Genomic DNA, 70,294 nt, shown 5'->3' with positions numbered 1-70,294 from the left:
TTTTTCTTTACTTTGATGTTTAATTTTTTCGTTTTGATTTATCCAGGCATGGGAATTGTCCGCGAAAAAGAAATTACGTTTCAGCGAAAGTAAAAAATTGTCCGCGGCAAAATAAAGGTAAATTAAATTATATGTATACTATTGTCTCTCCATTCACTATTTGCTTACACGAGAACTATCAAAATATTGGTCTAAAATTCTAAAATTCGTTTTTCTTCCGGGGGGGCTTCGTCCTCTTGGTCCCCCCAACGGGGCAGAGAGCCCCTGGACCTCAGCCTATTTTCAGAGGGTTTTTTTATTTTGGAATTCCCATGCCTGTTTATCACTTGGTTTATATTTATTATTTATGAATGTTCTTGCTAAAACCGTTGCAGAGAAGTAGAAGCAAAGGCACACTCTGTGCAGAGTAAACAGTTCAGCTCAATCACCTTATCTCAGTCTCCATTTGGTCTGCGCAGTGGTATGTTTTTTTCATGAATTAATTCTGTACAAAAATTATTTTATAAAAACATTCTAACTCATCACAGCTATTGATTGTTTGTATGTGACCAACTGTAGGGATGGTCTTATCCCATGTAGAAGTCTGGCCAGATCTTCTTCTTTGTTCATGGGCTGAAACTCCCACGTTCACTCATGTTTTTACACGAGTGCGTTTTAACGTGTATGACCGTTTGTACCCTACCATTCAGGCAGCCACGCACCGCACCGCTTTATGAGGATGGTCAGATTTGAGACAGTGAGCTAAAGTGTTTTCACGACAAGGAGTATAACTGTCAGTTTGAAATGTCTTCAATCATACTAGTAGCAACAACATATCCCAGAATAATTGTAGTGTTTTTCTGTGCAGATTACAGTTCATTTGTCAGAATGTCTGCAGACGAGCACCTGATGTTTGTGTATGGGACGCTGAAGCGCGATCAACCCAACAATCACTTTATACTTAAAAAAGACATTGGTCACGCTGAGTTTGTAGCCAGCGGAAAGACAGTGAAGAAATATCCGCTGGTCATCGCTGGGTCCTACAACATTCCGTACCTTCTCTATGTTCCTGGTCAGGGCCATGTGAGTGATGTCATGTGTCTTGATGCTTTGGATACAGTGGAACCCCCCTTTTAGACCCCCACAAATCTGAGAAAATCATGTTTTAAAAAGGAGGTAAATTTACAAAGGTTAGGCCCCCCCAAAAATTAGTCTGTTTACGGTTTCCCGACCGACCCTATTTTTTTGCGCGACCCTAGACTTTTTTTTTGACATTTGGGGGAAAAAGAAATTTTTTTTTTTTTTTTTAAAGTCTTTGTTTTTTTTGCAAAATAACTTAAAAATATGTTTTTTTCAAACAAACAAAACAAAAAAACAAAAACAAAAAAATCCGACCTACCAACCCTATTTTTTTTTTGCCTATGTTACCGTAAACAGACTATTTTCTTTTTTGCCTTATAAAGTGCACATCTGAAAAAGCAAGGTCTTAAAAGGGGGGTTCCACTGTAATAATGATGTGGCTGCACGTACTTTTGTGTGAGTACAGTGGAATCCTGCCTTTCAGACTAAGGCCTAAAAAAAAAATAGGTGTGGTTACAGTAACCTGACCTACCCTATTTTTAGGGGCCGACCCTATAACTTTTTATTACATGTGTGCATTAGGCTGTGTGTTTGTCTTTACGCACACCATGCGTGTGTTTGTTACAAGGGTTACTTTGATCTTTTCTTGATTTATTACAATCTTCATGTAATTTATGCATAAGTGTAAATGAGTGTGAATGTGTATGAGTGCGCCTTGAGTCACCTTGTGGTGAGATATGTGCGCGTTATAAATTCTCGTATTATTATTATTCTGTATTAAGCTTCAATGTCCACAGACAAGATGTGTGTGTTTGTCTGTCTGTCTGTGTTTGTCCGACTGTCAGTGTTTGAATCTTTATCCCCATCTTTATGGTTACATGCAATTCTGACTGACTCGTTTCCCTTATAAACAAAAGAAGTCCATAAAACTCTATATATTTTATAACTTCTTGCTTTGTTTTCAGCAAGTGCAGGGAGATATATACCGGGTAGACCTAAAGAAACGGAACTTCATGGATGAGTTTGAATCCCACCCCACATACTACGAGCGAATGGAAGACGAAATTATAGTTGACGATGATTCAGGATCGAACCCTGAGCCAAAGACGCTAAGGTGCTGGGTTTACTTCATGAAGAATTACAAACCTGACATGCTGAAACTGGAAGCTTTCCCGTGCTACGATACCAACGGATCTCACGGACTGCAGTATGTCGAAAGGTATAATAGAACCTCATCCGCGTATGAAGAATTTGTAAATTCGTAGATTGATGGGGACATTTTGAAAGGTATAAGAGGAATAAAATCCATGCAATGAGATATTCATCATATTGTCATCTGTTGTTGTGTGGGTTTTTTCAACAGTTCAGCGTCTATCTATAAAACGGTTGCTTCTGAGCCCATTTGTGTAACTATGTACTTTCTTTGTGCATGCTACATGTATATTCATACAGATGCTAACAGTGTGTATGTGTGACAGACTGTCTGTGTCTGTCTGAGAGAGGGAGAGAGAGGGAGAGGGAGAGACGGGGGGGGGGGGGGGGGGGGGGGGATAAAAGATGGAGAGATGTTATGAATGTGTGACAAATTTGTCTCGCTATCTGGTCTAACAGTACAGATGTGTGATCAAGAAGAAGAAGATGAATGTGTGACAATGAAGAATCAAAAATGACATTTCCTATCATCATATTGAGATCAAAGACACAACTCCAAACTGTTTTAAGTTTATTTTCAGTTCATTTTCTCATTTTTCTTTGGTCCAAAATCAAGTGAAACTGAAAAGTTCATTTAACTCTCTGTGTGTGTGTGAGTGTGAGTGTGTGTGCGTGTGTGAGTGCGTGTGGGTGTGCGTGTGGGTGTGTGTTCATGTGTGTGTGTGGTATGTGTTTTGTTGCATTGTGTGTATGTCTGTATGTGTATGTACCGATGACATATGTACAGGGTTGGTTATAATGATGTGCACACAGATGTTCCATTGAAATTGATAATGATAACCGATTCCTGTCTGTTAGTTATGGTTTATTGCATGTGCCAGCTGCTTTGTTGCTTTAATAACAATTATTGTTAATGATGCCTGCTTTCAGGATTGCAGCAGTTACAAACAAATAAAAACCATTTTGCCTCCTGTCCTCCATCCGTTCTTTGCTTCAAAGAGCTTAAAGGCATATGTACGCGCTCCCGTGTTTACAAAGTGTAGTTTGCCCATAATCGATGTCAAACGCACCATAAGACCATATAATGACGATATGTCACCATGCGCGGACCATAATACTTGCATTACAGCTTGTTCTAGCCTCTGAAAAAGTGAGGATGTCAACAAAGCCGCGGTGTTAGCTCCCTTGCATCAACGTTACATGTGTTGCCAAATCTATAAATAGGACGATCCAGATCAAAATGAAAATTAACATATCTCAACATTGAAGGGGTCCTAGACCACAATATTTTGCAGGGAACTTAATTTAGCATGTCTCCAGCTGTTGGTAAAGCAATTAGCGTGTATAGTCATCGAGTACATATGCCTTTAAACTTTGCATGGCTTCTTAGCACTTTACTATGCAAAGTCTTTTGTGAGTTATATATGCTGTCTCTCAGTTAGTTAAGTAACAATCATGTTCAGTCATTGCAGATCAAGCCTAGCTTTTGTAACACAGTGGAACCTCCCTTTTAAGCCCCCCCCCCCCCCCAATTTTAACCCCTCTCCTTTTTACATTTAGTCAAGTTTTGACTAAATGTTTTAACATAGAGGGGGAATCGAAACGAGGGTCGTGGTGTATGTGTGTGTGTGTGTGTGTAGAGCGATTCAGAGTAAACTACTGGACCGATCTTTATGAAATTTTACGTCAGAGTTCCTGGGCATGATATCCCCAGATGTTTTCTTCAATTTTTCGATAAATGTCTTTGATGACGTCATATCCGGCTTTTTGTAAAAGTTGAGGCGGCACTGTCACACCCTCATTTTTTAATAAAATTGATTGAAATTTTGGCCAAGCAATCTTTGACGAAGGCCGGACTTTGGTATTGCATTTCAGCTTAGAGGCTTAAAAATTAATTGATAATTTTGGTCATTAAAAATCTGAACATTGTAATTAAAATTATTTTTTTATAAAACGATCCAAAAACAATTTCATCTTATTTGTCATTATTTGCTGATTCCAAAAACATATAAATATGTTATATTCGGATTAAAAACAAGCTTTGAAAATTAAAAATATAATAATTATGATTAAAATTACATTTCCAAAATCGATTTAAAAACAATTTCATCTTATTCCTTGTCGGTTCCTGATTCCAAAAACATATAGATATGATATGTTTGGATTAAAAACACGCTCAGAACAAGCGGTGGACAGATGATGCTACGAGTATACGGTCTTGCGGAAAAAATGCAGTGCGTTCAGTTTCATTCTGTGAGTTCGACTGAGCTTGACTAAATGTTGTATTTTCGCCTTACGCGACTTGTTAAGACATTGTGTTACTTTTCTGTTCATAACCTGTGTAAATTTACCCTGATTGTAAGACCTCCGTCCTCCTTTCACTGTACATGTTTGATATGAGGACTGTTCCACTTGATTACTTCTTCTTCTTCTTCTTCGTTCATGGGCTTAGACTCCCACGTTCACTCATGTTTTTGGCACGAGTGGATTTTTACGTGTATGACCGTTTTTTTACCCCGCCATTCAGGCAGCCATACGCCGATTTCGGGGGAGGCATGCTGGGTATTTTTGTGTTTCTATAACCCACCGAACTCTGACATGGATTACAGGATCTTTTCCGTGCGCACTTGGTCTTGTGCTTGCGTGTACACACGAAGGGGGTTAAGTCACAAGCAGGTCTGCACATAAGTTGACCTGGGAGATCGGAAAAATCTCCACTCTTAACCCACCAGGCGGCAGCGACCGGGATTCGAACTCACGACCTCCCGATTAGGAGGCCGACGTCTTACCACCACGCCACTGCGCCCGTCGCTTGATTACAATATAATTATGTTGAGTCGGCAGTATGGCTACTTACTACCCCCTGCGGGTTAGGGGGACGAATTTACCTGATGCTCCCCAGCATGTCGTAAGAGGCGACTAACGGATTCTGTTTCTCCTTTTACCCTTGTTAAGTGTTTCTTGTACGGAATATAGTCAATATTTGTAAAGATTTTAGTCAAGCAGTATGTAAGAAATGTTAAATCCTTTGTACTGGAAACTTACATTCTCCTAGTAAGGTCATATATTGTACTACGTTGCAAGCCCCTGGAGCAATTTTTTGAGTCACTTGAGAAAAAGTGACTATGTAATCGGTCAGTGTTAGTCTGTCCGGCCGGCCGGCCGGCCGGCCGGCCGGCCGTCCGTAGACACCACCTTAACGTTGGACTTTTCTCGGAAACTATCAAAGCGATCCGGCTCATATTTTGTTTAGTCGTGACCTCCAATGACCTCTACACTTTAACGATGGTTTCGTTGACCTTTGACCTTTTTCAAGGTCACAGGTCAGCGTCAAAGGAAAAATTAGACATTTTATATCTTTGACAAAGTTCATCGGATGTGATTGAAACTTTGTAGGATTATTCTTTACATCAAAGTATTTACATCTGTAGCCTTTTACGAACGTTATCAGAAAAACAAGGGAGATAACTAGCCTTTTCTGTTCGGCAACACACAACTTAACGTTGGGCTTTTCTCGGAAACTATAAAAGTGACCGGGCTCAAATTTTATGTGAACGTGACTCCCAGTGACCTCTACACTTTGACGTCTGCTTTGGTGACCTTTGACCTTTTTCAAGGTCACAGGTATGTCTTGAAGGAAAAAAATTGAAATATCATATCTCTGAAACTATTCATCGGATTTGATTCAAACTTTATAGGATTATTCTTTACATCAAATTATTTACATCTGTATTGTGTTGTGAATAGCAATTTCTTCCTGTCCATCTGATGCCTCATATAATATTCAGAACTGCGAAAGTGACTCGATCGAGCGTTTGCTCTTCTTGTTTATTTGTGCTTTTGTGAACAAGAAACAATTAACAAGTGACTTTATCCCACTTTTTACGTGTATGACCGTTTTTACCCCGCCATTTGGGCAGCCATACGCCATTTTCGGAGGAAGCATGCAGGGTATTTTCGTGTTTTTATAACCCACCGAACTCTGACATGGATTACAGGATCTTTTCCGTGCGCACTTGGTCTTGTGCTTGCGTGTACACACGAAGGGGGATAAGCCACTAGCAGGTCTGCACATAAGTTGACCTGGGAGATCGGAAAAATCTCCACACTTAAGGCGGCCGCGGCCGGGATTCGAACCCTCGACCTTCCGATTGAGAGGCCGACGTCTTACCACCACGCCACAGCGCCCGTCCCACTGATAATCAAAAGGTGATTTGCGAACAAAAAGTGCTAGAATGCGCTAGATAATTTATGCAGTTGAACCTGTCCTCTGGCCTCCACCTCTCAATAACGACCTCCTGCCCACAACGACCACCACGAACAGTCCCGACGAGTTCTTGCTCAATATAGTATACCTTTCCATAGCAACCACCTCGATCTCTATGATGAACGTTGGTCAGTCCCTTGAGTGGTCTTTATGGACAGGTGTGACTGTACAGTGGAACCCCCTTTTTAAGATCTCAAAAAAATCGACAAAAAAAGATTTTAAATTGGAGGGAGTCATAAAATGGGGGTAAATTTACAGAGGTAATGAATAGAAAGTCTGAAATAAACGGGTCTTGAAAGGGAGGAAGTCTTAAATTGGGGGGTCTTAAAAGGGGGTTCCACTGTATTGACAATTTTAAGATGGTATCTGCAGGAAGACTCCTCTATTAAATATAAGGATTTTTTCCTGAAGTACAGACTTTTTATGGGATCTGTTTTAATAATCCACCAACACACCTGTGTCTGTTAAACTAATTGAAGCAAATTACCAGCAGCTATTTAATTTTAAGACTTCTTTGAAATCATTGGGGACGAGGAAGAGGAAAGGCAGTCCACACAACTAATACCCCCCATTCCACACATCCGCTCTAGCTTCCGTTCCCAGCCGTCCTCAGGACAGCTGCCACTGAGATCAGACGCCGTTTTTTGCATCTTTGCGCAGTGTCTGACCGTAGTGGCAGCCGTCCTCAGGACAGCTGGGAACAGAAGCTAGAACGGATGTTGGGGTATGACAACACAGTGTGTGAGAGCGCTAGCGTTGTGTTACCATTACGTTAAGTTCCATTAACGATCCATGAGTTCCGCTACCGATGTGTTGAAAGTTCCATTACCATACATTTGGAACGGGCTGGAAATGACTGAAATGTTGAACATGCAGCCCGAACTCACCCGTCCCAACCGTTCAAAGGAGTTCCGTCAACGTCCATTGGCGTTCCATTAAGGTCCCCTCACGATCCCTCCAATTCCCATGCCGTTCCTTTGTCGCTACGGGAACTGGACCCAGAAGGGATGTGTGGAATGGGAGTATAACATACAAACCAAGAAGAACAGTCAATGTTGCTGCAGTAGGCACTGGAGTGACAAGTTTTTATTAAAACCTCATAGTTTAAAGTTTTATTAACACAACCGGTTAATTATTTTTTCAAAACACTGACCCTGGTTTACCCCAAAAATGATCAGGGGCCGGGGATTCTCATGGAATCCAACAAATTAATTTTCATGAAAAAATCCAAACAGCACATAACGCTTTTGGGGTGCCAAACTTTTAATAGGACGCTGTTTTTTCGTGAGATAATAGATATATTAGAATTTATACCCATTTTAAGACTTGATTTTCTCAGATAGTTTGTGATCTTAAAGGGGGAGTTTGCACTGTTTGCACAAATGTTCATGACACAAAAGTTTGATGTTTTTGTTTTGGGTTTGTTTCAGTGAGAATACGTCCGACCTTTCAGATGTATAACCTCCGCAGCTTCAGTCTGAAATCGCTAGTCAGTGCAATGATTTGTGCCAAAATCAAAATCTTCTTAAAGGAATACTCCTTCCTGTTAAAACAGTAAGGCTCACCATCTCAGATTTTTACATGGGATAAAGAGATAACTCAGCTTGGTCACATACGAAAAATGAATAGCCGGGGTTCTCCTTGTGCATATATATAGTGGACATTTTTTCTGATTAATTTTGTAAAAGCCACTTGCGGCACTTTAAGAAATTAATTCATCAAAAAATTCTAACTCACCACAGCAAGCAGTCAGGTTGTTGATTTATGGTATATGACCAAGTGGAGGGATGGTAAAAGCCTGGCAGATCTGAGACTGTGAGCCAAACATGAAAAGGATAGTACCTTTAACCCAAGAGCACCCAGTAATACCCGCAAGATAATACATAAGCAGATCTCACGAATAATAAACGGCCACATGAATTGCATGTATCTGCAAAATTGCATGATTCTTGCTTTGTTAGATTGCTCATTTAAATGTCATGGAAGCTTCAAATAAGACAGCGCTATCTTCTTCTTCTTCTTCTGCGTTCGTGGGCTGAAACTCCCACGTACACTCGTGTTTTTTGCACGAGTGGAATTTTACGTGTATGACCGTTTTTTACCCCGCCATTTAGGCAGCCATATGCCGTTTTCGGAGGAAGCATGCTGGGTATTTTCGTGTTTCTATAACCCACCGAACTCTGACATGGATTACAGGATCTTTTTCGTTGCGCACTTGGTCTTGTGCTTGCGCGTGTACACACGGGGGTGTTCGGACACCGAGGAGAGTCTGCACACAAAGTTGACTCTGAGAAATAAATCTCTCGCCGAACGTGGGGACGAACTCACGCTGACAGCGGCCAACTGGATACAAATCCAGCGCGCTACATCCCCGCCCAGACAGCGCTATTATGTGCGCAAGACAATCGGGGTTATTTAATGTAAGGATTTGTGCGAGAATTACAATTTCCTTATAAGTCCCAGTCGCACTGTTTTTACCAAAGAGTACCCATGCGCTGGATAAATCCAGTGCTTTAATTGTTCCCACCGATTATGATATGATATATTACAGTACCTGAGCTGTGTGCTATTCAAGAAACAAGTCTTTGCTTTCTTCTCAAAATTGCTCAATAATGATTACCTAACAATGGAATAAAATGGAGTAATAGGTTGAAGTTCTCGTAAATCTTTGGTTTTGTATGTCAAATGTTGTTTTTTTCAGGTACTATCTTTTGTGGTTTAAAAAAAAAATGTGTTAACTGACCTTTTTTGTTTTTTGGGTGTTAGGGATATTTACTTAAAACATTATTTACTTCAGACATTCCATGATGGTTAAACATGTTTTCCAATGGCAGGTAGATGATCTGCATGCACAAGGTATAATTTGGTCAAAACAGTGGAATCTGTCTATAACGACCATCTAAGGGACCAACCAAAAGTGGTCTTTATAAACAGGTGATCGGTATGGTATAATTACTGGTGAATTATAGAGAAAAAAAGCCCGTTGAGGAGCCTTTGGTGTGGTTGTTTTGGACAGTTGATTGTTCTCAAGATGAGGTGGTCCCTGGGGCAGAATCGACTATCATTTTTCTTTTCTCCATGTATTTGCTCAATTTGATTTCATTTTTAGTTGACTTATTCATCTACATACATCGTAAAAACAAAATGACTGTTGAGACAGACACTGTTAAACATTTTTTAGATTTTTACTTGCAAAGACAAAGCCTGCACCAACATGCTTTTAGGTTTAGATAATTTTCAAGTTTATAATTTTATGCGATTTTTAGCGATTGCCTTTACCGTAATGAACGATTTTTCTGTAATCTTTTGTAGCTGTTGACAGGTTTTATTGGGAATGCAATAATTCTTTTCATGCTTAATAAGTGCGTGTTGGTATGTGTATGCTTAATCCTGTACAAGTGATTTATTAAATGAATAAGACATCAAGATAAAATGAAGACCCATTTTGAAGATCATAATAAATTTTTCCCCGCTTTCACATGGGATACATACATGTACAAGCATCCTTGTACTTGGACACATACAAAAAATCAACGGTCTGGCTGCTTGTCCTGCAGAGGTTTTTTAGGTTTTTTATTGTGTATGTATTTTTTTTTGTTGGGGGGGGGGGGGGATGAATTAATTTTGCAGCTTGATACTGGTGTCAAAACATTAATTCAGCAAAACAAAACAAAAAACAGTCTGCAGGTCAAAATGAATTAATCGGGTTTTTTTATCTGTCCATTTTCCTTTTCTAATGGAATATGAAAATTGTAGTTGTGATGATGGAAGATGATGCGAGGGGGGACTGTAGATTAACCCTGCACAAGTTGTTGATTCCTGCATGTCCTTTATTTTGTAGAATACAATCATGTAGAACATGTTTGAATTCGTTTTGATGGAATGAAATGTTGGTTGTTCAGCATCATAACTTAGTTGCACAAAAATTCACATTGTTATGAAATGTTAGAATCCATGTGCCATTGATTTACCCTAGCAATAAACATATACATACAGCACTCCAAATACAGGATGTGTGTTTGTTTGTGTGCATGTCTGTGTTTGTGCGTGTGTCAAAGTGAGAGAGAGAGAACAGAATGGGAGACAAGAGATACTTTTCCACAAACATACACCATCCACACAAACATACACCATCCACACAAACATACATTATCCACACAAACACACACCATCCACACAATCACACACCATCCACACAAACATACACCATCCACACAAACATACACCATCCACACAAACATACACCATCCACACAAACATACACCATCCACACAAACTAACAATATTTACAACACAAACTCAGCGCCAAGTAATGAAATGAGTTTATTTTGGTGTTCCAGTAATTTATTAACGACCATAAACTGATTTTAAAAAGAAAAAAAGATGCATTTTGACTGTTCATACAGAATTTACATTCCATGACAACAGAAATGAAAAATCTTTCTTTATTTGGTGTTTAACGTCATTTTCAACCATGAAAGTTATATCGCGACGGGGAAAGAGGGAGATGTGATAGAGCCACTTGTCAATTGTTTCTTGTTCACAAAAGCACTAATCAAAAATTTGCTCCAGGGGCTTGCAACATAGTACAATATATTACCTTACTGGGAGAATGCAAGTTTCCAGTACAAAGGACTTAACATTTCTTACATACTGCTTGACTAAAATCTTTACAAACATTGACTATATTCTATACAAGAAACACTTAACAAGGGTAAAAGGAGAAACAGAATCCGTTAGTCGCCTCTTACGACATGCTGGGGAGCATCGGGTAAATTCTTCCCCCTAACCCGCGGGGGGAAAATGAAAAATGCACAAGAAGCTCACCAATTCAGTTTCAGTTTCAACCAGTAATGATTCTGGTCTGCTCTTGCTCAGTTATATCTCACAACAGTCGAAACACGATACATACACTCAAACCATTCACACTAGCTGTACAGAGCCATGAACCACGACCGAACAAAGCAGTCGTCACATAAAGTAGTCAGAACTACATAAAAGATTTATCCAAAACACCTTTGCTTTGAAAGCCATGCTTGCTACTTAGTTCTCTTCCCACATGCCTCCGCATAAGGCCGTCACAAAAGCAATACAGGGACATTTTTTCAAAAAAAACCCAGATGAAATTAGAATCTCAACTTGTCCGACTGATGGAAATCTACTCGAGAAAACATACAAGAGAAATGATATTACAGAATACAGCACATGTTCCCATAAAAGCTTTGTGGCGACAAAAATGCCACAAATACTCTGCACTGAGCTCACTGAGCCGTCACTTTTGGCACATTACAGCCCGTCATTTCGCAACAAATGCAGTGCGGTGGTACCTGTCTTCTTCTTCTGCGTTCGTGGGCTGAAACTCCCACGTACACTCGTGTTTTTTTGCACGAGTGGAATTTTACGTGTATGACCGTTTTTACCCCGCCATTAAGGCAGCCATACGCCGCTTTCGAAGGAACGGTGGTACCTGTGATGTAAATGCCCTCCGATGAGAGGACAACTTCCTTGAGAGGACATCTTTTGTCAGCCCTTTGTCCATGAACTTTCAAGTGCCATTTTTTGGGTAGTATTTGACTATATCTTCTTTATCTGTCCTTAGGGTATTCCCGCCTGGAAAATCAGGCTGCTTTCCCTGGAAATTGCGTGCAGCAATAGAATCGCGCTACCCAATGTTTTTTCTTGCATGATTGTTTTTATGTTTTCCAAGCCCTCAGACTTTTGCTGTGAGCTTGGGATCTTTATCGTGCGCATGCGTGCACACGGGGGTGTTTGGACACCAAGGAGAATCTGCGCATAGTTGGGAAATAAATCCCTGTGATTGGAAACCTAAGCTGATAGCAACAAACTGGTTTCAAGCTAGCTCCGCTACCTACTGAGCTATCTCCCCACCTGCTGTGAGAGGTCACCTGCAATGTGGGGACACTTTAGGCTGGTTCCAATGGTGTCCTTTCATCGCAGGTACCAAGGTACCTCTACGTTTTACTGTTCAGCATTTTACCCTGGGGAAAACAATGCAGCAGACAATCAGGTCAAAGCACAAATTCCAACAGATCCATATCTTTGCAGGTATTAGACCAGTTGGCTTTTTTGTAAGCAAAAATGTTCTGTGTGTATATATGATACAGTGTTCTAATTGCACATTCATTCTGTGTACACACTTACAATCTTGTAACACTTGAACTTCACTTAGAAACAGTCAGACAACTACTGAGGATGCACCTAAAACCATGCAAGGGTCAGTATAACATGAAGGCTGTTTATCTTAAAAACGGGAGTCATTTTCTTCAACGCAGCCGCCAAAGTTATAATTCAAAATGTTGATTTCAATTCCATTTCCTCAGACTCACACATCTATTATTTACAAATGAAAAATATAATCCATTTCTACAAACCGTGCAAGGACAATCCTTCCTACTTTCACAGCTGATCAATTCAATAACAGAAAGTACATTGTACTACCAAACGCAACAGTAACAAACAAACACAATGACAGTTACACTGACAACAGAGAAAGCTGCAGACCAAGACAGAAACTGTAAAACCAAAGATTCTCAAAGCAGAAAAATCTAGATTACAACATATTCATTTGACAATGATCCACAGTTTTCAGATACCAACCTTGCTAAAAAAAAAATAAAAAAAATTGTGCTACGAGTGAACTTACAAACAACAGAAACGATCAGTTTCAATTTATCAGCAGAATCTACAGTCCATACAAACAGCATGTGAAACATACATCCACATGTGTCATAAAATACAATACACAACAACAACATCCACATGTGTCATAAAATACAATACACAACAACAACAGCAACAACAAAGCAAAGTTTTACACATTCTTCAGCCTTTTCATTCATAACATCTCTAAATGTTCCTATCATTTTTAAGACTTCCTCCCATATACGACTTGAATTTCTCAAGATTTGTTCCAAGTTTAAAAAGGGGTGTTCCACTGTATGAAAACATGAGTTCAATACCTTGATGAGATGCTTCACATGCACTAGAGGCACTGAAAAAGTTAAATCTCCCCTGGCGACCACCTCGCCATAACCACCACCTGCCTATCACAACCCCCCAAAAGGTTCCCCCACAAGTTTTGTCCCTGTCACTATAATGCATCTCTCCATAACCACCACCTGCATATTACAACCACCCAAAAGATCCCACACAAGTTTTGTCCCTGTTACAATAATGCATCTCTCCATAACCACCACCTGCATATTACAACCACCCAAAAGGTTCCCCCACAAGTTTTGTCCCTGTCACTATAATGCATCTCTCCATAACCACCACCTGCATATTACAACCACCCAAAAGATTCCCCACAAGTTTTGTCCCTGTTACTATAATGCATCTCTCCATAACCACCACCTGCATATTACAACCACCCAAAAGGTTTCCCCACAAGTTTTGTCCCTGTTACTATAATGCATCTCTCCATAACCACCACCTGCATATTACAACCACCCAAAAGGTTTCCCCACAAGTTTTGTCCCTGTTACTATAATGCATCTCTCCATAACCACCACCTGCATATTACAACCACCCAAAAGGTTCCCCCACAAGTTTTGTCCCTGTTACTATAATGCATCTCTCCATAACCACCACCTGCATATTACAACCACCCAAAAGGTTCCCCCACAAGTTTTGTCCCTGTTACTATAATGCATCTCTCCATAACCACCACCTGCATATTACAACCACCCAAAAGGTTTCCCCACAAGTTTTGTCCCTGTTACTATAATGCATCTCTCCATAATCACCACCTGCCTATCACAACCACCCAAAAGATCCCACACAAGTTTTGTCCCTGTTACTATAATCAGGCATGGGAATTGAAAAAAGTTAAAAAAAGGCTGAAAATGTGTAAGTAATAGCAAAGTGGACGACGCAAAGCGCCTAGCCCTGCTGGGGGGGTTCGGGGGCACCCATCCATAAAGACCTTTTTTAAGTGGTCCTTTGGGTGGCCTTACGCACAGATTCTACTGTATCGGTGCTGCTCTCCAGATTCTTGCAAGATATCTACATGTTAGTGACACACACACATGCGCGCTAAAAACTAAATCAACGAACTAACAAATGAAATACAGGTACAAATCAGCTAGTACACTTTTCCACAAAAACTAGATAACACTAACAGTGATTCTGATTCCCTCTGGAGGTCTATGCTTTAATCACAAACAATTTTAACACAGCAAACACAAAAGATTGAATCAAAGAATGACCAGGGCGAGAATTAGGCACAGATGAGCTTTTCAACTGTTCAAACAAGTACCAGAAAATACTTTTCCAACAGAATCCAGAAAAAAACACGAGAAAAAAACTTAAGAAAACAAGAAAACAAAAATCGAAAATGAGTTTAGTCATTTGGATCTGACCTGCTCTGACCAAACGTGTTTTTGTATCATGGACAAATAATGAAGGATTACTCTCCTGAATTTGACCTACAATCACAAAGCGTAAAAGTCAAAAAGTAGCAAAGGATCTGCAAAACAGTGTCAGAATTGGACTGAAAATAGCTAGCATATGTGACTGAACACACTGCAAAGATGTGCTTGGCCCAAAAAAATCAAAAAAATCAAGTACCCGGTATTAAGGCTGTCTTAAATTGAGGCCTGAAGTTGACTGTGCAAAGATTTCGCTAATTCAGTTTACCGGAAATTCAGTGCCAAAGCTTTGTGCAGCGAGCTTCGTGAAGTAGACTTTGCCCAATGAATATATGGCTTTTAACAATGAGGTTCATCCAACCATCACAGGCGAGAGAAAACATCCCTGAACATATTGGTTTGACTGGTTGGCCAGAAAGGCAACAAATATTGCGTTAAAACAAAACAAGACTCTGGTTAAAGCAACAGTTCTTCCTGTCCTTTGCAATCTCAGATCTAGCCAGGTGTTTTGGAATGAGATAAGACTATCCCTACACTCAGACACATACAAAACAAATCAACAGGCTCAGTGCTTTCTGTGCAAAGTTCCACATTTTCAAGATGAACCGATTTCTTTCTTGTCACTCGGCACAGGAGGCATTGAGGATGTTGATTTTGTGTACGAGTCCAAGCGGAGGGATGGCCCTATCCCACATAAAAGCCGGGTCAGATCTGACATAGTCAGCCCAACTGTTTCCACGAGCAGAACCGTGCCTTAAATCATGTACAGAACGCCGACGATCAAGTTACACAAGTCTAATCAGTCGCAGTAACAAAAACTTCACGTGTCCGGCTAACACAAGAGAATGAGTAAACCTAGCGTAACAACACAAAACTACAAGTCCTCTCTCCTGTCATAAATATCAATACTATACACTTTACGCAGACAAAATCAGTACATGTATGCAGCATAGACATGGAAATGAAAGTCACTTCCACAATTCTCTCCAATCTTGGCATTAGGGATTTGTTTGAATTAATGCCTGTACCTGGCCCGAAATCCTTAACGCAAACACTAAACAACTAGTGTTATCTAACACAGTCTGTTTGCGCGTCAACCAACACCGCCCTACATCAAGCACCTATAATAGGATTACACAAAAGATAGGGGGAAAAAACCATGATCGCCCCGAACTTCTGATAATTCCCCAAAAAGCAATCTTATACCCCCCCCCCCCCCCCCCCCAAAAAAAAAGAAATCATCATCCCAATGAATCTCCCCACAATGCAATATCATTAGAGACATCCAGATTTGCCTTCGTCAAAAGTTCGTGAGTTCCGATGTTCGCGAGTTTGTTGAAGTGGTGACGTCACATCCCGTCACGGTCACCACTTTCTAATTTCGGTCCAGATCTACGCGAAGTTCTTCGTGCGTTCGTCTGTTTTTCGAAACAGTGATGACGAGTTGTGTTATATATGACGAGTCTTTTTTATCGGAATATTCCAGACATCTGAATATGCTGGGTACACAAGCAACACTGAATTTTTTTTCGATTTTTAGATACATTCCTGTAAAATCTCCCAACTCTAAAACAAATAGGTCTAGTGGAAACAAGTGTCTTGTGCAAGAGAGATCAAGGGAGATAATTGGCAGGATATGTCGCCCGTCGACTCAAGTTCTGAGTTTTGTGTGGGTATCCGTGTTCATGCACTACGCCTCCAAAATGAACAGTTTACAGATGCACAGTCCACAGAAGCGTCGTAAAGATATTAAACTTTAACACTGCGCACATAAAACATATTTTTAACATTATGAAAAGGACTAAAAGTACTCACGAAGATTGCTGATTGAGGTTCGTCAAACATGCCTTTTTCACCACGCAGATCCCGATCTTCGGCAAGCAGTGGTGAGCGCCAAAAACCAAGCGCATGCGCATTGAGGCACAAAGTTAAAAATAGAGAGGAAATCCCCACCACCGACGAATGTTCGTCTGACGAAGGTTGAATCTGGATGTCCCTACTATCCCCCCCCGCCCCCCCAACTAAAAAGAAGAAATCATCATCCCAATGAATCTCTTCACAATGCAATCTCATTATCACCCCCCCCCCCCAAAAAAAAAAAATCCCCATCACCCCAAATCCTACCACAATGCCCTAAGCCCCAGTTCATTATTAAAAAAAAAACCTGAAAAAAAAGGAAAACAGAAAAAAGAAGAGAGGGAAGTGGGAGAAGAGACGTTTCAAGAGTTCATGCCCATTGGGTCCACAGTCAGAGGGAAGAGCTCCTACTTCCATCAGTCTTGTAGCGCAGCAAACTTGTTTTCCAGAGACAGGTTGCCGCCTCTCCTCTGTCCAGGGTTTGATTCTATGTCACCTGCCCCACTGTCCTCGTACCGCTTGGCTCCCCTGAAAACACAGACCACAGAGCCACGCTTCAGTACAAGAATACAAGAATACAAGAAATTTTATTGTCCTCATCAATACAAGGAAATTTGGCATGTGTGTGGCAAGACATAATACACTGATACATAGACATTTACAAAGCAACAACTGAAGTTCAATATCAACACACCCTTACGCACACATACCCACTACTTCAGACACACAGGCTACATGTGCCCCTCGGACGTACGCAACCCACAATTCACCCAGCCATACAACTCCACATGCACTTATTCATGCAGCACTCTAGCGCCCGGCCATGCACAACTCACACACTGGAACCCTCGTACGGCTACATATGACACCCGCACAAACATTACAGCCTCAAACATCGTACTAAATCTACAACTAACAAGCATACATCCACTATCAAACACCGAATACATCATCACACATTACATCATAACATATTGCATTATAACACACGCACAAACATTACAACATCAAACATCGTACTATAATCTACAACTAACAAACAATCATACACTATCAAACACCAAATATATCATCGTACATTAAATTACATCATACCCCCCCACCCCACCATACATTCACAATCGACACAGAATACATCATCATACATATACATTACATCATAACCCCCATACATGCGCAATCAACACATAGTACATCATCATACATTACATTACAACATAACCCCCCCCCCCCCCCCCCCCCATCATACAAAGTAAACAGACGTCAACATTCCACTCTTACCCCCCCCCCCCCCCCCCCCGCCAATCACACGTCCTCTACTCTACCATCGCTCACACCTACTAAACATCACCCATAGTCCTCCAAGTCACAGTTCACAGCACTCATTGTCCTTCCGCAGTCACAGTTCACATCACCCATAGTCCTCACATCACAGTTCACATCACCCAAGCCAGCATACAGTGAAACCCCTCCAATATTAGACCCCCGTATTTAAGACTTCTTCCATTTCAAGACCCTGTTTTCTCAGAATATCTGTTCAAAACAGCTATATATATATATGACCTTATTTAAAGAATCCCCCTTTTATAAAAACCTAATTTTGTCAAAAAGTTGTGAAGGTCTAAGAAGGGTTCCACTGTATTTGAAAGAAGAAAGGTCCTGAATAAACTTCTGTGCAGGGATTCCATACAGTACTACGTTACCCAATTTTTGTCTCTTTTTCCTGCATGCACTTGTATTCATGTTTCCAGGCCCTGAGACTTTCACTGTGAACTTGGGATCTTTATCGTGTGCATGCCTGTATTCATGTTTCCAGGCCCTGAGACGTTCACTGTGAACTTGGGATCTTTATCGTGTGCATGCATGCACTTGTATTCATGTTTCCAGGCCCTGAGACGTTCACTGTGAACTTGGGATCTTTATCGTGTGCATGCCTGTATTCATGTTTCCAGGCCCTGAGACTTTCACTGTCAACTTGGGATCTTTATCGTGTGCATGCCTGTATTCATGTTTCCAGGCCCTGAGACGTTCACTGTGAACTTGGGATCTTTATCGTGTGCATGCATGCACTTGTATTCATGTTTCCAGGCCCTGAGACGTTCACTGTGAACTTGGGATCTTTATCGTGTGCATGCATGCCTGTATTCATGTTTCCAGGCCCTGAGACGTTCACTGTGAACTTGGGATCTTTATCGTGTGCATGCACTTGTATTCATGTTTCCAGGCCCTGAGACTTTCACTGTGAACTTGGGATCTTTATCGTGTGCATGCCTGTATTCATGTTTCCAGGCCCTGAGACGTTCACTGTGAACTTGGGATCTTTATCGTGTGCATGCATGCACTTGTATTCATGTTTCCAGGCCCTGAGACTTTCACTGTGAACTTGGGATCTTTATCGTGTGCATGCATGCACTTGTATTCATGTTTCCAGGCCCTGAGACTTTCACTGTGAACTTGGGATCTTTATCGTGTGCATGCATGCACTTGTATTCATGTTTCCAGGCCCTGAGACTTTCACTGTGAACTTGGGATCTTTATCGTGTGCATGCATGCACTTGTATTCATGTTTCCAGGCCCTGAGACTTTCACTGTGAACTTGGGATCTTTATCGTGTGCATGCATGCACTTGTATTCATGTTTCCAGGCCCTGAGACTTTCACTGTGAACTTGGGATCTTTATCGTGTGCATGCATGCACTTGTATTCATGTTTCCAGGCCCTGAGACTTTCACTGTGAACTTGGGATCTTTATCGTGTGCATGCATGCACTTGTATTCATGTTTCCAGGCCCTGAGACTTTCACTGTCAACTTGGGATCTTTATCGTGTGCATGCATGCCTGTATTCATGTTTCCAGGCCCTGAGACTTTCACTGTGAACTTGGGATCTTTATCGTGTGCATGCATGCCTGTATTCATGTTTCCAGGCCCTGAGACTTTCACTGTGAACTTGGGATCTTTATCGTGTGTATTCATGTTTCCAGGCCCTGAGACTTTCACTGTGAACTTGGGATCTTTATCGTGTGCATGCGTGCACACAGGGATGTTTGGACACCGAGGAGAGTCTGCACAAACTTGACTCTAGGAAATGAATCCCTCATCCAAACCGACGCTGATAGCAACAAACTGGTTTCCAGCCAACGCTGCTTCCGACTGAGCCCCGCCCCAAACAAAACCATGCCTGTCTACCCCGTCCCCACCTGTCATTTTCTTTTCTTTACCAAAACCATGAAATGAGGATGAATGTCGCTTGTTTATGTCAGTGCTTGTTATTTTCTCTGGCGCCATGAGACTAGTTCTGCACAACTCCCACTTACACTATTGCACACACGGTAGGCATTTATAGCAATTACTTCCCCTTGTTTATAAGATCCACATTTCTAAAAACAAGCCACCTAAAAAGCCTCACCATGCCGATCCTGAAGAAGGTTGGGGCCCTCCCCCAAGCGTTGGGAAGTCTTCTTCACTCTGAATGTTGGGAGCTTTCTTGTTGGCACGGCGAGCGATTGGATTGCCACCAGCGGATGCATTCGCGGCAGCGTTACGCTGTCCCGGGGGAACATACTTCTTGGGGGCCGTGTTTTCTTTCTTCTCCTCAGGCTCTGGCGGAGGGGCCTCAGGGACTGCACCAGGGGCAGCAGCAGGAGCAGCAGCTGTACAATAACGCCAACACAACATTTTCAATGTTTCCAATTACCCAACCAACTCTAATTCTTCCTCCAGACTCCAGAACGTTTTTTAACCCTCCAATTAAAAAACAAGAGGCGAAGCCATCAAGGCTCACGTAAGAAATCGACAAACAGTAACACAAACTCAATCACTCCGTCACACATACACACACACACACACACACACAGAAAGAGCATAGGTGAAACTGTGCAAGAAAGCGAGACACTAGATCTAGATCTGTCTGTCTGCATGTAGCCTACTTACAGGGACACGACTGCCAACTAGTCTCGGCCCGCTCAAAATAATAATGACCGAGACTTTCAGTACTTCCTTCGCGTGACGTCTAACCCTCTTACGTCATAATGTGACGTCAATGTAATGTGACGTCTTCAAATGTTAGAGTTTCTACCACAGACATACACACGCACGCACATACGCACGCACATACGCACGCACAGACAGACAAAGTTATGATCGCATAGGCTACACTTACGTGAGCCAAAGAAAACAAATTAGTTTAAAAAAAATCACTAAACTCGTTCATAAATCATGAATGCAAATCTATGCAACACAAGGCCATGGAAAGTGGGCTATTTAAGGGAGAAACTGGCATACATTTTCAAGCCCTCACTACAATCTGAATCTATCGCTGTTGACAGTGTGTAGCCGTCACTACAATCTGAATCTATCGCTGTTGACAGTGTGTATGAATCTGAGTCTCAAATCTCCTGTGTCAGTGTGAGTGCATCCATACTTCTGGTATTTTGATCTGTTCGGTGGTGTAATTATATCATAGTATCCGAACATGTGACATGACATTGCTGACCAGCTGACCAGAACTGCGGAATTTGTAACATGAATATGTAGTAACTCCAGCCAAAACGGAATGGTAAACAGGTCTGTGACAGGGTCAAATAGACAATGTTCATAAAATAATGCTGTCAACTTAGCGGTTGTAAATGAGTTGCTTTCCCTGGTTTTTCGATAGTTAGACTGAGGTAAGACACACGCCAATCACTAGAGAACGGCTTCTATCTGCACACGGCGGCGATTTGCGCCAATAAATCATGCAAACGACTGCCAAGAAAGTCAGGGTTAGCTGCGATCTGTACTTTCTGTTCAATATAATTCTCTTTTTGTTCGAAAGTACGCAAATGGAAGCAACCAATCAGCATTGCCGATGTGATTGCGTCCCTCAGAACGCAGATTGGGCGAACATGTGAAAAAGTGTGCCTCATACTTTCCAAAAGTATTCACACTTTCACAACACACACAAATCTAGCAAAGTTATTTTCAGAATTCTTCTTTTAACCAGTCTTTTTCTCCTGTACAATAGAGGGAAATCCCCTTTGTTTTTTTGTTGTTTTTGTTTGTTTGCCAAGCACATCCTTGTGGGGCTTTTCATCAAAAACATGCATCCATCTACAATGTATCATCATTCATCCTTCAACATTTACCACTCAAGGAAACCTACAATTTGATATACACATTACCAGTTCATTATTACGACACACTTTCGATGTAAATGGCAAGTATACAAGACATATACTCACATTAGGACAAAACAGACAGACATAATTATAACATGCCATTCGTCCACAAGTAATACAGGAACATAACATGCAGAAATCCCCTCGTTTATCTCATCGTGACTTGAAACAAAACAAAGACTGTATACCTGGAGCTGGGGTATGACCAGAACTGTTCCACGGTCCAGAGACCGATTCCCGCCCCTCCTCTCCCTCCTCCCCCTCTCCCTCTCCGTCAGACTCAGCTGTGTCTTTGTCCTCATCCTCCCTGCAATCAGACACACACACTCAATCAAATTCCCTCCCAAGTCGGTGTATGGCTGCCTAAATGGCAGGGGAAAACCAGGCATACAAATAAAAGTAAAAGCCCACTCAGGCTGAAAATAATACAAGTGTAGTAGTTTATGCCTATCTTTCTTTCTTTCTTTCTTTATTTGGTGTTTAACGTCGTTTTCAACCACGAAGGTTATATCGCGACGTGGAAAGGGGGGGGAGATGGGATAGAGCCACTTGTCAATTGTTTCTTGTTCACAAAAGCACTAATCAAAAATTTGCTCCAGGGGCTTGCAACGTAGTACAATGTATTACCTTACTGGGAGAATGCAAATTTCCAGTACAAAGGACTTAACATTTCTTACATACTGCTCGACTAAAATCTTTACAAAAATTGACTATATTCTATACAAGAAACACTTAACAAGGGTAAAAAGAGAAACAGAATCCGTTAGTCGCCTCTTACGACATGCTGGGGAGCATCGGGTAAATTCTTCCCCCTAACCCGTGGGGGGTAGTTTATGCCTATTACTGTTAGGGAAAAAGAAAAGAATCAAGGCTGGTCTTAACTCTTATCGTCTACAACTATAAGTTTGTCCATACTAAGTAAAACATGAAGCAAAGGAATTTTGGTACAACAATCAGCAGCAGAAAATGACACTGTATTAAATTACAATTTACACCGGCCCCCGTAGCGCATCGGGCTGCGGGCCGGGAGGTCGTGGGTTCGAATCCCATCAGGGTCATGTGGGTTTTTCGGGCTACGGTCGGCTCCTACCCAGAGTGGAAGTGCTATGGTTCCTATGGGAAGGCTGGGATCACACAGCCGAGTGTCATTCACTTAACGAATGCGACTTTGAGGGTGCTCAGATACTGTATACCTGACCAACACCGCAGGTGCGGCAGTTCTTGGGCCTGGTTGTTACCAGGATATATTATGACAGTAAGCGTAGAGTGCTGCCCTGTCACGTAGTCTCAAAAACCAAATTGGAAATCCAAAGCATCATCATTATCATCCTCATCTCATTAATCATCCAAAATATAAATTGTCCTTGCTCTTGTGGCCCTTCATGCCCGGAGCTCTCATGGTGACCTTGGTCTCAGTGTTCCTGTTCGATCCTTCCCTGAATAGTAGTTCTGCTGTCAGTCTTCAACGTGTGACGTTCTGGGGGGGTCGACGGAGGGACGTGATGGCGGTCTGCTCTCTGGAGGGGACGCTCACTCAGTCTGGCTCCGCGACTTAAAAGTCAATGTCGTTAGTAGGGGGCATAGTAGGTAGTGGGCTGTGTCCATTAGCTCGGGACAGACCCACTACTGAACACCGTCGAAGTGACTCAGCAGAAGTGCAGTGTCATCTTCCGAGGGTAGCCCGCCGCAGCGACCCGACATCCCCCCCTGGAGCGTCTGTAAAATCGACAAGTCTGGCAGCGGAACGAAATTCAGAGGTGGTTGGAGCAGTGAGTGCAGGGACGGGGCGGTGTGAGAGCACAACGGGACAAGGAACAGGTGTAAAGACGAGAAAAAAATAAAAATAAATAAAAATTACAATTTACAGAACACAGGAATGACCAATCATTCACTTGACAAAAGATCAGTGTTCTTACAAGTTACATGGTGTTTTTAAGGCAAGTATACGATGGTTAATACTCATACATAACAGTGATGCTGTTTCAAGATTCAAAGGACAATCCAGGTTTCCCAATTGCTTCGTTTCCGGCAGATTTATGTGGAGCACGTGATGCGCACAAAAAATATTGGCCGTCTAGAAGTGTCGTCTGCGCAATGATAGCGGCGGCGCCCGCGGCTTTTTTGACCGCCAAGGACGACCGCGCACGTTGTGATACGTCATTCGTTAGACCTCAATAGGTCAGGAACTGAAACCTGGATTGAAAGTATGTCGGTCAATCATTGAGCGGTGGTGTAAACATGGCGACACCCACAAACAAGTAAAACAGATAAACCGGAAACTGTTAATTAATGCTCAAAGATCAAGTTACAATCATAAACACAAGCAGCAAAGTAAATGAAATGCCAATCAGTTGCCTCCCTTGTAAAACTAAAAGTCAAACACCTGGGCCAGCACATTTGATCATTTCCAAAACAGACCCCTCAATTTTACGACTGATCTTTGTCTTTCTTGTCTTGTCTTTCCGTTATTGCCCACAATCAGCAAGACACTTACAATGTCGTAAGTGGGAGGTTTTACTGTAAAATTAAAAGTACACATACTTCATTTGTAATGTATGTATGCGAAGTCCTGTGTAATCCACTTCCTTCTTTTCTTCATAATCAGTCCAATCTTCGTCTTCCTAAAACAAGAAAACAAACACAGTCATCAAAACAAGAATGTGACAAGCATACACAAGTAGGCTATGTATCAAGTATACTGTATCAGTTTAGAATGCAAAGTCAGTCTTCCCTGACAATCACTTCTGAAACATCAAGGCATACTTTTGACAGTTTACTCGACATATGCCATGAATCGCCGACACTGAACTGCGTAGATGGAACGACGAAACCAAATGCCACTGAGCAATGACTATAACACTTTTAAATATCAAAGGTATAAAAGAAAAAAATGTCCTACCGCCTGTTTCTTTGCTGCTGTTTCTTCTGCTGTGCCTAAACCCATACCTCCCGGCATCTCCTTGTCCTTCTTTTTCTTCACTTTTTTTGGACCTTCCTCGGGATTCGCCAACGCATCAACTGGTGTCATTTTGGACTTCGATTTCTTCTTACTTTTGTCCTTTTTGGCGAAGAAATCGTCAAGACTTGAGTCTGCCATGATTGTTTAGTAAACTAGAATTACTTGTGAGCTATACTTCCGCAGAAAATACACACAAGACGGTTGAATATGATGCGAGAGAACAGCGTGTAATCTACCGACTCCATGCGCATGCCGCAACAACCAGCGGACGGAGCTGGTTCGCAGCCAACTTCCGGTTGAGTTGCAACTCAACAAAACCAGAGATCTGTATCTCTGACAGAACAGAAACAAAAATATGAAACTACATAGTGTTTTAGATGACATAAAGGCATTTATTTCTTCAATTATATCGATAGCTTTTATCTTTATCTATCTTTGTTTGCCTTTGCTTGCGCTCCACACATGACCCGGAAGTGGCCTGCAGCAAAGACGTTCGAAGCGGCAGCGGGGGAGGGGGTGGGTGCTGATCAAACAGCACGAATCTTTCCCTGCAGTATAATGGGTACAGTTAAAAAAAAAACCAGTGTCTGAAATTAACTCTGTTCGTCAACAGTCCACTACGTAGTTATGTCCCTTTAACTTGGAAAAAAAAGTTAGCTAATGGAGGGTTTTTTTTAAAGTAAAAATTAAAGACACTGGGTTTGTTTTTTTGTTAACTTAGGCTTATATCTCCTCGATTTTATGTCTTGATTCTCTCCGCCTAAACTATTGACGCGGCACACACACAAAAAAACACACAAAAAACCAATAATAATAATAAGAAGAAGAAGAAGATTGTAACTTATTTTTTGCCGGGATGCCCGGTGTAACACGAGAAAACTACTCCCACGAGATTTTTACTACTCCGGAGTTAAAATTTCGTACGAAAATGTTACTCCCTTTACAAAAAAAACTTACTCCCCCATAACACGAGAAAATTACTCCCCACGACAGGTGAGCCGGTTCCGAATAAACATTTCGTACAAAAATGTTACTCCCTTGACGAATAAATAACAAATAAATTACTCCACCCTAACACGAGCAATGGTAACTTCCCATGCCAGGTGTACGAAACTTGTAGGGGAGGGAGGGGTAGGGTGGTACATGGGGCAGGCCGGGTGGAACAGGCTAATTTTAGTGATGATGCGATGCTTTATCCCGGCGGGGACTTTTGTTTTCCCACCAAGCCGCTGTGGTTTCCCAGACCAGTGTCTGGCGCCAAAGTCCTGCAGACAGTCGTGTTTGGTTTTGATGAGGCAGAAAATATTATCCAGATTCCAACCGTAAGTAAATTTTTAGCTCTCTAATAGGCACAAGCTTTCTATCTTTTGTTTTGACTTGACAAGAATGAAACTTGACACCTGCAGAGAGAAATTATCGATTCAGGCATATTATGCTGCCGGATGCTACTTTCAATACTCTGTGTTTTCTTGACAATTTTAGATTTAATTGCACTGATCCACTGAGGGGCAGGGTGGGACGGGGCAGGGTGGAACAGTCCAAGCCTGCCCCTTCAGTGTTCCACCCTGCCCCTTGGGTGTCCCACCCTACCCGGCCCTGGGGTGTTTCACTGCCGCACTGCCCCTCTCCGTAAATTTCTCCCAGTCTATAAACAATGAATAATCTATTGTTTGTTTCACATGCATATCACTATTTTATCAATATTTTTTCCAGTTGAAACTTGTATGGTTATTGTTTTTCTTTTCAAGTTCTTTTTCGGTATTGTTCTTGTTCGTCTAAAATCACTATTTGCAAAGGATGTGAAATTGAAATACATAAATAAATCAATAGATAAATAAGTAAACAAATAAGTAAATGTTTCCTTTTATTTTCTTTCCACTTTCAGATGGTGAAAACATACAAAAGAAAAACCGACCGGACAGAAAGATCTACTGAGAATGTCCAGCAACTCCACAAAGCAGTGCATTCAACGTACCTTCTTTGAGAAATTGAGGCGGCTGTACCAAGAACACACCCGAACGCCTGAAAGAATCTACAATGTAGATAAAACTTGACGGCACTAACCACCTCCCAGAGGCCGCTGGCAGAAGGTGGTTGCCGAGGCTGGTGTCAAGCAGGTCGCACAACTGGTCTCGCATGAGCGTGGAGAGACACTGAGTTACGATGCTGGGCATCATCAACGGCCCATCAGTCGGGAACTGCCTGCCACCCTGCCTCGTGTTCCCGCCAAGAAAGAACTTCAAGAATCATATGCTCTTCGGTGCACCACCAGGCACCCAAGGCTTTTGTAACCCAAGCGGGTGGATGGCGCAGGAGATCTTCGTGAAGTGCCTCCACCATATTCAGAAACATCTTCGATGCACGGTGGAGAACAAAGTCCTTGTCATTCTAGACAATCATGTATCCCACATCTCAGTGGAAGCAGTTGACTACTACAGAGACAACGGCATTGTGCTGTTGAGTCTCCCTGCCCAGGGGCGGATCTGGGGGGGGGGGTGCAATGGGTGCAATTGCACCCCCCCCCCAGCGGGACAAAAAACAAAAACAAAACAAAAAAAGAAGAAAAATGTATCACCTGAAAATAGCACTTTACACGCTCAGGTTGCACCAGATTGCAAAATTTTGCTTCCTTTTTAAAAAAAAATTCCGGGGGGGCATGCCCCCGGACCCCCCTAGCATGCTCGGCGCTTCGCGCCATCGGTTCGGCGCTTCGCGCCTTCGCTGATAAGATACACACAAAAAAAAAAAGAACTTTGCACCCCCCCTTTCAAAACCCAGATCCGCCCCTGCTCCCCACTGTAGTCACAGGCTCCAAGACCGTCTTTGGCACGCTGAAGAGGCAGTACAACGCAGCGATCACCTCATGGATGTACAACAGCCCTGGAAAATGTCAGACGATCCACGACGTCGCAGCGGGAATCCTTGGTAGGCCTACATATATAACCGTGCCTTCACAATTCACTGAGAACATCAGTCACCAGTGGTTTCAAGTCCACGGGCATCTGCCCATTGGATACCGAAGTCTTTTCAGAAACCGACTTCTACCAAAGCTACATCAGCGACACACCCTGTCAACAATCAACCACTCCCATTGAAACTTCAACACAAGCCGCCCAAAACGCTGCTGTTGACGGTCCACCTGATCCAAGCGCTGCTGACTCAGTGTCCACCTGGGCCAAGCGCATCTCGTTCCCCTGACTCTGTTCTGATCTGCTCACCTGACTTGAAGTTATCAGGCAATACCCAGAGGCTACTCAGCAGAGGAAGCGTACCGGTCAAGCGCTTGGCAGAAGCCGAGTGTTGACGGACACACCAGAACAAGCAGAAATGGAAGCGAAGAAGAAAAAGGTGGCCAAGAAACCTCGAGCTGTGCCCAAGAAAGCCAGAGCTTCAAAGAAGCGTTTGTTCAGTGAGGCCAGGCGGTGGACTCTGCAGGGATCGTATCACCAATCATCGGAAATCTTCACTGAATGAAGACTCACGAGGGCGTTGTTTTAGCTGGTACAAGGTTCTTAATTTCACACACAAATTCATATGTCCCACCCTGCCCCGTCATGTTCCACCCTGCCCCAAGCAATGTCCCACCCTGCCCCGTCATGTTCCACCCTGCCCCACATTTGTTTGCGTTTTTAACTGCGAATTCTCCTGAGTCGGTTAAATAAATCTATTTTTTGTTTTCTTTGTTTTGTGGCAAATTCAATAAAGTTTCTAATGACACCAGTTTTGTGTTTTTGTCCGGCTTTAGTATTGAATGAGATATTCCAAAAAAGGAGTTTTTTGTCCCACCCTACCCCTCCCTCCCCTACTCCCTTGTCCCCTGTTAGTCTTGGTGGTGGAAGAGATGGAGGTAGGGCCCGTAGCGCGACATTCGTTTGCGCGAGATCACATATTAGGGAGGTTTAGAATTAACTGCGTCCCTATCAGCTACGTCACCCGCTACCAGGACACCTATCTCCTCCGGTGCGGTGCGCCGGCGGCACTGCCGGGTATTCGGCGGCTCGACTTCGTCTTCCCCGGCGCAGCCGTACCCGGCGAAGCGGGTATTCATCTAGTACAGTATATATACAGAATTCAAGAAGCTCTCAGTTTTTTCCGCTCTGCACCACTCCACACAATGAAAGCTGAAAAACTGTTTAAAGCTTAACTGAAAAAGCTTATTTATACAACACAATAAAAAGTCCAAAACCAAGCCAGAATGTCGCATCTTTTTAAAATCCAAATTATATATACGAGTTGGTTGTTTTTTTTGCATGCAAGCTAAAAGTACAACAGTGAGAACTGACCCCCGGCCGTAGTTCCAAAACCTCAAAAATTGAGAAACGAGGTTTGTAAATTATACGCGAAGATCCAGTATAGCTGATTTTTGTTTTTCAGTACGGCACTCGTTTATATTTTATAGAGCCTTTTAAATTGAAAGTAGCCTCAGTTCAGATTGAGCTACGTGACTGTTATGGTTGATGTTGTTACTGTTTGTTTAGTAGTTTTTAGTAGCGGTCACTGATTTTTAGTAGCGAGGACTGGGTGGCCGAGTGGTAACCGCGCACTTGCGCTCCAGGAAGCGAGAGGTTGCGAGTTCGACCCTGGGTCAGGGCGGAACAATTTTCTCCCCCCTTTCCTAACCTAGGTGGTGGGTTCAAGTGCTAGTCTTTCGGATGAGACGAAAAACCGAGGTCCCTTCGTGTACACTACATTGGGGTGTGCACGTTAAAGATCCCACGATTGACAAAAGGGTCTTTCCTGGCAAAACTTTGATGTATAGGCATAGATAAAAATGTCCACCAAAATACCCGTGTGACTTGGAATAATAGGCCGTGAAAAGTAGGATATCCCGCCGAAATGGCTGCTATCTGCTGGCCGATGCGAATGCGTGATGTATTGTGTAAAAAAAATTCCATCTCACACGGCATAAATAAATCCCTGCGCCTTGAATATCATTTGTGCGCGATATAAATTGCATAAAATTAAAATAAAAAAATAAATCCCTGCGCCGGCTTAGAACTGTACCCACGGAATACGCGATATAAGCCTCATATTGATTGATTGATTGAGTAGTTTAATTGTTAGACATCGGCAGGCAAAAAAAAAAAAAAGATACCCACTATTAATATTAAGACTTCGTCCACTGACCCAGAGACTATAGAGTATGTGTACTCTACAGTCTCTGACTGACCTGAATGCCAAAACGGCGGAGTGCTATAGGACCGTGCGAATAATCTGATTATTCGCTCTCTCCTCCCCGGCATCTCATGATGATCAAGTCGACATACTGAGTTTTCCACAGAGCAGATAACTCAGTTGTGGGATCAGAAGACCGTCAGTTGAGAGAGTATGCTCAAAACTGACAACCATCGTGTGTGTGTAAGAGCCTGTAGGCTATGATGCGTGTATTTCGGAATATTCTTCAGTGCGCCAAAGTATTTGTTGGGCTACGAGATATATGAAAAATGGTGGATCAGGATAACATGATAATTACTAAAAACACAAGAAGAGCAAACGCTCGATCGAGTCACTTTCGCAGTTCTGAATATTATATGAGGCATCAGATGGACAGGAAGAAATTGCTATTCACAACACAATGAGTCACGTTCACATAAAATTTGAGCCCGGTCACTTTTATAGTTTCCGAGAAAAGCCCAACGTTAAGTTGTGTGTTGCCGAACAGAAAAGGCTAGTTATCTCCCTTGTTTTTCTGATAACGTTCGTAAAAGGCTACAGATGTAAATACTTTGATGTAAAGAATAATCCTACAAAGTTTCAATCACATCCGATGAACTTTGTCAAAGATATAAAATGTCTAATTTTTCCTTTGACGCTGACCTGTGACCTTGAAAAAGGTCAAAGGTCAACGAAACCATCGTTAAAGTGTAGAGGTCATTGGAGGTCACGACTAAACAAAATATGAGCCCGATCGCTTTGATAGTTTCCGAGAAAAGTCCAACGTTAAGGTGGTGTCTACGGACGGCCGGCCGGCCGGACAGACTAACACTGACCGATTACATAGAGTCACTTTTTCTCAAGTGACTCAAAAAACACACAAAGAAGTAGGGACAGTAGGAAGGTGTTTTATCCCTTCTCAGTATCTGCTCAGTTTGACATGCACGCTTTATTTTCGCACTGTGTGGGTATGGAGCCCCAAATGTCCCACTGATTGTCAGTGAAACTTACATTACTATATCCATAGCGATAAAAGTCTCTCTCTCTGTCTCTGCGAGATAAAAAAAAAAAAAATCGACATACTGCCCATTATCCAATGTGTTTATTAAATTGTCACAGTGAACACGGACACCACATCAAGCAGCCAGGGTGTTGATTTTTGGGATGTTACCAATTGGACGATGGTCTTATCCCAAGTATTTGCTTGACCAGATCTGAGGCGGAGTTTCACTGGGATAAATTGTACAGTCTACTTCGTTTATAACGTCGCCGGGTATAACGTCACCCCGTTATATCGTCACCCAAACACCGGTCCCGGCTCAATTCCTTCTTTCCAAGACTATTTTAACCTCGGATATAACGTCACCGGATATAACGTCACCCAGTTATAACGTCACTCATCCATGTCGGTTATAACGTCATATCAATCCCCATATGCAGCAGTTTGCATGGTGAACGACTGTCAAGGCATGTTCATTTACCCTACACGTGTCACAAGTTTCGTGTGTTAACGGTATTCAAGTTTTTCCGTTTTCCCGTTGTTAGAGACCCAAGGAAAACTAGGTTCAAGGCATAATCATTTTTGCTGCATGCGTTTTGTGAGTTCCTGTTCGAGGTTTTTAATCAAAAGAAAAATGTTTTATTTCATTTTGTTTTGTGAGTTCCTGTTCTATGTTTTTAGTCAGTAATGAAAAATGTTTTATTTCATTTCGCTTTGTGAGTTCTTACTTAGGTTCCTCAGTGTTCTAGGTTTTTAATTAAAAGAAAAATGTTCCATTTCATTCGTGTTGTGAGTTCCTGTCTTTGTTTTTAACTAAAAAAAATTGTTTTAAAAAGTTTCATATCGAGCATACATGGTTACTCCTGCGCGAGCGCGTGCGAATGGATCTGTCTACTTCTGTCCTTCAATCACGCATATAAAAAAAAAACTCGATTATTGAAATGACGGTAGGAGAATGTCGAGAGGATGAGAACAGACTACGACGTTTGTTTGTTTTTTGGTCCGTAGAATACAGACTACAACTGCTCTCGACGAGGAGGCTGAGCGTCACTTTCAATTGGGCGTTGTCGACAGGCTGAGTAGGTCGCTCAGGCTAAATTGTAAAGGTAAACATTAAGTGCAGTGAACCGACAAATTGAGACAAGTGATACTGCACTCTTAAAGCACTATTTTGACTCAACTTGGAAAGCCATGGACGTTATATCAAGTGACGTTATATCAAGTGACGTTATAATGATAATAATAATACAGTAGTAGTCTAACGAGTATAACGTCCCGCTCACTAGATGTGGTGGAGACGGTGGATGGGGAAAGGGTGTAACTATGAACCCAAAGTTGTTACTACCAGAACGATTGTGCGTAAAGGTGGGCAGCCACTTTGCTGTTGACGAGAAACTTCTTCGTTAATAATAATAATATAAGTCAAATAGACATTAATTACGTATAAGGACCCATGAAGTTCTCGTCATTTTTACATTTAGTCAAGTTTTGACTAAATGTTTTAACGTAGAGGGGGGAATCGAGACGAGGGTCGTGGTGTATGTGTGTCACTACGGTGAGTATGTGTGTGTGTGTGTGTGTGTGTGTGTGTGTGTGTGTGTGTGTGTGTGTGTGTGTGTGTGTGTGTGAGTAGAGCGATTCAGACTAAACTACTGGACTGATCTTTATGAAATTTGACATGAGAGTTTCTGGGTATGATGTCCCCAGACGGTTTTTTTCATTTTTTTGATAAATGTCTTTGATTATTTGACCAAAATTCCAACCAATTTGGTTGAAAAATGAGAGCGTGACAGTGCCGCCTTAACTTTCACGAAAAACCGGATGACGTAATCTTCGACAAAGCCCGGACTTCGGTATTGCATTTCAGCTTGGTGGCTTAAAAATTAATTAATGACCTTGGTCATTAAAAATCTGAAAATTGTAAAAAATAAAATAAAAAAAATTATAAAACGATCCAAATTTACGTTCATCTTATTCTCCATCATTTTCTGATTCAAAAAACCTATAAATATGTTATATTTGGATTAAAAACAAGCTCTGAAAATTAAAAATATAAAAATTATTATCAAAATTATATTTTCGAAATCAATTTAAAAACACTTTCATCTTATTCTTTGTTGGTTCCTGATTCCAAAAACATAGATATGATATGTTTGGATTAAAAACACGCTCGGAAAGTTAAAACGAAGAGAGGTACAGAAAAGCGTGCTATCCTTCTCAGCGCAACTACTACCCCGCTCTTCTTGTCAATTTCACTGCCTTTGCCATGAGCGGTGGACTGACGATGCTACGAGTCTTGCTGAAAAATTGCATTGCGTTCAGTTTCATTCTGTGAGTTCGACTGCTTCTCGACTAAATGTTGTATTTTCGCCTTACGCGACTTGTTATTTCTTCGGACATCAAGGACAGGTCAAGATCTAGCAGAATATGAATAAACGACAGCCATGTGTGTGTGTGTGTGTGTGTGTGTGTCCTTAAAGCTAATAACGTCGGACACTATAATTAAAGACTGAGATTGTCGATGGAACCAGACGGAGCTTGACACTCCAACACTAGCAACCTGTCTCAGAATCAGCATGCAGCCTACAACACTGTACGTTGATACTGTTGCCGAATTTCGGGGAAAATGTTGTGTATACAATTTTGTATTCATGGTATAGCCAGGTTTTGGAAATACGCAAAGAAGAGAATAGTCCACAATTCTATATATGAGGAAGTGAATTAAAGATTATTGTAATAAGTTAGTTTAAAACTTAAAACAATATGTTGTTGTAATTTTTAAACAACACTAATGCATGCACTTTCCATTTCTGCACAGTTTTATTAAAACAGTCAGTACTTTAGAAAGGGACATAACTCTTGGACTCCGGATATAACATCACCCGCGCGTAAAAGTGACGTTATAACCGATGAACCGGATACAGCGTCACCGCGTATAACGTCGCTCAAAAACATCCCCCGAGGGGTGACGTAATATCCGGAGTCGACTGTATGTTGTTGCTAATTTTATACTGGACACCATAGACCTAATATAGGTCCCTGTGAACACTGATGCTCATGAATTTAGTTTTTTGGTCAGTTATGTCCCTTTGTCATCTGTTGAATGTTTTTGTACAGTACTTCGAAAAGTTATGAGGCTCGAGTCAGAGAAAGTTTTGTTTTCTGGCTGTTGACGATTATTATAACATGTATAATTATTTGTTGTTGCTTCCTGTTTTTGCCTGTGTGTGCGTCAGTTACTCATTTTGTTGTTGATTTAATCGGCTGCATTGATTACATTAGGCCCTACTTCTAATCAGATATCGCTTTCTGTAACTGGTTGATCTAAGTTCATGGCACCGTCTGTGACTTTCAGTCTTTGGCATGGTGACAGAGGCCGCTTGGAGGAAATGACGTTACTTTTAATGAAGGAGCGCGACCGTTGGATTGTGCAAATGTATTAGTTTGTCAGTTTAGTTTTATCGACTCTGGTTTGGTGGAAAGACTCGCCCAAAACAGAGATGCATGGAGGGAGCTGATTGGCGGCCTATACCCCAGACGGGGTCACAGGCGTAGGTGAGGTGGTTTGGTGAAAACCTTTTTTCTGTTATTAATTTTTTTAGCTTTTTATTTGCAGGGTGTGTTGCCACATAATAGAAGCAATTCGTTCTTGTGTGCAAAATAAATGGTAAAATGTATTCCCTTATGTCTGCGAAGATTTCCAATATGTTGCAGTTATTTTCCGTGATCAAGTACACACACACATTCATTCCAACAAACGCTCGCTTTCACTGGAGTGCTTTTCTTGCAGTATTCTCAGACCACAAGATCCCCCACCCCCCTCCATCAAAATCCCTTGCAAAGGGAGACGATCAGCCAACAAGACCACTTGTCCCCTTTCTAGAAAGTATTGTTTTCAATGAAAAAAATTGCTCTCACTAGAAAAATACAAGTATTCAACACCTGGCTTTACATTTAATGCAAGAGTTATTTATTCTAAACAATATCAACCCTCCCACAGACTTTTATAGATTTCAGAGAAATAATAAAATCAAAGTGCGAACAATGTTATAATTTTGAAAAATAAGTCTTGTCCCCCGAAATAATTTTGAAAAAGAAGCTTTGACCCCAGTTATAATTTCGGAAAATAAGTCATGTCCCCCATTATAATTTTGAAAAGGAAGTCTTGTCCCGTCAAGAAAACAAGGTCTTGCATCACAACCTGCGTGCCTTTGAGAATACTGCAACAAAAGTTTGGAGGTGAACCACAGCATATAACACTGAAGAAACTCGCAACTCCCAGATCCACTCACACAGCTGTTCCATCAGCAACACAACAAAAAAAGAACTTTTTAAACATTTATGTAAATCTCACTTTGAATTATATCACTTCCTTCAACAGGAGAATTCATCTGTACACAATGTCAACATGGAACACAGCAATACAACACATTTCTGCAATAAAAATCAAGTTACAAGAAAACAAATCTCACACTAATAAATCAAATTACAAGAAAACAAATCTCACACTAATAACCCCCAGCTAGGAACAGCTGGGTAGTACTTCTTTCAAAGTTGTTGTGCAAATGCAGCAGAAATGTTAGACAACCGTTTACCATTTAAATTTGGCTGACAAGAGAAGTGCAGACCAGCTGTTCCAAACCGGGGTCTCTGCTGACCTGCATATATATAATATAAACAAAAATCAGGACGTATCGTAAAAAGTGAATAGAAAATATACCCCCAGAAATGTCACGCTACCCTGACAAAATTGTTCCTGTATGAACTTATTCACCCCAACCATTGTGAAAATATACAAATGAAAAACAAACACAATAATACTAAATGAAACATCAATTAAAATTATTTTGTTTACAATTAAAAAAATCAAGAAACGCAAACTTCTATAGTTCTCATCATGAAGTGATTTTATTTTTCAGAGCCACAACCTCCCTACTCCCCTCTCCCAAGGATGAAAATGAGAATTTAGTTGAATGCTTTAACCCTTACACTGGTGCAATTCTGTAACACATGTTACTTAGCCACTGGTGAATTAACAGAGAGAAAAATAACAAAAAACGGTCATATAGGTTTTCGCACCCATGGGAGGTAATCAGAACCGACCAAACAGACTGAGCCAGTAGCGCGACATATGTCGTGACAACCAGGTGACAGTATACGTAAAGTAGCGCGACATATGTCGGACAACCAGCCTAAGGGTTAAAAATGAAAGTTTTAAGGCCTCAAAAGAATAATGACTCCGAAGTGGAGAAAAAAGGAGAAGGCTGAACTTGCAAGAACATTTCAAACACCTGCCACAGACAAAGCCAGCGAGCAGGCCTCTGGAAGAGACACAGACCGATAACTGGGCGGGGATATAGCTCAGTTGGTAGCGCGCTGGATTTGTATTCAGTTGGCCGCTGTCAGCGTGAGTTCGATCCCAGGTTCGGCGGAAATTTATTTCAGAGTCAACTTTGTGTGCAGACTCTCTTCGGTGTCCGAACCCTCCCCCCGTGTACACTACATTGGGTGTGCACGTTAAAGATCCCACGATTGACAAAAGGGTCTTTCCTGGCAAAATTGCTTAGGCACAGTTAATAATTGTCTACCTATACCCGTGTGACTTGGAATAATAGGCCGTGAAAGGTAAATATGCGCCGAAATGGCTGCGATCTACTGGCCGCATAAAATTTCATCTCACACGGCATCACTGCAGAGCGCCTAGAACTGTACCCACGGAATATGCGCGATATAAGCGTCATTGATTGATTGATTGAACTGTGCCTGAAACAGATATCTGAAATTTTGCAAACATGTCAAGTCAGCCATCCCTTCGTAATGCGAATCATTAAATAAATAAGATATGCTGTGAAAAACGATTCTTTACCCCCCCCCCCCAAAAAAAAATACCCCCAGATGAAAGGAAGTGAAAACTTAGGAACAACAGTTCCAGGGAATGAAAGTTGGGTAAATCGAAATCAAGGTGCAGGTCCAGAAGGGGTAAAGCCCCCAGAAAATGTTGCAGATATTTTCGACGCAGTTACATGCAAGAAAATGAGAGAAAAGAAGTTCAGCTTTAAAACTTTTCCTTTCAAGTTTGGAAATATTTTCAAAATCAGGAATTGCAAATGAGAACTTCCTGCAGTTCAAATTTGGAAGGGAGAAAAAAGAAAACTCAAGAAGATCACTATTTCTTTGAAAGCCATAAATATTCAGAGATAAAATAACATAAATATTGCAAAACACTGCAGGACAGCAGAAACCCCAGTTGGCCTTACCACACCATCAGAATACTCAACCTGAGCAACCCAAACTTCTCCCCCTTTATCCCTGTTTCAGCAACAGCCACGGTAAGTGCAAGAGCTGTTCACTGGCGACAAACCCTCCACTCTCTTTCTCTCTCCGCCTCTCCTCTGCACCCCAGGGTGAACACTGTGACAAAGAACAAATGGTGTAAGTCCTCGAGCCATCAAAATGGACACTGAGAGACTTCACCTTCATCAGATAGTGTTGCAACATAACAAACAAAGCACGATAGTAATGAAAGTTGCAAAATTCAAATAAGACTAAACTGAAACATCTTGTGTGCAAGACTTTACATACATGAAATCAAAATCACTAAACTGCAGAAAGTTGCAGACAAGACACAAGTCTGACATTGTACATTGAACTCTTCAAAGATAAAATCAAAATCGCTATACTGCAGAAAACTATTGACATTACAAACAAATACAGGCTGAACTCAACCATCTTCACATTTGTGAAGTAAATACTGTTTTCAAAATGTTAACTTGTTTTTGGATGTCTATGCACATTATATACACATGCTCATGAAAAAGCATAGCTTTGTACATCATTTACATAAATAAAACTCAAATTAAAGTATAGATTGTACACATTAACATTTGTGGAAGTGACCTTACCGAAAATTTAACTAAGATCCCGAACTGCAGGCAAAATAGGGACACACTACATGCTTGACCGCACCCAAGCAGGATCTGTAATAGAAAGCTCACATTCTGAATCAAGCCAACAATGTATCACACAAAATGATTGCTTTCGACTATGCGTCACAATGCATTCAGATGAATAATTTTTTTCACTATGATTTTGTTTTTGAAATTTAAGCCAAACTTTCCTAACTGCACAATCAGGCAAAGTCAAAAGCAGTCATTTTCAATCAAGCAATAAAATCATCAAACAATCAATAGAACACATTTTGGTCTCACAAGGCAGGTCTGGTCCCATCAACAAGTCTCCAGTGAGAGCAGTCACAATCTCAAACGAAGGTGTTCGTCACTATCTCACTGTTTACACAAATTCATGACTGTGACGACCTTGCAGAATTTTCAGCACAATGGTGACAAAACTCGAGCGACACATTGCCTTTGTCCACATGAAGACACACACCAGCGGTTGAGGGCGGCTGAGACGGTGAGGAACGTGATTTCTTTGTGGTACCGTAGCTATGGTCAAGTTCAGCCACTCTCTTCTGTGATGATTGTGAAGACAGAGTGGCTCCGGACATGTTGGGAATGTTCTTCAGCAAGCCAGCGAGGGCACTCTGATTGGCCAGAACTGACCTAAGGTAGTGAATCTCTCTGTGGCAGGCATCTCTCTCCTCCTCAACATCATTCAGCTGTGTTTCAAGATGGTCGATCCTCAGCCTCCCATCTTCAACCTCTTTCTCCAGATTCTCCACATGCGCCTTTTTCTTCAGGCGGTTGGCTTTGGCAATCTCAGCATTCTTGCGATTCCTGTCATCCAAGGCTCTGTTGATGTCTTCTTCGGGTGTACTGCTCTTGCCTGCATTCAGGACACGCACAATCTTTACAGAGGTTACGTTACAGTTTGTGCTCGTTGTAGGAGAAGTTGAACTTGAAGGTAGCGTTGACCCAGGACGGCCTACTCTCAACGACCCTCTTGGTGCCGTCTGAGTAGAAGTGCTGGCACTTTCTCCGTCATCAACTTCAATGTCACTTTCATCAGAGTCACAGGCAGAACTTTGACTGGATTTTGTACCTGCACCAGGAGCTTTGTTGAAAGACCTGCGACCACGCAGAATTACCCGTGGCATGCCCCTCTTCTGAGATTCACCTGCGACGCTGCCACTACCTTTGCTGGCCTGCTGTCCTGGGGACTTTGAAGAAGCTACTGCCAACTTGGATCTTGTTGACATACGTGTCTGCCGACCAGATTGCGATGGGCAGTGGTTTTCAGCATTCTCTGCAACTTCTTTTCGACTGCCACTAGCAATATCATCATTACCTCCCAAGTAATTCATCAGATCGATGTCTTGGTCTGTACAGTCAGTGTCAACCAGGAACGATGTGCTTTTCATGTTATCCAACATTTCATCAAGCATGATCGCGGACTCTCTACTCGGACTGCCGCCACAAAAATCAGACACCTCTGATACACCGCTGTCGGATTCGTGGAATGGCGACTTCTCTTGCGTTTTCTGCACCTGCACAACGCTAGACAAAAAGTTATCCGAGTCGAATAAACTAGGAACGGGAAAACTATCATCAACCAAGTTTTCTTCGAACAAAGTACAAGTGTTGGTCAAAGACTCATCAACCATACTGTCTACGTCAAAGAACTCTGGCAGCTGAGGAAGATCGAATGTGTCGGCCATTGTTGCCGAAGGTTTCAAATCAGTTTCTAAAATGGCAACAAATTTTAGCAATTTATCAGCGATCTTAGAAGTTCAATGACGGAATAAGTCAGCCAACTATTGATTCTGATCAAAGACACAGCGACAAAAGTATGGTACATGCAAGTATACCTGGTAAAATCGAGAGAGCTCCACGCACACGCAACCTGTCCGTCGAAAAGGTGGCGCAGAAGTGGCCAAAGCAGGGAAAACTGTGTGAAGCGCAGGGATACGACACACTCGAACAGACGAACGTCTTCCCAACGTATGCTTCGTCATCACAGGTATGGAGTACTCGCGATTGGATGAATGCACACGCACGTGATAGGAAAATAGTCAGTTGCTATTTTTAACTTAGGTTATTTTTAACGACACTAAATTTTGGCCGCATCACCCCTTTGGGTATACACTTCCTGTACTAACATAGTTCTTAACATACTGGTCTAAAATCGTACTTTTTGTTGTTAATATCAAGTAAAACAAAAATGCTTTGAAATATGGTTTTGGTAGGCGCCAAAACGGACGTGAATTTAATATAGTTGATGCACCATTGCACTGTACCACATCTTTGCAACTTTTCAGCGTCAAGCAACAAGTAAAAAAATAATCTTTTTTAGTACCTTTTTTTTTCTTCAGCTTTTTGTCGACTTTCTGCAAACATGCGACGGACGTAATGCAAAAACAATTTCCCAGTTTTAATACTTTGGTCATTGTGAAAGGTCAAACAACCGGAAATGACCTTTGCGAATCACAACACTGGGAAGATCGCACATACACAGACAAGACAAAAATGGCAACTTCTGCGTCCAGTTCTTCTCCTGACTCTAGTCTTGAAGAACATGTCGTAGGCGAGGATAATATCCCCCATCTTCCACCCATGGCAGTGGCTTGGGATCCCATGAGCTGCAAAGATTGGGACAACGAAAAGCCAACTCCACAATGCATCACACGCATAAAAAAGTTAGAGGCTTTGTTTTTGGATGTTATTTTGCTCTTCCGTACGCATGGCAGACACCTTGTTGACTTTTATTTTTAATCATAGACGACATCAATTGAAGCTGTAAAAGTGAGAAATGATATTGTTTCCAGGGTTTATTTCCCGTTTGCCGTTTGGTTTTGCTGAGCAGTAGGTCCCTTGTAAACACGACGACATAAGCCTTATGATAAGGCGACACGCAGTATCCTTTAGTTTTAGGACAAAACTAAGACATCTAGAGCTCCTTGGGCCTAGTTCTTACGGTGCTATTTCCTGACTATAAAATTGTGTTCGAGTTCTTATGATAAACTCCAATGAGAAATAGCGCTTTGCTGTTCTCCCTGGCCTTTCAGCATGTAAAAGTTGTCAACTCCACCAGGAAACCTGCCACCAGTCCCCCCCACCCCCCACCAGATCAACTCGCTCAACCCATGCTGAGGCTTACAAACTCCCAGCCTGCAAAACAGCATACAGACAGCAGTCTTTCTTCCCTCGCACCATTGGCGAGTGGAACACCCTCCTACCACAGTGCAGTATCATCAGCCTCGGTGGAAGTCTTCAAAACCCAGATCTAGACCCCCCCTCTCCCCCCCCCCCCCCCCCCCCAGTCCCCCCCCCCCCCCCCCCCCCCCCCAGGGTTCCACATCACATAGAATTAAGGGTATAATACCCTTTGACCCTCCAAATCACGTACGAGATGCTCTCTGAAGAGGTATAAATACGTAACTGTTTTCTTCCAAATAGGTAAAAAAAACGTACGAGTCAAACGCTGAAAGGGTATAGCCTTTGCTAGTTTACAAGCAACAGCACGCAGGCCGCCTGCTCTACTGAGACCACTAAAGTACACGCCGTGTTCGTGCCACTCCTCTGTCGACACTGGCACGCCGTGAAGCAGAGGTTGCCTCCCTTGTCCTCAAACTGCGCGATATCTTTAAACTGATCATCTCGATGGCACTGTTCGCTTTAGCCTATCCGGTGCTGTCGCCTGCTCAAAAAAATGCCTCGCAAAACGAAAGAACAAAAAAATGACATTTCATGGATACACCGATTGTCACTCATACCCTGTGAAAAATCTGGAAGGGGTATAAAAACCCTTTACTTTTTTCCTGAAAGGGTATGAATACCCTTGACTTTCGGGGTTGTGTCCCCCCCCCCCCCCCTTCCCACTCCCAAAACCCTCCCTAGCCTCCTGACCCCCCCCCCCCCCCCCCACCCCTCCATGTATGCAGCAGAAAACCTCGAGTACACCAGAATCTTCAATAATATGCTGAAGGCGGGTGGAACCAGATGGAGAAGAAGAAGAAGGTTTATTGGCTGGGTTGAAAGCTTGATGAGATGGGTAACCCTCTGTGATTAATGATTGTAGTTTTCAGTAAGTTGGTTGTTGCAACTTAAAGTTTACACAGGCTCTTGGCATGATGGTAGACAAGATAAAAGCTATAGCATGAACAGTGGAACCCCCCTTGTAAGACCTTGGCAAATTTGAGGAATCCAAATCTTAAAAAGGAGGGAGTCTTAGACGGGCGCAGTGGTGTGGTGGTAAGACGTCGGCCTCCTAATCGGGAGGTCGTGAGTTCGAATCCCGGTCGCTGCCGCCTGGTGGGTTAAGAGTGGAGATTTTTCTGATCTCCCAGGTCAACTTATGTGCAGACCTGCTAGTGACTTAACCCCCTTCGTGTGTACACACAAGCACAAGACCAAGTGCGCACGGAAAAGATCCTGTAATCCATGTCGGAGTTCGGTGGGTTATGGAAACACGGAAATACCCAGCATGCCTACTCAACGAAAGCGGAGTGAAGCTGACTATGCTCTCAGAGTATAGTGTGGGGAACCCAAATGGGCAAACGAGCTCACACGTCACCAGAAAATTCTGGAACGCTGAAGAAGAAGAAGAAGAGGGATTCTTAAAATTGGGGTAAATTTATAGAAGTTACGAAGTAATGAACAGAAGGTCTGAGAAAATAGGGTCTTAGTTAGGGACTCTTAAATTCGGGGGGTTTACAATAAGTGTTTTGCTGTAAAAGTTACGTATTACTGTCAGTAGTAGGCTGGTTCTCACAAAACCAATTATCTTTTGACCAAAGGATGGGGTGCATGGTTTTCAATTACATGGTTTGTTGAACTTCTAGCAAGATGAATGGAATAGGAAGTGTGTACATTTGTTTTATTTAAAGCTTGAAGAAGATATGCTGTATTAGAAGCACTTCAAATTGGTACATAGGACTGTCAGTCTTTTATCAGTCTTCCGCAGTTCGGGTAAGGTAAGTTACCCTTGCTCCTCGATCTATACCCTGAAGTAACTGGAACAATGAAAATGAAACTGTACATCAGATGATGTTCATAATCATTTAGCATGGCCATTATTGTGTAATATGATACATTATACATGACAATAATCTTGTCACGCTCATAAGATAATTAATTGCCTCTATCATTTCTTTAAGTTTTGAGAAAAACGCAAAAAAAGTCTTTGGTTTCTGAACAACCTGCCCATCTCATTTTAGGCATAAGTTCCATACTGCCTATCTCGAGCGGTTGACAGCGGTATACGCGTGAGTTAAAGAGCTGACAGCAACATGTTCAATCAGCACAACTGCATAACAACTCCGAAAAGGCGTTTGCATACCTTCACATTCTCCAAACATTCTTATGTATCAAAACGGAAAAGTGCCTAACTCAGAAACGAGAACTGCAGTTTTGCTCACGTAACCGTGGCAATGGTTTCCGATGGTCTGAGAGTTTATACTCCCTAAGATATGACAGGTACCCTTCCAGTAGCCTCCCCTAACACCGAGTTAGGTATTTTTTCTGATGAGCGTGACGATGTATTACCCTCCACAAAGTATTTTGGGTATGATCAGTGCACAAACCTTTTCAGGAAGGGAATGCAACTTCTTTGTACTTTGCAGTTAACAACATAAGGCCTAAAAACAAAAAATAGGTGTGGTTACGGTAACCCGACCTACCCTATTTTTAGGGGCCGACCCTATAACTTTTTATTACATTTGTCAAAAAAACAAAACAAACAAGGAACTTAGTCGATAAATATCGACAGGGGGCCGACAAATGGTTTAAATGGGAAATGTGTGTATATGGGTGTGGGTTTGAAACAAACAAACAAACCAACCCATGTGAACCCCGGGCCGCAGGCCTTCGATGTAGTGATTGAAAAAAAAGGATGTTCTCAAATGGTTCAATTCTCATTTGGTCTGATTCTCAAATGGTACCGGTATACTCCCCCCCCCCCTGGCCGCAGGCCTAGGAGTAAAATTTTATAGACACTGACCTTCTTCCCAGGGGTCATTGACCCAGTTTTAGCTATGAGAGGTGGTTCGCCCAGAGGCTGTAGAGTATACTGGGGCGGTCTCTTTGATGTCTTGAGAGGAAACTTGGCCAGGGTAGTACATGCACCAGAACTGGTGGACACCAAGGACAAACATGAAATCGAAGCAGTTTGCTTTCAGAGGGAACGGTCGTCAGCAACTCAAACTTCTCTGTTTTCTTTTTTTTTTAAATCTGACTTTCTTTGTGGCCCCCTGACTCCGCCCCCCTCCCTCTATAAGGACCCCCCTCCACAAGGACCGATTTTTGTCAACATTTTAAAGGTCGCTAGAGAGGGGTTCCACTGTATGACCTAACCGCTACTGGCAGACGGCCTCAATCTTCACGCGCAAAGACGAGATTAATAGGTGCTCGGTTTTGGTATTTTGAATTACATTACATTAAACCTTTGTTGGGTTTCATGGTCATGGCAACAGCCATAATAATATTACATGATGTATAATATCATATTTCAGCATATGTGAATTACATGTCATCATACTAAACTGTCATACATTTTTATTCCTACATTATTCTGATTGATCACAACCAAACCTACTATCATTGGACACATCCAAATGCAAGCGCCTGTTCTTGACAATTTAGATCAGTGCAATTTCCTGGGTCGGGCTTTGCCACAGACACTCACGGTTTGGCCTGTAGGTAAAATGTACAATGTATTTTCTGATTTGTGCACAAAAGCTTTTTTTCTTTTTTCTTTTTTTTAACATAACAATGTTTAATGTCACTGTATGTTTAAAAGACCATGGTCATATTTGTAAAAAAAATGTTAAATTAGAAAATAAATAACATTTTGGTTCATGATTTTTCCTACACCTGTGCTAAAGATAAGAAATAAAAATGTCGGGTATATAAGTCACTCAAATACAGCTAGGTATGAATGGCTCGGTTTGAGTTTGTTGCAGTTGACCCTGCACAAAGCGACATATCATGTTTTTGTTGAACAATTTTGACGTCACCCCTCCCATAGGGTGACGTATTTCACAACTTCCTGTGTTACACAAACTCTGTGATGACCAATTTTGACGTCACCCCTCCCATAGGGTGACCACGGACCTACATTCTACTGGATGGCTGTCTCAGGATCTAGGTCACTTTAGTGGGAATATCGGTCAACTTCGAAACCTGGGGACCAGCCACTTCCGGCTTCCCTTTCAGAGTAATGAGATTGCTGGGGCCGTAGAATTTTTCATCCAGTTTTGTCCTTTTTTTCCAAAATTGATATTAGCGATGCCATCTAACAGGAACTGTTGCATTGTCGGGTGCCATACAACGGCAGGAAAGTGCAGAGGCCTTTCTTTTTTGAGCATTCCAAAGGCTGGAAAGTCTCCAAGTGCTGACAAATGGCGAGCAGAGTTGATTCGTGTTATCGACCGGTGCGATTCCAGCTTCAATCCTGAAAAAGCTTGCATCTGTTCTCGTCATTTCGAGGAGAAAGACTTAAAGCGAGGTAAGTTTAATGCTTTTATGTTGTTTTTATTGCAAACTTGTAGTTGTTTACCCCATTTGTTTGTGACACAATGTCACAGTATGTGCATCACTGCATCAGTGCATGGGCTTGTGTTTTAGGCCTACACATTTTTTACATGGATGGCTAAGTGGGTCTCCACATGTTTGCACCCTTTATGAAATATGTATAGGTTACAACACGAGTGGTTTTTTATATGGCTTGTATTTCAGTCAAGACCCAGCGGATGAATATCATCGGGAGACACGAGCCTCTGGCGAGTGTCTCTCGATTGATATTCCCGCTGGGTCTTGACTGAAATACAAGCCATATGAAAAACCACGAGTGTTGTAATCTGTATATCCCATTCTACCATCAAACACAAAGTGTAGACTACTAGCGGCACTGTTGCGATCTGTGCAGGGTAAAACTGTTGCCAGCGAGACTTAGCCCTTTTGCAACCTTAAACTAAGTGACCGTCGCTGAAAAAATAAAACGAATGAGTGCATCGATAAGTACGCGGTAACACTACTTTCAGACCATTTAAAAGCTTTAAGTAAAGGTTCATAAGTTGCAAGAAAGTAATGAAGTCGAATAGAAATTAATTTAGCTGAAGCGCACAATTCTTTTGTTTTGCGTTTCAGGTTGGCAGAACGGGCGAAACGGGTTTGGGACCCATTTGGCTTACTCGATTCAGAATTGATTCCACGTTGTTTTTCTCGAACGTGTGTAATTAGGCTTATTGACAGAGAAGCAAATCTTAGGGAACAAATATGTAGGTTTAGATTTAACCATTTGCTCCCTATTTGAAATGTATCTACGTGATAAACTGTTTTGCGAGTGTGTTTGCATGGATGAACTTAAACTGGTATGGGTGAGAGGAAAACGCGACCGACACGTCTGTCACCGCCGATTGATTGCATTTTGAAGGAATATGACTGGATTACGGAAAAATATGTGGACTTACTGCAGAGCCAGGCAAAAGAGTAGACTTGCTCGCAAAACACGTGAAACAGCCGATGTTTGATAGCTGAAGGCGCACACCGGCAAAACACACTACCGACAGATTCTCAAAAGTCGTCTGCTAACGATGCAAGGGGAGGGTACTCGTGTTTTTGTTTTGGTTCGCTAGCATCTGGTTATCTTGTAAGTTGAATGTTCGTTTTTTTCGACCTGCATTGCTTTCATAATGAAAGAAACTTTTGCTTATTGCATCTCATACATCAGATCAGTTCTGAGATTCATTTTTGCGTGCAACTGATATGGTTTTCTGAGCCGTGCAATACGATTTTAGAACTTCATACAAATGTGTCACATTGTTCGGCGCGAGCGAGGTCAAAGGTCGGGAGGAAAGTAGTCCTTTGCCCAAATCGGAATCTGCACTATCATATATTTTTTGGAGTCCATGATGTATTTATTGAGCTATAAAAATACAACATATATACCCATACTGAAGTAACAGAGACAAAGAAGGGAGGTCATGGGATATAATGATATATATTTGGTCAGAATTGAAACAAGCCACTTGTAACTTCTTTCTTTTCAGCCCCATCAGGGAGATGCACAGGCCTTGTTCAAGGAAGCTTGCCGGTGCACTGGATGCCACGAAAGTCCATTGAAACAAGAAAGACCACAAGACCACAACCAGTAAGTATATATATGTTACTTTGCTGTGGTATTTCTGGGGGGGGGAGGGGATCACAATTTAACAGATATCAAGTTGAGCGCCTCTAGCTGTGGTCACGCCGAGGCTAGAATGGAACCGGGTACCTTTCAACCTGTAGACCATCACCCTATAGGTACCGAGAGCACTATCCTGCCCTCAACATTGAGTTAAGAATGAACTAAGATTAATTAAATTAGGCCAAAACAAATGTCTGTTTATGGTAACATATATATTTTAAAAAATTGGGGTCAGTATGTTTATCTGTTGTGTTGTTATTTTCCCAGACTGCCAGGGAGCCACCGCCTGTGCCTGAAAGAGTGTGCTACACATCATTTGAAGACCTGTCCAATGATGCCGTCAAGTCACTGCCAGCCGGTTGGGTGATTTTGCAACGCAACACAAGTCAGCTACAGATAGGCCTGCGCCTGTCATCCGGTCAAGATCAGTGGTCAATTCTGGTCGTCATTGAAGCTCAACATTTCCTTGCAGATGTAAAGGTGTGTTTGTGAACTGTGGCAGTGTTTTTAAATTAATGCTCAGAAATTTGTGAATTAGCATTCATTGTTTTAATTTGTAAGCATTGAAAGCACACAAAAAAGTGGAGAAAGGGGAGAAATGAAGATTTTTTCTTACTACACAAGTCAGGGATTAGGGTTACATGTTTACATGTACATTGTCAAGAGGTCAAAACAAATTTTAAAAGCTGTTGGACACTGCACTAGTGTTGCTGTAATCAAGGCGAGTCTGGAACAATAGGTCCACCCCACCAAAAAGTCAACATGAAATTAGTTATGATTTTTTTAGCCTTTTGGCTTGGGTACGGCCAAGTCAAAAAGGTGAGAGGGGTTACAAATAGTCATAACAAGTTGAGTTTGGGGTCTTTTTCAAATCTGTTTGATGCATCTTGTCTGTGACCATTGTGGCTGTGCACTCAAAGTCAAAAAAGTGCAGAAAGGTGACAAATGAAGATTTTTCCTTCTTACAAGACAGTCAGGGATAGTCAGGGATTGTTGACATGTACTTTGTCAAGAGGTCAAAGCAAATTTTAAAAGCTGTTGGACACTGCACTAGTGTTGCTGTAATCAAGGCGAGTCTGGAACAATAGGTCCACCCCACCAAAAAGTCAACATGAAATTAGTTATGATTTTTTTAGCCTTTTGGCTTGGGTACGGCCAAGTCAAAAAGGTGAGAGGGGTTACAAATAGTCATAACAAGTTGAGTTTGGGGTCTTTTTCAAATCTGTTTGATGCATCTTGTCTGTGACCATTGTGGCTGTGCACTCAAAGTCAAAAAAGTGCAGAAAGGTGACAAATGAAGATTTTTCCTTCTTACAAGACAGTCAGGGATAGTCAGGGATTGTTGACATGTACTTTGTCAAGAGGTCAAAGCAAATTTTAAAAGCTGTTGGACACTGCACTAGTGTTGCTGTAATCAAGGCGAGTCTGGAACAATAGGTCCACCCCACCAAAAAGTCAACATGAAATTAGTTATGATTTTTTTAGCCTTTTGGCTTGGGTACGGCCAAGTCAAAAAGGTGAGAGGGGTTACAAATAGTCATAACAAGTTGAGTTTGGGGTCTTTTTCAAATCGGTTTGATGCATCTTGTCTGTGACCATTGTGGCTGTGCACTCAAAGTCAAAAAAGTGCAGAAAGGTGACAAATGAAGATTTTTCCTTCTTACAAGACAGTCAGGGATTGTTGACATGCACTTTGTCAAGAGGTCAAAGCAAATTTTAAAAGCTGTTGGACACTGCACTAGTGTTGCTGTAATCAAGGCGAGTCTGGAACAATAGGTCCACCCCACCAAAAAGTCAACATGAAATTAGTTATGATTTTTTTAGCCTTTTGGCTTGGGTACGGCCAAGTCAAAAAGGTGAGAGGGGTTACAAATAGTCATAACAAGTTCAGTTTGGGGTCTTTTTCAAATCGGTTTGATGCATCTTGTCTGTGACCATTGTGGCTGTGCACTCAAAGTCAAAAAAGTGCAGAAAGGTGACAAATGAAGATTTTTCCTTCTTACAAGACAGTCAGGGATAGTCAGGGATTGTTGACATGCACTTTGTCAAGAGGTCAAAGCAAATTTTAAAAGCTGTTGGACACTGCACTAGTGTTGCTGTAATCAAGGCGAGTCTGGAACAATAGGTCCACCCCACCAAAAAGTCAACATGAAATTAGTTATGATTTTTTTAGCCTTTTGGCTTGGGTACGGCCAAGTCAAAAAGGTGAGAGGGGTTACAAATAGTCATAACAAGTTGAGTTTGGGGTCTTTTTCAAATCTGTTTGATGCATCTTGTCTGTGACCATTGTGGCTGTGCACTCAAAGTCAAAAAAGTGCAGAAAGGTGACAAATGAAGATTTTTCCTTCTTACAAGACAGTCAGGGATAGTCAGGGATTGTTGACATGTACTTTGTCAAGAGGTCAAAGCAAATTTTAAAAGCTGTTGGACACTGCACTAGTGTTGCTGTAATCAAGGCGAGTCTGGAACAATAGGTCCACCCCACCAAAAAGTCAACATGAAATTAGTTATGATTTTTTTAGCCTTTTGGCTTGGGTACGGCCAAGTCAAAAAGGTGAGAGGGGTTACAAATAGTCATAACAAGTTCAGTTTGGGGTCTTTTTCAAATCTGTTTGATGCATCTTGTCTGTGACCATTGTGGCTATGCACTCAAAGTCAAAAAAGTGCAGAAAGGTGACAAATGAAGATTTTTCCTTCTTACAAGACAGTCAGGGATAGTCAGGGATTGTTGACATGTACATTGTCAAGAGGTCAAAACAAATTTTGAAAGCTGTTGGACACTGCACTAGTGTTGCTGTAATCAAGGCGAGTCAGGAACAATAGGTCCACCCCACCAAAAAGTCAACATGAAATTAGTTATGATTTTTTTAGCCTTTTGGCTTGGGTACGGCCAAGTCAAAAAGGTGAGAGGGGTTACAAATAGTCATAACAAGTTGAGTTTGGGGTCTTTTTCAAATCGGTTTGATGCATCTTGTCTGTGACCATTGTGGCTGTGCACTCAAAGTCAAAAAAGTGCAGAAAGGTGACAAATGAAGATTTTTCCTTCTTACAAGACAGTCAGGGATAGTCAGGGATTGTTGACATGTACATTGTCAAGAGGTCAAAACACATTTTAAAAGCTGTTGGACACTGCACTAGTGTTGCTGTAATCAAGGCGAGTCTGGAACAATAGGTCCACCCCACCAAAAAGTCAACATGAAATTAGTTATGATTTTTTTAGCCTTTTGGCTTGGGTACGGCCAAGTCAAAAAGGTGAGAGGGGTTACAAATAGTCATAACAAGTTGAGTTTGGGGTCTTTTTCAAATCGGTTTGATGCATCTTGTCTGTGACCATTGTGGCTATGCACTCAAAGTCAAAAAAGTGCAGAAAGGTGACAAATGAAGATTTTTCCTTCTTACAAGACAATGTGTGATTTGGCACATTAGCCTTCAGTCCATTAGAATGTAGGTCCGTGGCCCCACTTTATTTCCCTTAAAAGAAAATAACATTGATCTTTGTGTTTTGCAGGTTCTTGACATTCATGGTGCCCACTTGCAAGCTGACCTGGAAACCAAGAAACTTGGCAGTTTTTTGAGGGAGCTGCAGGCCCAAGCGATGTGTCCTGGAATCACCAATCCGTCCCTTCAGCAGTTTGCAGGCCACCCTGATGGAAAGACTGGCTACTTCCAGCATATTCGCTATTCCTTCGAGGATGGAAAGATGCTGCACACTTCCTGTGTACGGTCTGTGCAGTGTGAACTGTTGATAGAAACGGACAAGAGTTATTGCAGATCTTGCCAGTCAGTACAAGATATTCTACAGGAAAAACTTGCTCGCCACGAAACTGTAAAGGCTATTAAGCCTAACGACTCTCTCCGTGGGCTTTCAAAGAAGCAGCTAAAGGAAGCGTTTAAGGCTGAGAGAAAAAAGAATTTTGTGAAACAAGCTGAGGAATTCAAGGCCAGGATTCCAAGTGAGTCTGTGGATCTGCCTGAGGACTTGCACAACGATCTGCAACAAGCCATGGGCAGCCTGCAAGACCCTCTACAACGCCTTTTTTGGGAAGAACAACTGAAGGCGTTTGAAAAAAAGGAACATGGGATGCGTTGGCACCCCATGATGATCAGGTTAGCTATCCTGATTCATTCAAAGAGTGAAGCTGCTTATGAGACATTGAGAAAGACTGGAGTTCTCAAACTGCCTGGTAAATCCACTCTGAGAGAATACACAGGTGCAACAGAGTCTAAGAGTGGATTTCAGCCTGAAGTGGTGGACGAGCTGAAGAAATATGCCCGCCAACTACCAGAGAACCAGCGCTTTGTGGTTTTGTTACATGACGAGATGACTATCAAGTCAGACTTGGTGTTCGAATCTAGAAGTGGGCAATTGGTGGGGTTTGTCCACTCGGATAAGGATTGTGGCCTGAAGCCGAACAGAAAGCTGGCTACTCATGCCCTAGTATTTTATGCTGTGGGCATCAATTCGAACCTGAAAATGAGCTTGGGATTTTTTCCCACAAAGTCAGCCACTGCAGATCAGCTATATTCGCTGTTTTGGCAAGCAGTGGCCTGTCTTGAAGAGGCTGGCTTCAAAGTGGTTGTGAGCACCAGCGACAAGGCTCCACCCAACCAACGCCTATATCAGATGATGGGAGACCCTGACCAGGTCGTCTACAGGACTGTGAACCTCCTTGCCCCTGAAAGGTGGATCTTTTTCATCAGCGACCCCCCTCATTTGATTAAGACAGTGAGAAACAATCTGTCCAGCAGCGCAGAGGGCCCCTCCACTAGATGTTTGTGGAACAATGCCCATCACATTTTGTGGAAGCATTTTTCACGACTTTACCACCAAGACATGGAGATGGGAGTTGCACGAAGTGGCCTGGCACTGCAACACATTCGTCTGAATCCTCACTCTGTCATGAATGTTCGCCTTGCTGCCCAGACTCTGAGTTCAAGAGTGGCAGCTGTCATGCAGACCTATGGTGGGCTGGAATGCCAAGAAACGGCCACATTTGTTAAGCTGATGGACCGTTTCTTCGACTGCCTCAACACCCGGCATCTTCATGAGGCGGAACACAAGAGGAAACCAGATCTCAGGCCATACACAGATGCAAATGATGAGCGTTTCAGGTTTCTGCAGGAAGACTTCCTGGGATACCTGTTTCAGTGGAAGGCCTCTGTTGAAAACAGGCCTGGCTTCTCCCGCGCTGAAAAGGCGAAGATGTATTTGACATATCAAACACACAGAGGCCTTGTGATGACCGTGAATGGGTTCATAGAGGCCACCAGGTTTTTGCTGACTAACGGAGTCAGGTTTGTACTGTCAAACAAATTCTGTCAAGATCCTATTGAGGAGCACTTTGGAAGACACAGGGCAATGGGCCGCACATCAGAAAATCCCAATGCCTTGCGCTTTGCCCACCAGGAAAAGTCTCTGAGGCTTCAGCGTCAGCTGGCGTTGACCGTCACCCCTAAAGGCAATGTCCACAGCAGGCCACAGCAGCAGCCAGCCATCCCAATGTGTAGAAGTCCTCTCAAAAAGAAAGCTAGAAAAAATTAAAACTGGTACAAACTTGACATCATAGCCAGCAGTGGTGCAGTCAAGATTAATGCTGTATGGTGTCTCTTATGAACTGTAGATCTATGAAAAGAGATGGTTTTGATGTAAAAATATTTTAATGTAGGTTATTCATGTATTGCCTGTATAAGATAAAACAAACATAATCAGAATTTAAAGCCAAAGAAATTGTTCTGCTGTTGAAATATTTTCGCATAAATGATTGTGCTATTTGTGTATTGTTTGGATTTTGCAAGCTTAGTTCTTGTTCTTAGACTGCTGCTTCTTTTTATGATTGTGTCTAAACAAGTTTTGGTGATACCTTGTAGTTTACAAAATAAGTTTGTGAAGTTTTTTATTATTGTAATGTTTTCATGTGTGTTATTGCTGAAACCCGTTGAAAGCTCAAGGAATATGGTATTTAACATACATGTACATGTATGTATAAGTGAAACTAAAGTCATCTTCAGTCCTGGTTAATTGTGCTATGTTGTTATTATGGTGGTGTACCCCCGAAAGCGGCGTATTGCTGCCTAAATGGCAGGGTAAAAACGGTCATACACGTAAAAATCCACTCGTGCAAAAACATGAGTGAACGTGGGAGTTTCAGCCCATGAACAAAGAAGAAGAAGATTATGGTGGTGTGATACTTGCTATAGTGAAAAAGTCTAGTGTTTTTATTGTTGTATACTTCTTTTAAGTGTTGGCTAAGCCCCATAGATTAGGCTCATTTAGTCGTACTTAACCACAATGTAGTTGTGACAATATTTGAAATCACCTAATAAACTCGTGTGAGAATTGTCTTTTTCAAGTCTTTGGTTTTTATCTTGAACTTTTATACATGTATGTGCGCAATACTAACAATACTAACTGTTCAGCTTTTTTTCAAGAAAGACCACAGACAAACAATACTGTTCAGATTTTTTCAAGAAAGACCAGACAAACACACATTAAAATATTTTTTTTTTAAATCAAACAGAAAACAATGTTTAATTCTTCTAACTATTTTTCGCAAGAATTGTTTAACCTATATGATATCAACAATAACCATAATCAAATGAACACATTTTGCAAGTTAGTTCCCCCCCCCCCCAAAAAAAAAAAAAAAGACCCCCCAAAAAACAAAACAAAAAGCCCAAAAAAATGTTCTTCTCCACACTTTAACTTTCACAAGTGGCATGAAATCACTTGTCAAAATCATACTGAAACTAATAATAAAAATAAATGGCAATTATAACGCGCACATCTTTACAAAACTCAATGCGCGGGAAAGGACACATTCACAAGCATTCATCCATCAACAGGCAAACAACATGGAAAGACAAAAGTACATGTACCTAACTTTCAAATCTGACAATGACACAAAACTGCAGGCATGAAGAGAACCACTAAGTCAAGAAGTCTTCACTTTGTTTCAAGACAATCAGGCCAAATAAAAAAAATAGGTCTGTTTACGGTAACATGGCCGAAAAAAATAGGGTCGGTCGGTCGGATTTTTTAAACAATTTTTCCCCGTCTCGTTTGGTCCATTTCTGTCCGATTTTGTTCAATTGTTTTTTTAAAACGAAGGGAATTTTATCGTCTTTCCTCACAAGGCAAAAATTATTACAATATAGCTAAGTACGCTCCGGTTTGACACCAAAAAGCGACTTTACGACAAAGACCCCCCCCCCCCCCCCCCCCAATTTGTTTTTTCTTTTTCTTTTCTTTTTTCAATTTTCGAAAAAAAAGTTTAGGGTCGGGCCGAAAAATTAGGGTCGGTCGGGATACCGTAAACAGACCTATTTTTTTTATTTGGCCTCATGACATCAGAATGTGAAGTGAGTAAAACACTAATACAGCATGAAATGTTCTAATTTTTTTTTTTTTTACTAAAATGAAACAAAACCCAAAACATGGTGCTGTCACACTGTTGTGTATGAGAGAAATGTACGAGTTGCGTATGAAATTTTAACTCATACACGTACGTTGGTATACGCTAGGGGTAAGTTAGGCATAGGTTGTATACGTTTCAAGCACGCTGGCATATGCTGTCACGGAAATACATTTTTCAGCATGTTGAAAAAATTTTGGCGTATGGATTGTACGCGGCGCGAGACATACGCTGATTACCCTAGATGTACGATAGCGGTACGTTACTCATAGGTCAAGTACTGTGGTCATACGTTGTACAGCTAGCGTATTGATAGCATATGAGTAGCATAGTATCGATACGGTATGTATACGCCCAATTTTATATTTTCGCGGGGTTTTGGTGCGTATGAAAAATATATATTTTATGAATTTTCATACCCAACTCATACGTTTCTCCCATACGCAACAGTGTGACAGCGCCTTAAAAACAGGCAGAGTTGGTGTGTCACGCAGGCCAGCCGGCAGCGAGTTCCAAACTAAGAAAGAAGTCTCTTCACTCTAAGAACTGCTTCACTTCACCTTCAAACCTTTTCGAAGGCCTTTGGCAGGTATACACGTGTCATATTTGTGTTGGTCTAGGAACTTCCGGCATTCATGATGCACCCTAATCTTAAAAAAAAGTTGTGCCATTTGTACAAAGATTAGCTCTTTCATCTCCTCACTCACTTCACATTCTGATGTCATGTCTTGAAACAATGTGAAGACTTCTTGACTTTGACCGCACATGGCACTGAACTCCTGCTGGGTGTTTGTTTGGAACACAGACCGTGCTTTTCTTTCTAGCAGGCAAAAAAAGTCTTTTGAGTTTTGCTGCAGAAACACCAGACCCCCTCTGTTTAGTGCAGTTGTCAGAACACTCGCTTCATCTTCATCATTTTGCACAAAATGTTTCAAACACTTCAACTTTTCCTCTTTTTCTTCACTTGATTTCAAGCGTAAGCACCTTTGCTTCAGCTTCTGGACAACACTGCCGCCAATGTAGCAAACTACATCTTTCACATTCTCGGATAGAGACTCTTCTTCCTCCTGTGCTTCATTCTCCTGAGCCTGAGGTGTAATGGGGTAATTTACATCCAACAGCAATTCAAACAGATGAAAGCACAGCCACATGGATGCTTGCGCTGATCCAGTGACTGCTTTGATGGATAGCATGTTTTGTTGATATGCAACATGGAAGGCTGACCATGCCTTTTCCCTTGCAGTGGTGGGGAACTTGGTACGCTTACCCAGGCAATTGAACATGAATGTTGTAGTCTCCAGAATGGCTGGCCCTTTTTAAAAAGACAAAAGACAAATACATACATAAGTAATAAAAGAAGTTGACTTTGCGTTAGAAAAACACAAAATGTCCATGTTATGTACATGTACCTGTATGTATGTATAAAAATAATGCTCAACATTCAGAACTTTTCCAAATAGCAGCGCGCAGCAGATCTCCACATGGGTATCAATTCACACAATATTAATACTTACTTGAACCACTTTGGAAGAAATGTCTTGCATCTGTTGATACACATTTCTCAGCCAGCAGCACACACGCTTTGTCAACTTGCTGCAGCGTTAACTGGAATCACAAATTCATACTAAACATTAAAAAAAATGTCTTCATTAGACTATAGGCCTAACCCCTGTTTATATATTTACACATTTTCAAACCAACAACAGTTTAAACCTTGGTACTCTATAATTAAATAGCTTCAAATGTCAATGTAAACACTCACCTTCTGCAGGGGGTGTTCAGCTTCAAGTTCCTTCTGCTTTGTCAGATCGAATTCATCCTCGTCCTGTGAGGGGAAAAAAACGTCTATGAAATATTCATAGTTGTTATACGAATTGAAAACAAAAAGACTATTAATGAGAACACAAACAAGCCAAAGTTTGCAAGCTACTAGCTTAGTAGACTAGGAGTAGGAAAGTCTGCAAGTGTAGATCTGTTGCACAACTTACAGTCGACAAAGCGAGTATTTACGGCGACAGGGAGAACAAAAAACGTAAGCAAGAAGATTTTCAATATTATAAAATCAACAGTTCATAAGTTATACGCGGAAAACATAGTAATAGCTTTCATTTTACCCGAAGAATGTCGTCGACGTTGAAGTTTTTGCAGAACTGTGCAGCCATGGTGGAATTGAAACCGGATGTGATCGGTCCCTAGCAGTTGGTTTGACCTCATTTCTCTCACTGCCAGACAAGGCCAGAGAGAGAGCGCGCGCTGAGACAGCCATCCAGTAGAATGTAGGTCCGTGGGGTGACGGATTTCACAACTTTCTACAGATGAACAATTTTGACGTCACCCCTCCCATAGGGTGACGGATGTCACAACTTCCTGTGTACACAAACTGATGACGTATTTCACAACAAAATGGCGCTGCCCATGGTCAACCTCGAAACTATCCGTATAGAATGGGGGCGTCCTCGCCCCCATAACAAAAACCGAGTGCAGAAAACGCAATGAAAGCGAAAGTGCTCGAGTCGCACACTTATTTCCCTGTCAAGTAGGTTTAATTTGTACACATTAAAAAAAAAAGTAAAAAAAAAAAGTGATTGCTTACCTTCCTACCCTATTTTTGGCTCACGTAAGTGTAGCCTATGCGATCGTAACTTTGTCTGTCTGTGCGTGCGTGCGTATGTATGTATGTATGTATGTATGTATGTATGTCTGTGGTAGAAACTTTAACATTTGAAGACGTCATACTACATTGACGTCACATTATGACGTACGAGGGTTAGACGTCACGCGATGGAATTACTGAAAGTCTCGGTGATTGTTATTTTGAGCGGGCCGAGACTATTTGGCAGTCGTGTCCATGTAAGTAGGCTACATGCAGACAGACAGATCTAGATCTAGTGTCTCGCTTTCTTGCACAGTTTCACCTATGCTCTTTCTGTGTGTGTGTGTGTGTGTGTGTGTGTGTGTGTGTGTGTGTGTGTGTGTGTGTGTCTGTGTGTGTGTGTGTGTGTGTGTGTGTGTGTGTGTGACGGAGTGATTGAGTTTGTGTTACTGCTTGTCGATTTCTTACGTGAGCCTTGAAGGCTTCGCCTCTTGTTTTTGGCTATGTTACCTTAACCACACCTATTTTTTGTGTGGCCTAATGCATATATATATCACGTGGTTTTTTTTTGCAGAGACATTATGACAATCTACAATGAGCCACCACCAGGCATGTGTATAGTACCAGACAAGGATGACATCACGAAGGTCTGACGTCATTCCACTTACAAACACTTTAACAATGTTGTTCCTAGACTAAGAGAAACCATGTACAAAAGTTCATTTGTCCTAGGTACCAAAACGTTGTTCAGTTAGAAGAGGTTCTTCATGTCAAAGCTATCGGATAGTCGATTGACCATGGGTCAGAACGATGCACCAGTATGTGCCAGTGAGAACAAAACTGCAATATTAAGTTGTACTTAAGTTCTTAATATCCATAAACGTGTTGTGAAAATAGTATTTCAAAAAGCAAAAGAGTGAGAATGAACAGAAAAACCAAGATTGAAAGACTTCAAAGAGATAAAAAAACAAGTCGCGTAAGGCGAAAATACAATATTTAGTCAAGTAGCTGCCATTTTTCAGCAAGACCGTATACTCGTAGCATCGTCAGTCCACCGCTCATGGCAAAGGCAGTGAAATTGACAAGAAGAGCGGGGTAGTAGTTGCGCTAAGAAGGATAGCACGCTTTTCTGTACCTCTCTTTGTTTTAACTTTCTGAGCGTGTTTTTAATCCAAACATATCATATCTATATGTTTTTGGAATCAGGAACCGACAAGGAATAAGATGAAAGTGTTTTTAAATTGATTTGGACAATTTAATTTTGATAATAATTTTTATATATTTAATTTTCAGAGCTTGTTTTTAATCCGAATATAACATATTTATATGTTTTTGGAATCAGCAAATGATGGAGAATAAGATAAACGTAAATTTGGATCGTTTTATAAATTTTTATTTTTTTTTACAATTTTCAGATTTTTAATGACCAAAGTCATTAATTAATTTTTAAGCCACCAAGCTGAAATGCAATACCGAACCCCGGGCTTCGTCGAAGAGTACTTGACCAAAATTTCAACCAATTTGGTTGAAAAATGAGGGCGTGACAGTGCCGCCTCAACTTTCACGAAAAGCCGGATATGACGTCATCAAAGACATTTATCAAAAAAATGAAAAAAACGTTCGGGGATTTCATACCCAGGAACTCTCATGTCAAATTTCATAAAGATCGGTCCAGTAGTTTAGTCTGAATCGCTCTACACACACACACACACACACACACGCACGCACACACACACGCACATACACCACGACCCTCGTTTCGATTCCCCCTCGATGTTAAAATATTTAGTCAAAACTTGACTAAATATAAAAAGAGGAAAAAATTGTGTTCCGAGAGAGGGAGTGAGTGATAGAGACTGTTAAAACAGAAGAATATTCGTGCTGTGTTTGACAGTTTTGGTTACGCCTTGATCAGTGGATGATACAAAGATTATCATGTGCAGATACACGCTTTGCTGACAGGGCCATTTGACACACCTTATGAGGGAGGCTTTTTCTACTTTCTGATCCGATGTTCCCCCGACTACCCCATCCGTGCCCCTCGTGTACGACTGATGACCACTGGAAACGGAACCGTTCGCTTCAACCCCAACTTGTACAAAAGTGGAAAAGTCTGTCTCAGCATCCTGGGGTAAGTGATGCGTATTTTTTTTTTTCATTTTCGTTATTATTACCATCGCTGTGAAATTTGTGTCGCTTCTTCCCAATGGAAAGCTACAAGCAACAGTCACGCTGACTGGGTTATTGTGTGTGTGCAGAGACGTAGAGGTTACATGCCGAGTCTCAGTGATTATTAAAAATAATGGTCGAAGTTGGCGGATCATGAAAAATGCGAGCTTCAGCGAGCTTTTTCATGACCGCGAACTGAGACCATTATTTTTAATAATCACTGAGACGAGGTGTGTAACCTCTTTATTCCTCCTTTCTTCAGTTATTCAAAGAAAACAGGAGTTTTTGTGCGAAAGTTTGATCGAATCCGAATCACTCAACCAGTCTACCTGCGCAGACGATCGATTAATGCGCGGTTGTATAGTTCCGTGCAAATCATTCCATTCTGTTAACACTTCTTGTCAGTTTCCCTGTTTTGGACTAAAATCAAGTACACAGATATGCTGTTATTCTGCTGTGGCGGTAAAGGCAGATATTGTGTGTTCTGTTTATGTTTTAGTATCGCTTAGGATAATGTTCTTTCGTCAAATGGGACCAGCAGACGAACTTTTGCACCCGTGTTCCAACGTTAATTACTGTATGAAGTTCAGTTTTCTGGGGAAAATAGTGTATGAAACCGCTTTATGTTGTTTAAATTGATGAGATGTGTGCATTTGGTTGCGTTTGATCTGTTTATAAAATGAAATATTGTTGAAAACTGACCGTCGGATTGCAGTCAGTGTTGTCGGAAACTGAGTGAAAAGAAGGGGAACTAATCTTGTCGCTAGACAAAGTATGAGTTACTTGCCTGTGATGAACGGTTTGTGCACGGCAGATCTAGATTCAGAAAACAACCGAACTCATGGATTTTATATGGAGATTCATGTGTTCAGGCCTGTAGTTGTTAATTTAAATGCGGTATGTTTGTATTGTTTGCTCCAGAGATGTATACTTCGTACGTATAGAGCGTTCGGAACTTCTCAGTCGCAAAAGTAGTACCAAAACAGAACAGCTTCTCAACCCATTGCACTATCGAGGATTCAGGCTGTTGCTGGCTCGTTATTTGTTTGGTTGCTGGGTCATTATCGAAAAATAACTAGCTCTACAAGTTTACAGAGGTAAAGAAGCAGAGGGGGGAATAAATAGATAGCAATGTATGTCTCTGGTGTGTGTTACTGTTACTGTTAGGTGTAATGAGCCACCTGCACTTTTGGCAGAATGACCGAGATCATTTACTTGCCACAGTAGTGACACTGGGGTGGAACATGGATACCGTCTCTGAGTCTGTACATAAAGTTGACCTGGGCTCCACCGACTGAGCTACTGGGCATCATAAATAAATAAAATATGAATGTGACAGCGCATGACAAAAGGGTCATACTGGAAGTTTTGGACAAAATTAGTTTTTAAAACTTAAAAACAGTAAATCATCACATGCCAACATGTTTTGGCACGTAACTCAGCGTGTTGTGCAACTCCAGTGCTGCATGAAACTATACAAAATTCCCACTGAGCGCAGACAGCATCCATGCTCTTCATTTTAGGTTTGGGAACAAGTGGAGGGGTGGTCTTATCCCATGTGGAGGGGAGGTCTTATCCCATGTGGAGGGGTGGTCTTATCCCATGTGGAGGGGTGGTCTTATCCCATGTGGAGGGGTGGTCTTATCCCATGTGGAGGGGTGGTCTTATCCCATGTGGAGGGGTGGTCTTATCCCATGTGGAGGGGTGGTCTTACCCCATGTGGAGGGGTGGTCTCATCCCATGTGGAGGTGTGGTCTTACTCCATGTGGAGGGGTGGTCTCATCCCATGTGGAAGGGGGGTCTTATTCCATGTGGAGGGGTGGTCTTATTCCATGTGGAGGGGTGGTCTTACCCCATGTGGAGGGGTGGTCTTATCCCATGTGGAGGGGTGGTCTTATCCCATGTGGAGGGGTGGTCTTATCCCATGTGGAGGGGTGGTCTTACCCCATGTGGAGGGGTGGTCTCATCCCATGTGGAGGGGTGGTCTTACCCCATGTGGAGGGGTGGTCTCATCCCATGTGGAGGGGGGGTCTTATTCCATGTGGAGGGGTGGTCTTATTCCATGTGGAGGGGTGGTCTTACCCCATGTGGAGGGGTGGTCTTATCCCATGTGGAGGAGTGGTCTTATCCCATGTGGAGGGGTGGTCTTACCCCATGTGGAGGAGTGGTCTTATCCCATGTGGAGGGGTGGTCTTATCCCATGTGGAGGGGTGGTCTTATCCCATGTGGAGGGGTGGTCTTACCCCATGTGGAGGGGTGGTCTTATCCCATGTGGAGGGTTGGTCTTATCCCATGTGGAGGGTTGGTCTTATCCCATGTGGAGGGTTGGTCTTATCCCATGTGGAGGGGTGGTCTTATCCCATGTGGAGATGTGGTCTTATACCATGTGAAGGGGTGGTCTTATCCCATGTGGAGGGATGGTCTTATCCCATGTGGAGGAGTGGTCTTATCCCATGTGGAGGGGTGGTCTTACCCCATGCATGAGCCTGGCCAGATCGGAGATGGTGAGCCAAACGGGTTTTTTTACGAGGAATGTGACTTTAATTAGATTTAAGGCGGGCCTTGATTGAGCCCAAAGTTGACTTCGTAAAGACTTTGCCATTTTTATTTTAACTAAAAATTCAGTGCATGAGCTTCCTGCAGCCAGTTTCGCTAAGTAAACTTTGCCGAAGTATTTGAGGCTTTAGTTGGTCAATTTCACAATGGTTTTAACTGTTTCAGCACCTGGTCAGGCCCAGCCTGGAGCCCGGCCCAGTCCTTGTCGTCAGTACTTATCTCCATACAGTCTGTGATGAACGAAAAACCCTACCACAACGAGCCAGGCTTTGAACAGGTATGTGCATGAAAAACCTCACCAAAACAGTTCAGGTTACAAAAGGGTAATTTGTGAAGAGCAGCGCTTGACCATAATATGATTGTGAATGGATGCTAAGTGCAAAACATTGTACATACAGTGGAAGCTGCTCTTGTGACCAACTTTCAAGGACCACTGATGATTTTGTCTTCTATATGATTCACCTTTCCATAGCGACCATCAGTCTATAACGACCACTTTTTATCGGTCCCTTGGGTGGCCGTTATAGACAGGTTCAACTGTATAATGTCACAATATCAAAATTGAATAAAGTTTTGTTTAAACTGTGAAGAAATAACGATGGTAATTAGAAGAAGATTGCACAAAATTGTACTTTAGTTATCCAGTTGTATAAGGCATTGCAATCGGAAACAAACTTTTTTTTTCTTCTCTATCTCTTCACAGTTTGATTCTTTGAAGGTCCATGGTCCCCACAGATGGAGATTTTTCTACTGAGCAGTGCTGATTGCTCGCTGTAAAATGAATGTTCCTTTGACTCCAACAGGAGCGGAATGCAGGAGACGCCAATCGCTACAACGAAATCGTCCGCCACGAGACGCTGAGAGTGGCTGTGTGTGATATGCTGGAAAAGAAGTGCCAATGTCCCGACGCTTTGCAGTAAGTACCCTACTTTTGGGACTATTGGGCGCAACTTATTTCGTCAACTTTGACCCCTGCGTTCTATTGAACATTATCGCCTCGTGTATGACTAAGGAAGAGTACACGTGTAATATGTACCCACATAATCGGCGTATGCTGCCTGAATGGCGGGGTAAAAAAAGGTCATACACGTAAAAATACACATGTAAAAACATGAGTGAACCGGGGAGTTTCAGCCCATGAACGAAAAAGAAGTACCCACATTGCTATACAAAGAAACATAACACTCCCTCTGCAGTGATATGCATGTTTCTATGACCTTGGCAAAGTTTCCTCTCAGACATCAAAGGCGGGTCTCATAGTTGAACATTGACCTGAGGTCAGAAGGTCAGTTTCTGTAAACAAGGGCAAGGAGCTGGTCTCAGCTAAAAATAGCGCCCATTGACCCGGGGTCACAAGGTCATCCAGCTATTAGAGTGCAGGGGCTTTGATCTTGCTGCACATCCGAGAACGAACGTTATTCTATTCTGTATTTACTTTCTCTTCCACCCAATACACGGTAAGCGCATTTTGTGTGGATTTTTCTCATTTTATATATTTTTAACCTTGAAAGTGGGGTTTGCGCCTTTTACAACGAAGGGTCTTGTAGTCCTGAAGATACAGTAGATTGATCTTAAAACACCAGCAGCATGAGCAAATACAAACAAAATGGTGGTTTTTTTTTACAACCGTGGACTTTTGTGGTTGCCGTCAACACATAATAATAATAATAATAATATGGGAGATTTATAGAGCGCTTTACATTCTCAAAGCGCTTTACAATGACAAACATACATAATACATACAAAGCAAAGCAAAAGCATGTGCAGCAGCATTCAGCACACAAGTGAACAACGAAACTCAAACACTACATCAATACAATCTGCAAGCATACTAACACAGGCAAAATGTTCAAACATTCAAACACCTGATTCAAAAATGCACCATGTTGAAATAAAATTAATCAAAATACTGGGTGAAGAAGTGTGTTTTAAGGTTTGATTTGAAGGAACAGAATGTTTGGCAGTGTCGGATAGAGTAAGGGAGAGAGTTCCACGCAACGGCAGCAGAGTGGGAGAAGGCTCTCTGGCCGTGCTGTTTGCGACTAAAAGAAGATAGACGGAATATTCTAGTGTCTACAGAGGAGCGGAGGGATCGTGAGGGTGTATAGAGTGTGAACAGGTCAGACAGGTAGGATGGGGCTGAGCCAGATATTTTGTAGCAGATACAGCAGCACTTATATTGGATTCTCAGCTCTACAGGGAGCCAATGAAGTTTCTTTAGCAAGGGGGAACAGGACTGGGACCGAGGGGCTTTGCAGACAAGCCGGGCTGCAGAATTTTGAACGCGCTGCAAAGGATGGATGACAGACTGAGGACAGCCAATGAGAACAGAATTTCCGTAGTCTAATCGAGAAAGAATGTAGGAGGAAACAAGGGTCTTGGTGGCATCTTCGGTAAGGTATGGGCGGATAGAACCTATTCTCTTAAGCTCGATGTAAGCGGACTGACAGACTTTCATAACATGGTGTTTCATGGAGAGATCGCTATCAAGAAAGATGCCAAGATCACGGACGGAGTCTGAGAATTCAATAGTGCTGCAAATAGTCTCCCTTGTTCGTGGTATTTCAGAAGTATTCTCCCTTCCTCTGCCTCCCTGTAACTGTTCACAGTTCTGGCTGCAAGCTTTAACTCATCTCTTGTGCATTTCACCACACTTGATTTAAATAAAACCAGAGATAAATTAGAATTGAAATTAGGAGTCGTGGTAGAGAGAAAATCCATCTGATGAAGACCTGTGTACCTCAACAGTAAATTAATATATACATGATTAGTTTTGTACAAGGAATGTCTGTTTCCTTGTGTGTGTGTGTGTGTGTGTGTGTATGCTCGCGCATGTATGTGTGTGTGGGTTGGTGTGGTTGTGTGCGTGCGTTCATGCTTTTTTTTCTTCTCATAAACGGTGCATTTCTTTGGTCAATTTTCTGCTGAGTTTGGTACATGTGAGAGATTTGTCTGTTGCAGTGAAGTGATGCGCCAGTCTTTCCCCACGTACTTCAAATACTACGCCACCATCTGCAAGAACAACAGTCACATCAATGGACAGACCATGCAGGTGGGTTAATCTTGCGTTATACGGATACAGAGCTGCCTGCTGTTTCCCTTTCAGAGTAGCATGCTACGTTATAGCAGAAATTGCTATGCTGTTACACCAAGCTTAAGATTGCTACGCTTAAATGCTTTGCACTTCAATTCTTGAGGGAATTCCCTAAGGACAATAATATATATGCCAAATACCAAATTTATTTTGCGTTTAATTTGACAGGACCCGTTTGGAGAAAGGAGAGGCTGTTTTGATTACCAGTCCATCCTGAAGCGATTGGAGGCGCTCAAAGAGACGGTTAGTCAGGAGGCCTGCGATTCCTCGGACCTTGACGAACTGTCGGACTCTGACACAGAGGTCAACGGTGAAAAGAGCTGACCTTGACCCTCTGTGCTTTTGGCTGTGTGTTCCGGTAGCATCTGTGAGTGAAGAGGGATCATGAGTAGGACTGCAAGATTCTCTCTGTCAGTGAGGGAGTGATGGAAGGTGTGATTCTCTGTCAGTGAGGGAGTGATGGTGATGGAAGGTGTGATTCTCTCTGTCAGTGAGGGAGTGATGGAAGGTGTGATATAGAGTTGTTGGTGGGTGTCGTGTTTACGTCTTGATGATGGATGTATGTGTGAGATGTCATTTGCTTTAAAGGCTGACATAATCCAAAAATAGGTCAAGACCAGCCGGGTCCGAGTACGAAATTAATTCGTAAAAAAATCGCAGTTTTTGACTCTTTGGGTGCAAGTCAATGAAACTTGGTAGTTCCTCTAACGGATAGCTGCCTGAGGTATGACTAAAAGCCCCAGGGGATCCGTGCACCTGGATTTGACAAGTTCAGTACCTTTAAGACTTACCCCTCTTCAACACCTTCATGTTTCACATCTTTTCTTAATAATGTCTGGAAGTTTATCCCCATTTTTGGACTCCCTCCTTTTTACATTTAGTCAAGTTTTGACTAAATGTTTTAACATAGAGGGGGAATCGAGACGAGGGTCGTGGTGTATGTGTGTGTGTGTGTGTGTCTGTCTGTCTGTCTGTGCGTGTGTGTGTGTAGAGCGATTCAGACTAAACTACTGGACCGATCTTTATGAAATTTGACATGAGAGTTCCTGGGAATGATATCCCCGGACGTTTTTTTCATTTTTTCGATAAATGTCTTTCATGACGTCATATCCGGCTTTTTGTAAAAGTTGAGGCGGCACTGTCACACCCTCATTTTTCAATCAAATTGATTGAAATTTTGGCCAAGCAATCTCCGACGAAGGCCGGACTTCGGTATTGCATTTTCAGCTTGGTGGCTTAAAGATTAATTCATGACTTTGGACATTAAAAATCTGAAAATTGTAAAAAAAAAGTTTTTTGTCATAAAACTATCCAAATTTACGTTCATCTTATTCTTCATCATTTCCTGACTCCAAAAACATATAAATATGTTATATTTGGATTATAAACAAGCTCTGAAAATTAAAAATATAAAGATTATGATCAAAATTAAATTTTAAGTAGATGTGCAACGCCAAGGCACTGCATACCCCAGCGAAAGACAAACCTCTCTCTTACTCTCTCTCTTTCTTTCTCAAACACACACACACACGAACACACACACACACACACACACACGCACACGCACTCACACACACACACACCCCCCAAGTCACACACGTACACACGTACACACATACACACTCACTCACACGCACTCACTCACTCTCTCACACACACTTCATACACACAAAACACACCCCCATACGCACATATTGACAGACGGACATAAACACCTTTACAAACAAACACACATACACACACACATACACTTACGCACACACACACATACACACACCCACCCACTCTCTCTCTCTCTCTCTCTCTCTCTTTCTCTCTCTCTTTCTCTCTTATACAAATAGACACACACACACACACACACACACACACACACACACACACACACACACTGTACATACGCACAAACAAATACGCACATAGACAGTCGGACACACACACCTTTACAAACAAACACATATACACACTCATACACACACACACACACACACACACACACACACACACACACACACACACACACACACACACAGTAACACTAACACATGTGCACAAAATGAACACAAACACACACACTGCGCGAGAGAGAAAGACGTCAGGGAGGCATGACGTCATGATGCATTAATTGACGTCAAAGACTTTCGACCGACGCGAGCTTTATCCATAGACTTGGAAACTACGGAATTTCTACCCGTCCAAAACGGCCTTGGGTGGCGTTTGCTGAAAAAATGGGGGCGACTATTGCACCCACCGTATTTTTGTTAGTATGGTCCCAATTTTTGGTGAACTTCCATCTCCACCTGTAGCACGTAGCCGGGCACAAAGAATCCTTCTTTATCATGTATTATTCGGTATGCACATTTCTCAAGTCGATTACAGTATAGCGTTCACGGGATACCTCCAGCTTCGCTGGGATTAAAAATATAAAGATTATGATCAAAATTAAATTTTCAAAATCAATTTAAAAACACTTTCATCTTATTCCTTGTCGGTTCCTGATTCCAAAAACATATAGATATGATATGTTTGGATTAAAAACACGCTCAGAAAGTTAAAACGAAGAGAGGTACAGAAAAGCGTGCTATCCTTCTCAGCGCAACTACTACCCCGTTCTTCTTGTCAATTTCACTGCCTTTGCCACAAGCGGTGGACTGACGATGCTACGAGTATACGGTCTTGCTGAAAAATTGCATTGCGTTCAGTTTCATTCTGCGAGTTCGACGGCTTGACTAAATGTTGTATTTTCGCCTTACGCGACTTGTTAAGACGTGTTTTTCTCAGATTTTGTTAAGGTCTCCACCTACTGTACAGATCTACCAGCTTTCAGCGTACAGTGGAACCCCCCTTTTAAGACCTTCAAAAATCTGAGAAAATCAGGTCTTAAAAAGGAGGGAGTCTTAAAATGGGGGTAAATTTACAGAGGTTATGAACAGAAAATCTCAAAAAGCAAGGTCTTAAAAGGGAAGAAGTCTTAAATTGGGGGGTCTTAAAAGGGGGGTTCCACTGTAGCATGTTACGTTTTAGGAGCAATTGCTACGCCAAGCTAAAGATTGCTACGCTTAAACAAATAATGACTAGCATGCAACAAGTTCCCTCCTTTTTGACTCACATGCGAAGCAAAAGTGAGTCTATGTACTCACCCGAGTCGTCCGTCCGTCCGTCCGGACGTCCGGAAAACTTTAACGTTGGATATTTCTTGGACACTATTCAGTCTATCAGTACCAAATTTGGCAAGATGGTGTATGATGACAAGGCCCCAAAAAACATACATAGCATCTTGACCTTGCTTCAAGGTCAAGGTCGCAGGGGCCATAAATGTTGCCTAAAAAACAGCTATTTTTCACATTTTTCCCATTTTCTCTGAAGTTTTTGAGATTGAATACCTCACCTACATATGATATATAGGGCAAAGTAAGCCCCATCTTTTGATACCAGTTTGGTTTACCTTGCTTCAAGGTCAAGGTCACAGGAGCTCTTCAAAGTTGGATTGTATACATATTTTGAAGTGACCTTGACCCTGAACTATGGAAGATAACTGTTTCAAACTTAAAAATTATGTGGGGCACATGTTATGCTTTCATCATGAGACACATTTGGTCACATATGATCAAGGTCAAGGTCACTTTGACCCTTATGAAATGTGACCAAAATAAGGTAGTGAACCACTAAAAGTGACCATATCTCATGGTAGAAAGAGCCAATAAGCACCATTGTACTTCCTATGTCTTGAATTAACAGCTTTGTGTTGCATGACCTTGGATGACCTTGACCTTGGGTCAAGGTCACATGTATTTTGGTAGGAAAAATGTGTAAAGCAGTTCTTAGTGTATGATGTCATTGCTAGGTTTAGTTACCCTAAAAGTCGAGGTCAAGCATGTGAGTCGTATGGGCTTTGCCTTTCTTGTTGTTTGAGTTCTGGTACTCATTTCTGCTTCCCACTCCGTGTAGCGGTCACAAAATGGGTCATTAGACATCATCTACACTGAAAATTTGCACTGCAGATACTCTCAAATGGGCAGTTCATGTTCCTGCATTCTCATGAAACTTTATTAAGAATGTCTATTCTTGTGCAAGATGGCGTGGATGTGGGAATACATTTTAAAAAATGCTACATTTAAACACAATTTGCTACGCTAACAATTCCAAAACATTCTAAATTGCTACCCTTGAGGCTTTACCAGAGTTGGCAGGTTTGACCGCATTTCATCTTTCCATTGGTATCACCTGTCTATATGGAAATTAAAATCTTTCCATTGGTATCACCTGTCTATATGGAAATTAAAATCTTTCCATTGGTATCACCTGTCTATATGGAAATTAAAATCTTTCCATTGGTATCACCTGTCTATATAGAAATTAAAATCTTTCCATTGGTATCACCTGTCTATATGGAAATTAAAATCTTTCCATTGGTATCACCTGTCTATATGGAAATTAAAATCTTTCCATTGGTATCACCTGTCTATATGGAAATTAAAATCTTTCCATTGGTATCACCTGTCTATATGGAAATTAAAATCTTTCCATTGGTATCACCTGTCTATATGGAAATTAAAATCTTTCCATTGGTATCACCTGTCTATATGGAAATTAAAATCTTTCCATTGGTATCACCTGTCTATATGGAAATTAAAATCTTTCCATTGGTATCACCTGTCTATATGGAAATTAAAATCTTTCCATTGGTATCACCTGTCTATATGGAAATTAAAATCTTTCCATTGGTATCACCTGTCTATATGGAAATTAAAATCTTTCCATTGGTATCACCTGTCTATATGGAAATTAAAATCTTTCCATTGGTATCACCTGTCTATATGGAAATTAAAATCTTTCCATTGGTATCACCTGTCTATATGGAAATTAAAATCTTTCCATTGGTATCACCTGTCTATATGGAAATTAAAATCATTCTGTATCCTTTGAAGTGGGATGGTGGTCGCTTTCCAAATGTGGTTGCAAGTCACTCGGATGGGAAACCCTAGAAAGTAGGCGCACCAAGACCCAACTCACAATGCTCCACAAAATCATCAACAACCTGGTAGATATCCCCCCAGACCCCTACCTCACCCCTGGCACTGGCAGAACTCGATCCAACCACAACCTTAAACTTCGCCAAATTTCCGCCCGTACAAACTATTTCAAATACAGCTTCTTCCCGCGTACCATCCCCGTGTGGAATTCCCTCCCGGCAGCTGCTGCTGCTCCCTCTCTGGTATCTTTCAGAGGGGAGCTCTCCAAACTCTCATTCTAACTCCTCCCTACTCCTTATTTTATTTCAAAGTTAGAGTAGGGTCTCAGTTATATTCAGTTCCTCCTTGATCGTTTTGTTTCGTTTGACTACTTCCTTTATGCTTAAGTCTTTTCTATCCTCAGTTACTTTTTATTTTTTCTCC

The 70,294-nt window shown here is 41.9% G+C and overlaps 6 protein-coding genes across 9 annotated transcripts in view; 3 read left to right on the top strand and 3 right to left on the bottom strand.

The window, feature by feature from the left end:
* LOC138947438 (gamma-glutamylaminecyclotransferase-like) overlaps positions 1-10,483 on the top strand; it is an 11,138-nt gene extending 655 nt beyond the window's left edge. The window contains exons 2-5 of one of the 3 annotated variants that reach the window (XR_011449660.1): positions 375-460; positions 848-1,062; positions 2,025-2,465; positions 7,909-10,483. Coding sequence is in view for 2 of the 3 variants with exons in the window: in XM_070318912.1 (XP_070175013.1) it covers positions 848-1,062; positions 2,025-2,278; positions 2,423-2,465; positions 7,909-7,911 (515 nt within the window). In the remaining variant the exon portion in view is untranslated. The remainder of the gene's footprint in view (positions 1-374; positions 461-847; positions 1,063-2,024; positions 2,466-7,908) is intronic. The other 2 variants (XM_070318912.1, XM_070318913.1) reach the window with 2 other exon arrangements.
* A 6,492-nt stretch (positions 10,484-16,975) lies between these two features.
* LOC138947435 (protein CDV3 homolog) lies at positions 16,976-25,100 on the bottom strand. Its single transcript, XM_070318909.1, has 5 exons — positions 24,781-25,100; positions 24,423-24,502; positions 22,070-22,188; positions 20,132-20,375; positions 16,976-17,253 (listed from the first exon to the last, which is right to left on the bottom strand). Exons 1-5 carry the CDS (start codon positions 24,976-24,978, stop codon positions 17,142-17,144), a joined length of 753 nt encoding a protein of 250 aa, XP_070175010.1. The 5' UTR covers positions 24,979-25,100; the 3' UTR covers positions 16,976-17,141.
* Positions 25,101-35,319: 10,219 nt separating this feature from the next.
* Positions 35,320-39,915, bottom strand: LOC138947432 (uncharacterized). 2 transcript variants are annotated; one of them, XR_011449659.1, is made up of 3 exons: positions 39,762-39,915; positions 37,897-37,971; positions 35,320-37,405 (listed from the first exon to the last, which is right to left on the bottom strand). XR_011449659.1 is itself a non-coding variant. In XM_070318905.1 (2 exons), exon 1 carries the CDS (start codon positions 39,609-39,611, stop codon positions 38,295-38,297), a length of 1,317 nt encoding a protein of 438 aa, XP_070175006.1. In that variant the 5' UTR covers positions 39,612-39,755; the 3' UTR covers positions 35,320-37,405; positions 37,897-38,294. The 2 variants fall into 2 exon arrangements, 1 of the variants encoding a protein (XP_070175006.1); XM_070318905.1 differs by lacking the exon at positions 39,762-39,915 and having other exon boundaries at positions 37,897-39,755.
* A 450-nt stretch (positions 39,916-40,365) lies between these two features.
* On the top strand, positions 40,366-65,967 carry LOC138947434 (ubiquitin-conjugating enzyme E2 Z-like). The gene is made up of 7 exons (XM_070318908.1): positions 40,366-40,589; positions 57,657-57,729; positions 59,026-59,213; positions 61,973-62,084; positions 62,611-62,723; positions 64,769-64,859; positions 65,070-65,967. Exons 1-7 carry the CDS (start codon positions 40,420-40,422, stop codon positions 65,223-65,225), a joined length of 903 nt encoding a protein of 300 aa, XP_070175009.1. The 5' UTR covers positions 40,366-40,419; the 3' UTR covers positions 65,226-65,967.
* Positions 45,000-53,419, top strand: LOC138947429 (uncharacterized). The gene is made up of 4 exons (XM_070318904.1): positions 45,000-45,397; positions 46,941-47,041; positions 47,345-47,557; positions 50,586-53,419. The coding sequence occupies exons 1-4, from the start codon at positions 45,178-45,180 to the stop codon at positions 52,617-52,619; spliced, it is 2,568 nt and encodes an 855-aa protein (XP_070175005.1). The 5' UTR covers positions 45,000-45,177; the 3' UTR covers positions 52,620-53,419.
* On the bottom strand, positions 54,122-56,777 carry LOC138947433 (uncharacterized). Its single transcript, XM_070318906.1, has 4 exons — positions 56,604-56,777; positions 56,252-56,314; positions 56,004-56,094; positions 54,122-55,801 (listed from the first exon to the last, which is right to left on the bottom strand). The coding sequence occupies exons 1-4, from the start codon at positions 56,649-56,651 to the stop codon at positions 55,041-55,043; spliced, it is 963 nt and encodes a 320-aa protein (XP_070175007.1). The 5' UTR covers positions 56,652-56,777; the 3' UTR covers positions 54,122-55,040.
* Positions 65,968-70,294: the final 4,327 nt, after the last annotated feature.

The sequence above is a fragment of the Littorina saxatilis genome, linkage group LG14, assembly GCF_037325665.1.
Source record: "Littorina saxatilis isolate snail1 linkage group LG14, US_GU_Lsax_2.0, whole genome shotgun sequence".
Classification (NCBI taxonomy): domain Eukaryota; kingdom Metazoa; phylum Mollusca; class Gastropoda; order Littorinimorpha; family Littorinidae; genus Littorina; species Littorina saxatilis.
The sequence above is the reverse complement of the archived record's forward strand: the minus strand, read 5'-3'. Positions and strand labels throughout refer to the sequence as shown.

What these genes read in the sequence shown, in the direction of transcription:
- LOC138947435 (XM_070318909.1), bottom strand. Translation starts at nt 24,978, where the DNA reads ATGGCAGACTCAAGTCTTGACGATTTCTTCGCCAAAAAGGACAAAAGT. An exon ending in ATACATACATTACAAATGAA is followed by an intron (nt 22,189 to 24,422) that starts GTATGTGTACTT and finishes GTCTGATTGCAG; the next exon opens with GGAGGATGAGGACAAAGACA. An exon ending in TGGTCATACCCCAGCTCCAG is followed by an intron (nt 20,376 to 22,069) that starts GTATACAGTCTT and finishes GTTATTGTACAG; the next exon opens with CTGCTGCTCCTGCTGCTGCC.
- LOC138947432 (XM_070318905.1), bottom strand. Translation starts at nt 39,611, where the DNA reads ATGGCCGACACATTCGATCTTCCTCAGCTGCCAGAGTTCTTTGACGTA.
- LOC138947434 (XM_070318908.1), top strand. Translation starts at nt 40,420, where the DNA reads ATGGCAACTTCTGCGTCCAGTTCTTCTCCTGACTCTAGTCTTGAAGAA. An exon ending in ACAAGGATGACATCACGAAG is followed by an intron (nt 57,730 to 59,025) that starts GTCTGACGTCAT and finishes TATCATGTGCAG; the next exon opens with ATACACGCTTTGCTGACAGG. An exon ending in CAATGTCCCGACGCTTTGCA is followed by an intron (nt 62,724 to 64,768) that starts GTAAGTACCCTA and finishes TGTCTGTTGCAG; the next exon opens with TGAAGTGATGCGCCAGTCTT.
- LOC138947429 (XM_070318904.1), top strand. Translation starts at nt 45,178, where the DNA reads ATGCCATCTAACAGGAACTGTTGCATTGTCGGGTGCCATACAACGGCA. An exon ending in AGACCACAAGACCACAACCA is followed by an intron (nt 47,042 to 47,344) that starts GTAAGTATATAT and finishes TTATTTTCCCAG; the next exon opens with ACTGCCAGGGAGCCACCGCC. An exon ending in ATTTCCTTGCAGATGTAAAG is followed by an intron (nt 47,558 to 50,585) that starts GTGTGTTTGTGA and finishes TGTGTTTTGCAG; the next exon opens with GTTCTTGACATTCATGGTGC.
- LOC138947433 (XM_070318906.1), bottom strand. Translation starts at nt 56,651, where the DNA reads ATGGCTGCACAGTTCTGCAAAAACTTCAACGTCGACGACATTCTTCGG. An exon ending in ACGTCGACGACATTCTTCGG is followed by an intron (nt 56,315 to 56,603) that starts GTAAAATGAAAG and finishes TTCCCCTCACAG; the next exon opens with GACGAGGATGAATTCGATCT. An exon ending in CTGAACACCCCCTGCAGAAG is followed by an intron (nt 56,095 to 56,251) that starts GTGAGTGTTTAC and finishes TTGTGATTCCAG; the next exon opens with TTAACGCTGCAGCAAGTTGA.